Raw genomic sequence first — 72,089 nt, forward strand, 5'->3', positions numbered from 1 at the left:
AGTTTCACTTGCAGTACCGCTACTTTCGGCATAGGAATGACTTGAACACAAGAAAAGAGGTGCCTGGTAAAGGGAGAGTGGAAGAACGCAGAGAGGTGGGACTGAGGAAATGCAGGGTAAAGAGGGTGGTGGGAGGTGGGGCAGTCTAAAGGGAGAAGAAGGGCTGGATGAATGGGTCCCTGTGGAGAGGAGGAAGGGCTGGGTGAGTGGGGGTAGGTCTAGAAGGGCATGGCATGGGTTCCCTGGTGGGGGGTGGAAGAAAACAGAGAGGCGGGACTATGGAGGAGAGTATGTGCAGGGTAAACAAAGGTGGGGCAGGCTAAAGAGGGAGGTAGCACTGGAAGGAAAAAAAATGTCAGCCCATTGTGGAGTCCATTCCACCCTCTTCCCTCCTCAATGCCCCTTTTCCCCACATTAGGACCCTTTTTACACCCCCCCCCCACAATTCAGGGTCCTCCTCCCCCAGAAACACCAACTTACTCCCTGTCTGCCACCAGGCCTCCTTTCTCCTACATCCCCAGGCCAATCTTGACCGAACACCTACTCTTCTCCCCAGGGACCCATTCATCTGGCCCTACCTCCCTCTTTAGCCTGTCTTGCCTCCTCCTTTATTTACCCTGCACTTCCTCGCCTCCACAGTCCCACCTCTCTGCTGTCTTCCACCCTCTCTTTACCAGGTACCTCTTTTCATACCCACTGAACCTTTTAGAAGGAGTTAGGGTTCCCACAACTATACAAGGAGATTATGTGGCGAAAGCAGGACTGTAACCCAAGCACTTAACCTCTAGGCTACGGCAGTTAGCTGGACTTTGGCGGAGCGGGGGGCCAGATGTTCTATCCTCGTTGGCTTCAATGAACATGTTTCACAATGCAAATGGGTATGTTCACAGGGGCATGCAGAAGAAAGATATATACGCCCGAAAGCTTCTCTCAGAAGCACAGCCACTAGTGGCTCAAGTGGTAAGTGCTTGGTCTTGGAATGCTTGAAACCTGAGTTCTAATCCAATGTTTGTTATCTCCTTGGGGATGTTTAAAAAAAGATTTGTTTTTATTGAAAAATGGGGATGCATTGCCCTGCGCGATCAGCCAACAGCTAGCTCCCCTTCAATACCTGCTTTGCCACTAACAGTTGTTCCTTTTCTTTCTGCACACTGGCCTTGGTAACACCCATACAAAAGCTTGTCTCTCTGGCCCCAACTGACTGAAAAAAACGAGGGGAAAAAGTGCAATCTACGGGTCACGGTTGATGCGATATTAGCACTGGGACTCAAACAGGACACCTTCTCGAGGCGCTGCGAGGTGACCACAGGCCCCTGCATAGCAAGTAAACCTGTATCAGCATCTCACCAGCATCTGACTTTGTCGCCTGCAGGCTACACATAGGAGACTGCAGTAGGTGCATTAACCCATTGGGCTGTCGACCCTCCTTCCTCTGAGAGCAGGAAACTGAATTTCCATGTTGCCTTCCTTTGGCACCTTAGATCTGTTTTTCACCCTAATTCAGAGGATGTTTTGCTTCAGGGAAAGATGATAATCATTGTGCGGTGTGAGACACTAATAGCTAAGCAGGTCAGTTAAATCTTTGCCTTTGTCATTGGGGTGTATTGATATGCGCAGGGCAGTCTTCTGTCCTCTGCTTCTCTATGTTTTCTCATTGCTGCTTGGTCATGATTCTTAAATGTAAGCACTCTGCTCTCAAAAGTGAAAGATTTGAAAGACTCTTGATGTAACAAGCCTTTCCCCCTCTTTGCCCTGGGAGTGAGAGGGCTGCTTTCTGCCTTTAACTTCCTCAATTTTGGAGTGTCTGGCTCCACCACTGACAATAAGGGCCTAATCCTGGAGGGAAATGGACAGAGGTCTGCGCCCTGCGTCCTCCACGCGTCCCTAACGCTCCCAAACGCGACCACAGCCCTTACGGGCACAGCCCTATGTCCTATGCAGCCCCACTGGTACAGCCACCCACACAACTTAGGGTTAGGATCTGTGCTCTCCCACGTGGGCCTCAGAAAGTGTCACAGCCTGCTTTGCAAACCTTAGTGACGGTGGCCTAGGTGAAGATGATCTTGGTGGAATACTGATGCCTTTTTCCTCCCAGAAGCCACCCCAGGAGCATAGTAAAATGAAGCGGTGTGCCAGCTCAGCTGCCCTCTGTTTAGCCTCTGCCTGAGTGACATTAGTTCTTGTCTCTCCAGGCAAAAGTATCCATCCGGGAGTAGCTGGGAAAAGGGAGTGTCTTTCTGCAGGCACAGTGGGGAAGACTCAGAGAGCTGCATGCCTGAGACATCTTTCCTTGTCCCTCGCTCATTGTTGTGTTCCCTAACTTCTAACTCTCTGCCAGGCCAGGCCCTGTTTCTTTTACTGCCAACCCCCCTGCCCCCTCGTCTTCCACCTACTTCCCGCTCTATTATGCCTTTTCCTTTTTTGCTCTCTTCTACGGCCCTTTGAAAAGGAATGCAGGCCTAGCTAAGCCTCGTGAGGGAAATCTACCAACAAAAGATGCATTCCTCACTTATGGGAGGTGCTGTGAGATGAGTAAGAAGGGCTGAAGGGGCATTTGGGTTGTTGAGGTGGGAGGCACCAGAGGCGTAGCCAGGATTGTCTAGCAAATGGGGCCCGAAGCTAATGTAGTTGGGCCCACTGCATTGACAAAAGTATCTGTAAATGCCCACCCAGCGCTGCTGAGTGGGCATTTACAGATTTTGGGTGGGCCTTTTCCCCTCAGGCCCTACCCTGCCTCTGCTCTCACCCCCAGGGCAAAGAGTGGGAAAGGCTCGCTACAGCAAGCGTCTTTCAAATCTTTCACTTTTGAGAGCACAGTGGTTACATTTAAAAATCATGAACAAGCAGCAATAAAAGAACATAGAGTAGCAGAGGACAGAAGACTGCCCTATGCATATCAATACACCCCAATGACAAAGGCAACGATTTAACGGAACTACATAGCTATTAGTGGCACACACCTCACAATGATTATCATCTCTCTGTGAAGCACAACATCCTCTGAATTAGGGTGAAAGACAGATCTAAGGTGCCAAAGGAAGGCAACATGGAAATTCAGTTTCCTGCTCTGAGAGGAAGGAGGGTCGACAGCTCAATGGGTTAATGCACCTACTGCAGCCTCCTATGTGTAGCCTGCAGGCGACAAAGTCAGATGCTGGTGAGATGCTGATACAGGTTTGCTTGCTATGCAGGGGCCGGTGGTCACCTCACAGCGCCTCGAAAAGGTTTCCTGTTTGAGTCCCAGTGCAAATATCCTATCAACCATGACCCGTAGATTACACTTTTTCCCCTCGTATCTCCAGAAGGTTGGGGCCAGGGAGACAAGCTTTTGTATGGGTGTTCCCAAGGCAAGAGTGCAGAAAACAAAGACACAACTGTTAGTAGGAATGCAGGTATTGAAGGGGCATTAACTGTTGGCTGATCGAGCAGGGTAATGCATACACATTTTCAATTAAAACATTTTTTTTTAAAAAATGCTGAGGAGATACCAGACATTGGATTAGAACTCAGGTCTCCAGCATCCCAAGACCAAGCACTTACCACTTGAGCCACTGGTGGGTGTGCTTCTAAGAGTTGATTTTGGGCGTATATATCTTTCTTCTGCATGCCCCTATGAGCATACCCATTTGCATTGGGAAACATGTTCACTTCAGCCAACGAGGATAGAACATCTGGCCCCCCGCTCCACCAAATACCAGCTAACTGCAGTGGCCTAGAGGTTAAGTGCTTGCATTACAGCACTGGGGGGCCTGGGTTCGGGTCCTGCTCTCGGCATATCATCTCCTTGTACAGTTGTGAGAACCCAAACTCCTCCTAAAAGGTTCAGTGGGTACGTTTTTTTTAATGCTTTGTTAGCGCAACAGCCTCAGCTTCCACACCTTCCAGGCTCTCGAATCGTCTCTCAACCCTCAAATCAATACATTCTATACATTCCCTTCCATTCACTATCGCATTTTACATTCCGATAGAAGCTTCTTCCAGCTATTCATTCCACCGAAGCGACTTTACCTTATCATCACTCCACTACCTAATGACATTGTACGTGTTCCTAGATACAACACATCCCCTTTCCTTCACCTGAACACACAACAGACCTGTGTAGGGACATGTGGCAAATACCTTTTATTTTCCATACCTCAACTTTCTTCTCTCATTCACACTCAGCAACTTGGCCACTCTCTCTTTGCTCCAGGCTTCTTCATTTTCTAACTTCACTGAGTTTCCAAAATCTTCCTTGACTACCATTCATCTTGAATAATTAGATAATCCATACTGAACATGCCTTCCCAGTTTCACTTGCAGTACCGCTACTTTTGGCATAGGAATGACTTGAACACAAGAAAAGAGGTGCCTGGTAAAGGGAGAGTGGAAGAACGCAGAGAGGTGGGACTGAGGAAATGCAGGGTAAAGAGGGAGGTGGGAGGTGGGGCAGTCTAAAGGGAGAAGAAGGGCTGGATGAATGGGTCCCTGTGGAGAGGAGGAAGGGCTGGGTGAGTGGAGGTATGTCTAGAAGGGCAAGCCATGGGTTCCCTGGTGGGGGGGGTGGAAGAAAACAGAGAGGCGGGACTATGGGGGAGAGTATGTGCAGGGTAAACAAAGGTGGGGCAGGCTAAAGAGGGAGGTAGCACTGGAAGGAAAAAAAATGTCAGCCCATTGTGGAGTCCATTCCACCCTCTTTCCCTCCTCAATGCCCCTTTTCCCCACATTAGGACCCTTTTTACACCCCCCCCCACAATTCAGGGTCCTCCTCCCCCAGAAACACCAACTTACTCCCTGTCTGCCCCCAGGCCTCCTTTCTCCTACATCCCCAGGCCAATCTTGACCGAACACCTACTCTTCTCCCCAGGGACCCATTCATCTGGCCCTACCTCCCTCTTTAGCCTATCTCGCCTCCTCCTTTATTTACCCTGCACTTCCTCGCCTCCACAGTCCCACCTCTCTGCTGTCTTCCACCATCTCTTTACCAGGTACCTCTTTTCATACCCACTGAACCTTTTAGAAGTAGTTAGGGTTCCCACAACTATACAAGGAGATTATGTGGCGAAAGCAGGACTGTAACCCAAGCACTTAACCTCTAGGCTACTGCAGTTAGCTGGACTTTGGCGGAGCGGGGGGCCAGATGTTCTATCCTCGTTGGCTTCAATGAACATGTTTCACAATGCAAATGGGTATGTTCACAGGGGCATGCAGAAGAAAGATATATACGCCCGAAAGCTTCTTTCAGAAGCACAGTCACTAGTGGCTCAAGTGGTAAGTGCTTGGTCTTGGAATGCTTGAAACCTGAGTTCTAATCCAATGTTTGTTATCTCCTTGGGGATGTTTAAAAAAAGATTTGTTTTTATTGAAAAATGGGGATGCATTGCCCTGCGCGATCAGCCAACAGCTAGCTCCCCTTCAATACCTGCTTTGCCACTAACAGTTGTTCCTTTTCTTTCTGCACACTGGCCTTGGTAACACCCATACAAAAGCTTGTCTCTCTGGCCCCAACTGACTGAAAAAAACGAGGGGAAAAAGTGCAATCTACGGGTCACGGTTGATACGATATTAGCACTGGGACTCAAACAGGACACCTTCTCGAGGCGCTGCGAGGTGACCACAGGCCCCTGCATAGCAAGTAAACCTGTATCAGCATCTCACCAGCATCTGACTTTGTCGCCTGAAGCACAACATCCTCTGAATTAGGGTGAAAGACAGATCTAAGGTGCCAAAGGAAGGCAACATGGAAATTCAGTTTCCTGCTCTGAGAGGAAGGAGGGTCGACAGCTCAATGGGTTAATGCACCTACTGCAGCCTCCTATGTGTAGCCTGCAGGCGACAAAGTCAGATGCTGGTGAGATGCTGATACAGGTTTGCTTGCTATGCAGGGGCCGGTGGTCACCTCACAGCGCCTCGAAAAGGTTTCCTGTTTGAGTCCCAGTGCAAATATCGTATCAACCATGACCCGTAGATTACACTTTTTCCCCTCGTATCTCCAGACAGTTAGGGCCAGGGAGACAAGCTTTTGTATGGGTGTTCCCAAGGCAAGAGTGCAGAAAACAAAGGCACAACTGTTAGTAGGAATGCAGGTATTGAAGGGGCATTAACTGTTGGCTGATCGAGCAGGGTAATGCATACACATTTTCAATTAAAACATTTTTTTTAAAAAAATGCTGAGGAGATACCAGACATTGGATTAGAACTCAGGTCTCCAGCATCCCAAGACCAAGCACTTACCACTTGAGCCACTGGTGGGTGTGCTTCTGAGAGTAGATTTTGGGCGTATATATCTTTCTTCTGCATGCCCCTATGAGCATACCCATTTGCATTGGGAAACATGTTCACTTCAGCCAACGAGGATAGAACATCTGGCCCCCCGCTCCACCAAATACCAGCTAACTGCAGTGGCCTAGAGGTTAAGTGCTTGCATTACAGCACTGGGGGGCCTGGGTTCGGGTCCTGCTCTCGGCACATCATCTCCTTGTACAGTTGTGAGAACCCAAACTCCTCCTAAAAGGTTCAGTGGGTACGTTTTTTTTAATGCTTTGTTAGCGCAACAGCCTCAGCTTCCACACCTTCCAGGCTCTCGAATCGTCTCTCAACCCTCAAATCAATACATTCTATACATTCCCTTCCATTCACTATCGCATTTTACATTCCGATAGAAGCTTCTTCCAGCTATTCATTCCACCGAAGCGACTTTACCTTATCATCACTCCACTACCTAATGACATTGTACGTGTTCCTAGATACAACACATCCCCTTTCCTTCACCTGAACACACAACAGACCTGTGTAGGGACATGTGGCAAATACCTTTTATTTTCCATACCTCAACTTTCTTCTCTCATTCACACTCAGCAACTTGGCCACTCTCTCTTTGCTCCAGGCTTCTTCATTTTCTAACTTCACTGAGTTTCCAAAATCTTCCTTGACTACCATTCATCTTGAATAATTAGATAATCCATACTGAACATGCCTTCCCAGTTTCACTTGCAGTACCGCTACTTTCGGCATAGGAATGACTTGAACACAAGAAAAGAGGTGCCTGGTAAAGGGAGAGTGGAAGAACGCAGAGAGGTGGGACTGAGGAAATGCAGGGTAAAGAGGGAGGTGGGAGGTGGGGCAGTCTAAAGGGAGAAGAAGGGCTGGATGAATGGGTCCCTGTGGAGAGGAGGAAGGGCTGGGTGAGTGGGGGTAGGTCTAGAAGGGCATGGCATGGGTTCCCTGGTGGGGGGTGGAAGAAAACAGAGAGGCGGGACTATGGAGGAGAGTATGTGCAGGGTAAACAAAGGTGGGGCAGGCTAAAGAGGGAGGTAGCACTGGAAGGAAAAAAAATGTCAGCCCATTGTGGAGTCCATTCCACCCTCTTTCCCTCCTCAATGCCCCTTTTCCCCACATTAGGACCCTTTTTACACCCCCCCCCCCACAATTCAGGGTCCTCCTCCCCCAGAAACACCAACTTACTCCCTGTCTGCCCCCAGGCCTCCTTTCTCCTACATCCCCAGGCCAATCTTGACCGAACACCTACTCTTCTCCCCAGGGACCCATTCATCTGGCCCTACCTCCCTCTTTAGCCTGTCTTGCCTCCTCCTTTATTTACCCTGCACTTCCTCGCCTCCACAGTCCCACCTCTCTGCTGTCTTCCACCCTCTCTTTACCAGGTACATCTTTTCATACCCACTGAACCTTTTAGAAGGAGTTAGGGTTCCCACAACTATACAAGGAGATTATGTGGCGAAAGCAGGACTGTAACCCAAGCACTTAACCTCTAGGCTACGGCAGTTAGCTGGACTTTGGCGGAGCGGGGGGCCAGATGTTCTATCCTCGTTGGCTTCAATGAACATGTTTCACAATGCAAATGGGTATGTTCACAGGGGCATGCAGAAGAAAGATATATACGCCCGAAAGCTTCTCTCAGAAGCACAGCCACTAGTGGCTCAAGTGGTAAGTGCTTGGTCTTGGAATGCTTGAAACCTGAGTTCTAATCCAATGTTTGTTATCTCCTTGGGGATGTTTAAAAAAAGATTTGTTTTTATTGAAAAATGGGGATGCATTGCCCTGCGCGATCAGCCAACAGCTAGCTCCCCTTCAATACCTGCTTTGCCACTAACAGTTGTTCCTTTTCTTTCTGCACACTGGCCTTGGTAACACCCATACAAAAGCTTGTCTCTCTGGCCCCAACTGACTGAAAAAAACGAGGGGAAAAAGTGCAATCTACGGGTCACGGTTGATGCGATATTAGCACTGGGACTCAAACAGGACACCTTCTCGAGGCGCTGCGAGGTGACCACAGGCCCCTGCATAGCAAGTAAACCTGTATCAGCATCTCACCAGCATCTGACTTTGTCGCCTGCAGGCTACACATAGGAGACTGCAGTAGGTGCATTAACCCATTGGGCTGTCGACCCTCCTTCCTCTGAGAGCAGGAAACTGAATTTCCATGTTGCCTTCCTTTGGCACCTTAGATCTGTTTTTCACCCTAATTCAGAGGATGTTTTGCTTCAGGGAAAGATGATAATCATTGTGCGGTGTGAGACACTAATAGCTAAGCAGGTCAGTTAAATCTTTGCCTTTGTCATTGGGGTGTATTGATATGCGCAGGGCAGTCTTCTGTCCTCTGCTTCTCTATGTTTTCTCATTGCTGCTTGGTCATGATTCTTAAATGTAAGCACTCTGCTCTCAAAAGTGAAAGATTTGAAAGACTCTTGATGTAACAAGCCTTTCCCCCTCTTTGCCCTGGGAGTGAGAGGGCTGCTTTCTGCCTTTAACTTCCTCAATTTTGGAGTGTCTGGCTCCACCACTGACAATAAGGGCCTCATCCTGGAGGGAAATGGACAGAGGTCTGCGCCCTGCGTCCTCCACGCGTCCCTAACGCTCCCAAACGCGACCACAGCCCTTACGGGCACAGCCCTATGTCCTATGCAGCCCCACTGGTACAGCCACCCACACAACTTAGGGTTAGGATCTGTGCTCTCCCACGTGGGCCTCAGAAAGTGTCACAGCCTGCTTTGCAAACCTTAGTGACGGTGGCCTAGGTGAAGATGATCTTGGTGGAATACTGATGCCTTTTTCCTCCCAGAAGCCACCCCAGGAGCATAGTAAAATGAAGGGGTGTGCCAGCTCAGCTGCCCTCTGTTTAGCCTCTGCCTGAGTGACATTAGTTCTTGTCTCTCCAGGCAAAAGTATCCATCCGGGAGTAGCTGGGAAAAGGGAGTGTCTTTCTGCAGGCACAGTGGGGAAGACTCAGAGAGCTGCATGCCTGAGACATCTTTCCTTGTCCCTCGCTCATTGTTGTGTTCCCTAACTTCTAACTCTCTGCCAGGCCAGGCCCTGTTTCTTTTACTGCCAACCCCCCTGCCCCCTCGTCTTCCACCTACTTCCCGCTCTATTATGCCTTTTCCTTTTTTGCTCTCTTCTACGGCCCTTTGAAAAGGAATGCAGGCCTAGCTAAGCCTCGTGAGGGAAATCTACCAACAAAAGATGCATTCCTCACTTATGGGAGGTGCTGTGAGATGAGTAAGAAGGGCTGAAGGGGCAATTGGGTTGTTGAGGTGGGAGGCACCAGAGGCGTAGCCAGGATTGTCTAGCAAATGGGGCCCGAAGCTAATGTAGTTGGGCCCACTGCATTGACAAAAGTATCTGTAAATGCCCACCCAGCGCTGCTGAGTGGGCATTTACAGATTTTGGGTGGGCCTTTTCCCCTCAGGCCCTACCCTGCCTCTGCTCTCACCCCCAGGGCAAAGAGTGGGAAAGGCTCGCTACAGCAAGCGTCTTTCAAATCTTTCACTTTTGAGAGCACAGTGGTTACATTTAAAAATCATGAACAAGCAGCAATAAAAGAACATAGAGTAGCAGAGGACAGAAGACTGCCCTATGCATATCAATACACCCCAATGACAAAGGCAACGATTTAACGGAACTACATAGCTATTAGTGGCACACACCTCACAATGATTATCATCTCTCTGTGAAGCACAACATCCTCTGAATTAGGGTGAAAGACAGATCTAAGGTGCCAAAGGAAGGCAACATGGAAATTCAGTTTCCTGCTCTGAGAGGAAGGAGGGTCGACAGCTCAATGGGTTAATGCACCTACTGCAGCCTCCTATGTGTAGCCTGCAGGCGACAAAGTCAGATGCTGGTGAGATGCTGATACAGGTTTGCTTGCTATGCAGGGGCCGGTGGTCACCTCACAGCGCCTCGAAAAGGTTTCCTGTTTGAGTCCCAGTGCAAATATCGTATCAACCATGACCCGTAGATTACACTTTTTCCCCTCGTATCTCCAGACAGTTGGGGCCAGGGAGACAAGCTTTTGTATGGGTGTTCCCAAGGCAAGAGTGCAGAAAACAAAGACACAACTGTTAGTAGGAATGCAGGTATTGAAGGGGCATTAACTGTTGGCTGATCGAGCAGGGTAATGCATACACATTTTCAATTAAAACATTTTTTTTAAAAAAATGCTGAGGAGATACCAGACATTGGATTAGAACTCAGGTCTCCAGCATCCCAAGACCAAGCACTTACCACTTGAGCCACTGGTGGGTGTGCTTCTAAGAGTTGATTTTGGGCGTATATATCTTTCTTCTGCATGCCCCTATGAGCATACCCATTTGCATTGGGAAACATGTTCACTTCAGCCAACGAGGATAGAACATCTGGCCCCCCGCTCCACCAAATACCAGCTAACTGCAGTGGCCTAGAGGTTAAGTGCTTGCATTACAGCACTGGGGGGCCTGGGTTCGGGTCCTGCTCTCGGCATATCATCTCCTTGTACAGTTGTGAGAACCCAAACTCTAAAAGGTTCAGTGGGTACGTTTTTTTTAATGCTTTGTTAGCGCAACAGCCTCAGCTTCCACACCTTCCAGGCTCTCGAATCGTCTCTCAACCCTCAAATCAATACATTCTATACATTCCCTTCCATTCACTATCGCATTTTACATTCCGATAGAAGCTTCTTCCAGCTATTCATTCCACCGAAGCGACTTTACCTTATCATCACTCCACTACCTAATGACATTGTACGTGTTCCTAGATACAACACATCCCCTTTCCTTCACCTGAACACACAACAGACCTGTGTAGGGACATGTGGCAAATACCTTTTATTTTCCATACCTCAACTTTCTTCTCTCATTCACACTCAGCAACTTGGCCACTCTCTCTTTGCTCCAGGCTTCTTCATTTTCTAACTTCACTGAGTTTCCAAAATCTTCCTTGACTACCATTCATCTTGAATAATTAGATAATCCATACTGAACATGCCTTCCCAGTTTCACTTGCAGTACCGCTACTTTCGGCATAGGAATGACTTGAACACAAGAAAAGAGGTGCCTGGTAAAGGGAGAGTGGAAGAACGCAGAGAGGTGGGACTGAGGAAATGCAGGGTAAAGAGGGAGGTGGGAGGTGGGGCAGTCTAAAGGGAGAAGAAGGGCTGGATGAATGGGTCCCTGTGGAGAGGAGGAAGGGCTGGGTGAGTGGAGGTATGTCTAGAAGGGCAAGCCATGGGTTCCCTGGTGGGGGGGGTGGAAGAAAACAGAGAGGCGGGACTATGGGGGAGAGTATGTGCAGGGTAAACAAAGGTGGGGCAGGCTAAAGAGGGAGGTAGCACTGGAAGGAAAAAAAATGTCAGCCCATTGTGGAGTCCATTCCACCCTCTTTCCCTCCTCAATGCCCCTTTTCCCCACATTAGGACCCTTTTTACACCCCCCCCACAATTCAGGGTCCTCCTCCCCCAGAAACACCAACTTACTCCCTGTCTGCCCCCAGGCCTCCTTTCTCCTACATCCCCAGGCCAATCTTGACCGAACACCTACTCTTCTCCCCAGGGACCCATTCATCTGGCCCTACCTCCCTCTTTAGCCTATCTCGCCTCCTCCTTTATTTACTCTGCACTTCCTCGCCTCCACAGTCCCACCTCTCTGCTGTCTTCCACCATCTCTTTACCAGGTACCTCTTTTCATACCCACTGAACCTTTTAGAAGGAGTTAGGGTTCCCACAACTATACAAGGAGATTATGTGGCGAAAGCAGGACTGTAACCCAAGCACTTAACCTCTAGGCTACTGCAGTTAGCTGGACTTTGGCGGAGCGGGGGGCCAGATGTTCTATCCTCGTTGGCTTCAATGAACATGTTTCACAATGCAAATGGGTATGTTCACAGGGGCATGCAGAAGAAAGATATATACGCCCGAAAGCTTCTTTCAGAAGCACAGTCACTAGTGGCTCAAGTGGTAAGTGCTTGGTCTTGGAATGCTTGAAACCTGACTTCTAATCCAATGTTTGTTATCTCCCCGGGGATGTTTAAAAAAAGATTTGTTTTTATTGAAAAATGGGGATGCATTGCCCTGCGCGATCAGCCAACAGCTAGCTCCCCTTCAATACCTGCTTTGCCACTAACAGTTGTTCCTTTTCTTTCTGCACACTGGCCTTGGTAACACCCATACAAAAGCTTGTCTCTCTGGCCCCAACTGACTGAAAAAAACGAGGGGAAAAAGTGCAATCTACGGGTCACGGTTGATACGATATTAGCACTGGGACTCAAACAGGACACCTTCTCGAGGCGCTGCGAGGTGACCACAGGCCCCTGCATAGCAAGTAAACCTGTATCAGCATCTCACCAGCATCTGACTTTGTCGCCTGCAGGCTACACATAGGAGACTGCAGTAGGTGCATTAACCCATTGGGCTGTCGACCCTCCTTCCTCTGAGAGCAGGAAACTGAATTTCCATGTTGCCTTCCTTTGGCACCTTAGATCTGTTTTTCACCCTAATTCAGAGGATGTTTTGCTTCAGGGAAAGATGATAATCATTGTGCGGTGTGAGACACTTATAGCTAAGCAGGTCAGTTAAATCTTTGCCTTTGTCATTGGGGTGTATTGATATGCGCAGGGCAGTCTTCTGTCCTCTGCTTCTCTATGTTTTCTCATTGCTGCTTGGTCATGATTCTTAAATGTAAGCACTCTGCTCTCAAAAGTGAAAGATTTGAAAGACTCTTGATGTAACAAGCCTTTCCCCCTCTTTGCCCTGGGAGTGAGAGGGCTGCTTTCTGCCTTTAACTTCCTCAATTTTGGAGTGTCTGGCTCCACCACTGACAATAAGGGCCTAATCCTGGAGGGAAATGGACAGAGGTCTGCGCCCTGCGTCCTCCACGCGTCCCTAACGCTCCCAAACGCGACCACAGCCCTTACGGGCACAGCCCTATGTCCTATGCAGCCCCACTGGTACAGCCACCCACACAACTTAGGGTTAGGATCTGTGCTCTCCCACGTGGGCCTCAGAAAGTGTCACAGCCTGCTTTGCAAACCTTAGTGACGGTGGCCTAGGTGAAGATGATCTTGGTGGAATACTGATGCCTTTTTCCTCCCAGAAGCCGCCCCAGGAGCATAGTAAAATGAAGGGGTGTGCCTGCTCAGCTGCCCTCTGTTTAGCCTCTGCCTGAGTGACATTAGTTCTGGTCTCTCCAGGCAAAAGTATCCATCCGGGAGTAGCTGGGAAAAGGGAGTGTCTTTCTGCAGGCACAGTGGGGAAGACTCAGAGAGCTGCATGCCTGAGACATCTTTCCTTGTCCCTCGCTCATTGTTGTGTTCCCTAACTTCTAACTCTCTGCCAGGCCAGGCCCTGTTTCTTTTACTGCCAACCCCCCTGCCCCCTCGTCTTCCACCTACTTCCCGCTCTATTATGCCTTTTCCTTTTTTGCTCTCTTCTACGGCCCTTTGAAAAGGAATGCAGGCCTAGCTAAGCCTCGTGAGGGAAATCTACCAACAAAGATGCATTCCTCACTTATGGGAGGTGCTGTGAGATGAGTAAGAAAGGCTGAAGGGGCAATTGGGTTGTTGAGGTGGGAGGCACCAGAGGCGTAGCCAGGATTGTCTAGCAAATGGGGCCCGAAGCTAATGTAGTTGGGCCCACTGCATTGACAAAAGTATCTGTAAATGCCCACCCAGCGCTGCTGAGTGGGCATTTACAGATTTTGGGTGGGCCTTTTCCCCTCAGGCCCTACCCTGCCTCTGCTCTCACCCCCAGGGCAAACAGTGGGAAAGGCTCGCTACAGCAAGAGTCTTTCAAATCTTTCACTTTTGAGAGCACAGTGGTTACATTTAAAAATCATGAACAAGCAGCAATAAAAGAACATAGAGTAGCAGAGGACAGAAGACTGCCCTGTGCATATCAATACACCCCAATGACAAAGGCAACGATTTAACGGAACTACATAGCTATTAGTGGCACACACCTCACAATGATTATCATCTCTCTGTGAAGCACAACATCCTCTGAATTAGGGTGAAAGACAGATCTAAGGTGCCAAAGGAAGGCAACATGGAAATTCAGTTTCCTGCTCTGAGAGGAAGGAGGGTCGACAGCTCAATGGGTTAATGCACCTACTGCAGCCTCCTATGTGTAGCCTGCAGGCGACAAAGTCAGATGCTGGTGAGATGCTGATACAGGTTTGCTTGCTATGCAGGGGCCGGTGGTCACCTCACAGCGCCTCGAAAAGGTTTCCTGTTTGAGTCCCAGTGCAAATATCGTATCAACCATGACCCGTAGATTACACTTTTTCCCCTCGTATCTCCAGACAGTTGGGGCCAGGGAGACAAGCTTTTGTATGGGTGTTCCCAAGGCAAGAGTGCAGAAAACAAAGGCACAACTGTTAGTAGGAATGCAGGTATTGAAGGGGCATTAACTGTTGGCTGATCGAGCAGGGTAATGCATACACATTTTCAATTAAAACATTTTTTTTTAAAAAATGCTGAGGAGATACCAGACATTGGATTAGAACTCAGGTCTCCAGCATCCCAAGACCAAGCACTTACCACTTGAGCCACTGGTGGGTGTGCTTCTGAGAGTAGATTTTGGGCGTATATATCTTTCTTCTGCATGCCCCTATGAGCATACCCATTTGCATTGGGAAACATGTTCACTTCAGCCAACGAGGATAGAACATCTGGCCCCCCGCTCCACCAAATACCAGCTAACTGCAGTGGCCTAGAGGTTAAGTTCTTGCATTACAGCACTGGGGGGCCTGGGTTCGGGTCCTGCTCTCGGCACATCATCTCCTTGTACAGTTGTGAGAACCCAAACTCCTCCTAAAAGGTTCAGTGGGTACGTTTTTTTTAATGCTTTGTTAGCGCAACAGCCTCAGCTTCCACACCTTCCAGGCTCTCGAATCGTCTCTCAACCCTCAAATCAATACATTCTATACATTCCCTTCCATTCACTATCGCATTTTACATTCCGATAGAAGCTTCTTCCAGCTATTCATTCCACCGAAGCGACTTTACCTTATCATCACTCCACTACCTAATGACATTGTACGTGTTCCTAGATACAACACATCCCCTTTCCTTCACCTGAACACACAACAGACCTGTGTAGGGACATGTGGCAAATACCTTTTATTTTCCATACCTCAACTTTCTTCTCTCATTCACACTCAGCAACTTGGCCACTCTCTCTTTGCTCCAGGCTTCTTCATTTTCTAACTTCACTGAGTTTCCAAAATCTTCCTTGACTACCATTCATCTTGAATAATTAGATAATCCATACTGAACATGCCTTCCCAGTTTCACTTGCAGTACCGCTACTTTCGGCATAGGAATGACTTGAACACAAGAAAAGAGGTGCCTGGTAAAGGGAGAGTGGAAGAACGCAGAGAGGTGGGACTGAGGAAATGCAGGGTAAAGAGGGTGGTGGGAGGTGGGGCAGTCTAAAGGGAGAAGAAGGGCTGGATGAATGGGTCCCTGTGGAGAGGAGGAAGGGCTGGGTGAGTGGGGGTAGGTCTAGAAGGGCATGGCATGGGTTCCCTGGTGGGGGGTGGAAGAAAACAGAGAGGCGGGACTATGGAGGAGAGTATGTGCAGGGTAAACAAAGGTGGGGCAGGCTAAAGAGGGAGGTAGCACTGGAAGGAAAAAAAATGTCAGCCCATTGTGGAGTCCATTCCACCCTCTTCCCTCCTCGATGCCCCTTTTCCCCACATTAGGACCCTTTTTACACCCCCCCCCCACAATTCAGGGTCCTCCTCCCCCAGAAACACCAACTTACTCCCTGTCTGCCACCAGGCCTCCTTTCTCCTACATCCCCAGGCCAATCTTGACCGAACACCTACTCTTCTCCCCAGGGACCCATTCATCTGGCCCTACCTCCCTCTTTAGCCTGTCTTGCCTCCTCCTTTATTTACCCTGCACTTCCTCGCCTCCACAGTCCCACCTCTCTGCTGTCTTCCACCCTCTCTTTACCAGGTACCTCTTTTCATACCCACTGAACCTTTTAGAAGGAGTTAGGGTTCCCACAACTATACAAGGAGATTATGTGGCGAAAGCAGGACTGTAACCCAAGCACTTAACCTCTAGGCTACGGCAGTTAGCTGGACTTTGGCGGAGCGGGGGGCCAGATGTTCTATCCTCGTTGGCTTCAATGAACATGTTTCACAATGCAAATGGGTATGTTCACAGGGGCATGCAGAAGAAAGATATATACGCCCGAAAGCTTCTCTCAGAAGCACAGCCACTAGTGGCTCAAGTGGTAAGTGCTTGGTCTTGGAATGCTTGAAACCTGAGTTCTAATCCAATGTTTGTTATCTCCTTGGGGATGTTTAAAAAAAGATTTGTTTTTATTGAAAAATGGGGATGCATTGCCCTGCGCGATCAGCCAACAGCTAGCTCCCCTTCAATACCTGCTTTGCCACTAACAGTTGTTCCTTTTCTTTCTGCACACTGGCCTTGGTAACACCCATACAAAAGCTTGTCTCTCTGGCCCCAACTGACTGAAAAAAACGAGGGGAAAAAGTGCAATCTACGGGTCACGGTTGATGCGATATTAGCACTGGGACTCAAACAGGACACCTTCTCGAGGCGCTGCGAGGTGACCACAGGCCCCTGCATAGCAAGTAAACCTGTATCAGCATCTCACCAGCATCTGACTTTGTCGCCTGCAGGCTACACATAGGAGACTGCAGTAGGTGCATTAACCCATTGGGCTGTCGACCCTCCTTCCTCTGAGAGCAGGAAACTGAATTTCCATGTTGCCTTCCTTTGGCACCTTAGATCTGTTTTTCACCCTAATTCAGAGGATGTTTTGCTTCAGGGAAAGATGATAATCATTGTGCGGTGTGAGACACTAATAGCTAAGCAGGTCAGTTAAATCTTTGCCTTTGTCATTGGGGTGTATTGATATGCGCAGGGCAGTCTTCTGTCCTCTGCTTCTCTATGTTTTCTCATTGCTGCTTGGTCATGATTCTTAAATGTAAGCACTCTGCTCTCAAAAGTGAAAGATTTGAAAGACTCTTGATGTAACAAGCCTTTCCCCCTCTTTGCCCTGGGAGTGAGAGGGCTGCTTTCTGCCTTTAACTTCCTCAATTTTGGAGTGTCTGGCTCCACCACTGACAATAAGGGCCTAATCCTGGAGGGAAATGGACAGAGGTCTGCGCCCTGCGTCCTCCACGCGTCCCTAACGCTCCCAAACGCGACCACAGCCCTTACGGGCACAGCCCTATGTCCTATGCAGCCCCACTGGTACAGCCACCCACACAACTTAGGGTTAGGATCTGTGCTCTCCCACGTGGGCCTCAGAAAGTGTCACAGCCTGCTTTGCAAACCTTAGTGACGGTGGCCTAGGTGAAGATGATCTTGGTGGAATACTGATGCCTTTTTCCTCCCAGAAGCCACCCAAGGAGCATAGTAAAATGAAGGGGTGTGCCAGCTCAGCTGCCCTCTGTTTAGCCTCTGCCTGAGTGACATTAGTTCTTGTCTCTCCAGGCAAAAGTATCCATCCGGGAGTAGCTGGGAAAAGGGAGTGTCTTTCTGCAGGCACAGTGGGGAAGACTCAGAGAGCTGCATGCCTGAGACATCTTTCCTTGTCCCTCGCTCATTGTTGTGTTCCCTAACTTCTAACTCTCTGCCAGGCCAGGCCCTGTTTCTTTTACTGCCAACCCCCCTGCCCCCTCGTCTTCCACCTACTTCCCGCTCTATTATGCCTTTTCCTTTTTTGCTCTCTTCTACGGCCCTTTGAAAAGGAATGCAGGCCTAGCTAAGCCTCGTGAGGGAAATCTACCAACAAAAGATGCATTCCTCACTTATGGGAGGTGCTGTGAGATGAGTAAGAAGGGCTGAAGGGGCAATTGGGTTGTTGAGGTGGGAGGCACCAGAGGCGTAGCCAGGATTGTCTAGCAAATGGGGCCCGAAGCTAATGTAGTTGGGCCCACTGCATTGACAAAAGTATCTGTAAATGCCCACCCAGCGCTGCTGAGTGGGCATTTACAGATTTTGGGTGGGCCTTTTCCCCTCAGGCCCTACCCTGCCTCTGCTCTCACCCCCAGGGCAAAGAGTGGGAAAGGCTCGCTACAGCAAGCGTCTTTCAAATCTTTCACTTTTGAGAGCACAGTGGTTACATTTAAAAATCATGAACAAGCAGCAATAAAAGAACATAGAGTAGCAGAGGACAGAAGACTGCCCTATGCATATCAATACACCCCAATGACAAAGGCAACGATTTAACGGAACTACATAGCTATTAGTGGCACACACCTCACAATGATTATCATCTCTCTGTGAAGCACAACATCCTCTGAATTAGGGTGAAAGACAGATCTAAGGTGCCAAAGGAAGGCAACATGGAAATTCAGTTTCCTGCTCTGAGAGGAAGGAGGGTCGACAGCTCAATGGGTTAATGCACCTACTGCAGCCTCCTATGTGTAGCCTGCAGGCGACAAAGTCAGATGCTGGTGAGATGCTGATACAGGTTTGCTTGCTATGCAGGGGCCGGTGGTCACCTCACAGCGCCTCGAAAAGGTTTCCTGTTTGAGTCCCAGTGCAAATATCGTATCAACCATGACCCGTAGATTACACTTTTTCCCCTCGTATCTCCAGACAGTTGGGGCCAGGGAGACAAGCTTTTGTATGGGTGTTCCCAAGGCAAGAGTGCAGAAAACAAAGACACAACTGTTAGTAGGAATGCAGGTATTGAAGGGGCATTAACTGTTGGCTGATCGAGCAGGGTAATGCATACACATTTTCAATTAAAACATTTTTTTTTAAAAAATGCTGAGGAGATACCAGACATTGGATTAGAACTCAGGTCTCTAGCATCCCAAGACCAAGCACTTACCACTTGAGCCACTGGTGGGTGTGCTTCTAAGAGTTGATTTTGGGCGTATATATCTTTCTTCTGCATGCCCCTATGAGCATACCCATTTGCATTGGGAAACATGTTCACTTCAGCCAACGAGGATAGAACATCTGGCCCCCCGCTCCACAAAATACCAGCTAACTGCAGTGGCCTAGAGGTTAAGTGCTTGCATTACAGCACTGGGGGGCCTGGGTTCGGGTCCTGCTCTCGGCATATCATCTCCTTGTACAGTTGTGAGAACCCAAACTCCTCCTAAAAGGTTCAGTGGGTACGTTTTTTTTAATGCTTTGTTAGCGCAACAGCCTCAGCTTCCACACCTTCCAGGCTCTCGAATCGTCTCTCAACCCTCAAATCAATACATTCTATACATTCCCTTCCATTCACTATCGCATTTTACATTCCGATAGAAGCTTCTTCCAGCTATTCATTCCAGCGAAGCGACTTTACCTTATCATCACTCCACTACCTAATGACATTGTACGTGTTCCTAGATACAACACATCCCCTTTCCTTCACCTGAACACACAACAGACCTGTGTAGGGACATGTGGCAAATACCTTTTATTTTCCATACCTCAACTTTCTTCTCTCATTCACACTCAGCAACTTGGCCACTCTCTCTTTGCTCCAGGCTTCTTCATTTTCTAACTTCACTGAGTTTCCAAAATCTTCCTTGACTACCATTCATCTTGAATAATTAGATAATCCATACTGAACATGCCTTCCCAGTTTCACTTGCAGTACCGCTACTTTCGGCATAGGAATGACTTGAACACAAGAAAAGAGGTGCCTGGTAAAGGGAGAGTGGAAGAACGCAGAGAGGTGGGACTGAGGAAATGCAGGGTAAAGAGGGAGGTGGGAGGTGGGGCAGTCTAAAGGGAGAAGAAGGGCTGGATGAATGGGTCCCTGTGGAGAGGAGGAAGGGCTGGGTGAGTGGAGGTATGTCTAGAAGGGCAAGCCATGGGTTCCCTGGTGGGGGGGGTGGAAGAAAACAGAGAGGCGGGACTATGGGGGAGAGTATGTGCAGGGTAAACAAAGGTGGGGCAGGCTAAAGAGGGAGGTAGCACTGGAAGGAAAAAAAATGTCAGCCCATTGTGGAGTCCATTCCACCCTCTTTCCCTCCTCAATGCCCCTTTTCCCCACATTAGGACCCTTTTTACACCCCCCCCCACAATTCAGGGTCCTCCTCCCCCAGAAACACCAACTTACTCCCTGTCTGCCCCCAGGCCTCCTTTCTCCTACATCCCCAGGCCAATCTTGACCGAACACCTACTCTTCTCCCCAGGGACCCATTCATCTGGCCCTACCTCCCTCTTTAGCCTATCTCGCCTCCTCCTTTATTTACCCTGCACTTCCTCGCCTCCACAGTCCCACCTCTCTGCTGTCTTCCACCATCTCTTTACCAGGTACCTCTTTTCATACCCACTGAACCTTTTAGAAGGAGTTAGGGTTCCCACAACTATACAAGGAGATTATGTGGCGAAAGCAGGACTGTAACCCAAGCACTTAACCTCTAGGCTACTGCAGTTAGCTGGACTTTGGCGGAGCGGGGGGCCAGATGTTCTATCCTCGTTGGCTTCAATGAACATGTTTCACAATGCAAATGGGTATGTTCACAGGGGCATGCAGAAGAAAGATATATACGCCCGAAAGCTTCTTTCAGAAGCACAGTCACTAGTGGCTCAAGTGGTAAGTGCTTGGTCTTGGAATGCTTGAAACCTGAGTTCTAATCCAATGTTTGTTATCTCCTTGGGGATGTTTAAAAAAAGATTTGTTTTTATTGAAAAATGGGGATGCATTGCCCTGCGCGATCAGCCAACAGCTAGCTCCCCTTCAATACCTGCTTTGCCACTAACAGTTGTTCCTTTTCTTTCTGCACACTGGCCTTGGTAACACCCATACAAAAGCTTGTCTCTCTGGCCCCAACTGACTGAAAAAAACGAGGGGAAAAAGTGCAATCTACGGGTCACGGTTGATACGATATTAGCACTGGGACTCAAACAGGACACCTTCTCGAGGCGCTGCGAGGTGACCACAGGCCCCTGCATAGCAAGTAAACCTGTATCAGCATCTCACCAGCATCTGACTTTGTCGCCTGAAGCACAACATCCTCTGAATTAGGGTGAAAGACAGATCTAAGGTGCCAAAGGAAGGCAACATGGAAATTCAGTTTCCTGCTCTGAGAGGAAGGAGGGTCGACAGCTCAATGGGTTAATGCACCTACTGCAGCCTCCTATGTGTAGCCTGCAGGCGACAAAGTCAGATGCTGGTGAGATGCTGATACAGGTTTGCTTGCTATGCAGGGGCCGGTGGTCACCTCACAGCGCCTCGAAAAGGTTTCCTGTTTGAGTCCCAGTGCAAATATCGTATCAACCATGACCCGTAGATTACACTTTTTCCCCTCGTATCTCCAGACAGTTAGGGCCAGGGAGACAAGCTTTTGTATGGGTGTTCCCAAGGCAAGAGTGCAGAAAACAAAGGCACAACTGTTAGTAGGAATGCAGGTATTGAAGGGGCATTAACTGTTGGCTGATCGAGCAGGGTAATGCATACACATTTTCAATTAAAACATTTTTTTTAAAAAAATGCTGAGGAGATACCAGACATTGGATTAGAACTCAGGTCTCCAGCATCCCAAGACCAAGCACTTACCACTTGAGCCACTGGTGGGTGTGCTTCTGAGAGTAGATTTTGGGCGTATATATCTTTCTTCTGCATGCCCCTATGAGCATACCCATTTGCATTGGGAAACATGTTCACTTCAGCCAACGAGGATAGAACATCTGGCCCCCCGCTCCACCAAATACCAGCTAACTGCTGTGGCCTAGAGGTTAAGTGCTTGCATTACAGCACTGGGGGGCCTGGGTTCGGGTCCTGCTCTCGGCACATCATCTCCTTGTACAGTTGTGAGAACCCAAACTCCTCCTAAAAGGTTCAGTGGGTACGATTTTTTTAATGCTTTGTTAGCGCAACAGCCTCAGCTTCCACACCTTCCAGGCTCTCGAATCGTCTCTCAACCCTCAAATCAATACATTCTATACATTCCCTTCCATTCACTATCGCATTTTACATTCCGATAGAAGCTTCTTCCAGCTATTCATTCCACCGAAGCGACTTTACCTTATCATCACTCCACTACCTAATGACATTGTACGTGTTCCTAGATACAACACATCCCCTTTCCTTCACCTGAACACACAACAGACCTGTGTAGGGACATGTGGCAAATACCTTTTATTTTCCATACCTCAACTTTCTTCTCTCATTCACACTCAGCAACTTGGCCACTCTCTCTTTGCTCCAGGCTTCTTCATTTTCTAACTTCACTGAGTTTCCAAAATCTTCCTTGACTACCATTCATCTTGAATAATTAGATAATCCATACTGAACATGCCTTCCCAGTTTCACTTGCAGTACCGCTACTTTCGGCATAGGAATGACTTGAACACAAGAAAAGAGGTGCCTGGTAAAGGGAGAGTGGAAGAACGCAGAGAGGTGGGACTGAGGAAATGCAGGGTAAAGAGGGAGGTGGGAGGTGGGGCAGTCTAAAGGGAGAAGAAGGGCTGGATGAATGGGTCCCTGTGGAGAGGAGGAAGGGCTGGGTGAGTGGGGGTAGGTCTAGAAGGGCATGGCATGGGTTCCCTGGTGGGGGGTGGAAGAAAACAGAGAGGCAGGACTATGGAGGAGAGTATGTGCAGGGTAAACAAAGGTGGGGCAGGCTAAAGAGGGAGGTAGCACTGGAAGGAAAAAAAATGTCAGCCCATTGTGGAGTCCATTCCACCCTCTTTCCCTCCTCAATGCCCCTTTTCCCCACATTAGGACCCTTTTTACACCCCCCCCCACAATTCAGGGTCCTCCTCCCCCAGAAACACCAACTTACTCCCTGTCTGCCCCCAGGCCTCCTTTCTCCTACATCCCCAGGCCAATCTTGACCGAACACCTACTCTTCTCCCCAGGGACCCATTCATCTGGCCCTACCTCCCTCTTTAGCCTGTCTTGCCTCCTCCTTTATTTACCCTGCACTTCCTCGCCTCCACAGTCCCACCTCTCTGCTGTCTTCCACCCTCTCTTTACCAGGTACCTCTTTTCATACCCACTGAACCTTTTAGAAGGAGTTAGGGTTCCCACAACTATACAAGGAGATTATGTGGCGAAAGCAGGACTGTAACCCAAGCACTTAACCTCTAGGCTACGGCAGTTAGCTGGACTTTGGCGGAGCGGGGGGCCAGATGTTCTATCCTCGTTGGCTTCAATGAACATGTTTCACAATGCAAATGGGTATGTTCACAGGGGCATGCAGAAGAAAGATATATACGCCCGAAAGCTTCTCTCAGAAGCACAGCCACTAGTGGCTCAAGTGGTAAGTGCTTGGTCTTGGAATGCTTGAAACCTGAGTTCTAATCCAATGTTTGTTATCTCCTTGGGGATGTTTAAAAAAAGATTTGTTTTTATTGAAAAATGGGGATGCATTGCCCTGCGCGATCAGCCAACAGCTAGCTCCCCTTCAATACCTGCTTTGCCACTAACAGTTGTTCCTTTTCTTTCTGCACACTGGCCTTGGTAACACCCATACAAAAGCTTGTCTCTCTGGCCCCAACTGACTGAAAAAAACGAGGGGAAAAAGTGCAATCTACGGGTCACGGTTGATGCGATATTAGCACTGGGACTCAAACAGGACACCTTCTCGAGGCGCTGCGAGGTGACCACAGGCCCCTGCATAGCAAGTAAACCTGTATCAGCATCTCACCAGCATCTGACTTTGTCGCCTGCAGGCTACACATAGGAGACTGCAGTAGGTGCATTAACCCATTGGGCTGTCGACCCTCCTTCCTCTGAGAGCAGGAAACTGAATTTCCATGTTGCCTTCCTTTGGCACCTTAGATCTGTTTTTCACCCTAATTCAGAGGATGTTTTGCTTCAGGGAAAGATGATAATCATTGTGCGGTGTGAGACACTAATAGCTAAGCAGGTCAGTTAAATCTTTGCCTTTGTCATTGGGGTGTATTGATATGCGCAGGGCAGTCTTCTGTCCTCTGCTTCTCTATGTTTTCTCATTGCTGCTTGGTCATGATTCTTAAATGTAAGCACTCTGCTCTCAAAAGTGAAAGATTTGAAAGACTCTTGATGTAACAAGCCTTTCCCCCTCTTTGCCCTGGGAGTGAGAGGGCTGCTTTCTGCCTTTAACTTCCTCAATTTTGGAGTGTCTGGCTCCACCACTGACAATAAGGGCCTAATCCTGGAGGGAAATGGACAGAGGTCTGCGCCCTGCGTCCTCCACGCGTCCCTAACGCTCCCAAACGCGACCACAGCCCTTACGGGCACAGCCCTATGTCCTATGCAGCCCCACTGGTACAGCCACCCACACAACTTAGGGTTAGGATCTGTGCTCTCCCACGTGGGCCTCAGAAAGTGTCACAGCCTGCTTTGCAAACCTTAGTGACGGTGGCCTAGGTGAAGATGATCTTGGTGGAATACTGATGCCTTTTTCCTCCCAGAAGCCACCCCAGGAGCATAGTAAAATGAAGGGGTGTGCCAGCTCAGCTGCCCTCTGTTTAGCCTCTGCCTGAGTGACATTAGTTCTTGTCTCTCCAGGCAAAAGTATCCATCCGGGAGTAGCTGGGAAAAGGGAGTGTCTTTCTGCAGGCACAGTGGGGAAGACTCAGAGAGCTGCATGCCTGAGACATCTTTCTTTGTCCCTCGCTCATTGTTGTGTTCCCTAACTTCTAACTCTCTGCCAGGCCAGGCCCTGTTTCTTTTACTGCCAACCCCCCTGCCCCCTCGTCTTCCACCTACTTCCCGCTCTATTATGCCTTTTCCTTTTTTGCTCTCTTCTACGGCCCTTTGAAAAGGAATGCAGGCCTAGCTAAGCCTCGTGAGGGAAATCTACCAACAAAAGATGCATTCCTCACTTATGGGAGGTGCTGTGAGATGAGTAAGAAGGGCTGAAGGGGCAATTGGGTTGTTGAGGTGGGAGGCACCAGAGGCGTAGCCAGGATTGTCTAGCAAATGGGGCCCGAAGCTAATGTAGTTGGGCCCACTGCATTGACAAAAGTATCTGTAAATGCCCACCCAGCGCTGCTGAGTGGGCATTTACAGATTTTGGGTGGGCCTTTTCCCCTCAGGCCCTACCCTGCCTCTGCTCTCACCCCCAGGGCAAAGAGTGGGAAAGGCTCGCTACAGCAAGCGTCTTTCAAATCTTTCACTTTTGAGAGCACAGTGGTTACATTTAAAAATCATGAACAAGCAGCAATAAAAGAACATAGAGTAGCAGAGGACAGAAGACTGCCCTATGCATATCAATACACCCCAATGACAAAGGCAACGATTTAACGGAACTACATAGCTATTAGTGGCACACACCTCACAATGATTATCATCTCTCTGTGAAGCACAACATCCTCTGAATTAGGGTGAAAGACAGATCTAAGGTGCCAAAGGAAGGCAACATGGAAATTCAGTTTCCTGCTCTGAGAGGAAGGAGGGTCGACAGCTCAATGGGTTAATGCACCTACTGCAGCCTCCTATGTGTAGCCTGCAGGCGACAAAGTCAGATGCTGGTGAGATGCTGATACAGGTTTGCTTGCTATGCAGGGGCCGGTGGTCACCTCACAGCGCCTCGAAAAGGTTTCCTGTTTGAGTCCCAGTGCAAATATCGTATCAACCATGACCCGTAGATTACACTTTTTCCCCTCGTATCTCCAGACAGTTGGGGCCAGGGAGACAAGCTTTTGTATGGGTGTTCCCAAGGCAAGAGTGCAGAAAACAAAGGCACAACTGTTAGTAGGAATGCAGGTATTGAAGGGGCATTAACTGTTGGCTGATCGAGCAGGGTAATGCATACAGATTTTCAATTAAAACATTTTTTTAAAAAAATTGCTGAGGAGATACCAGAAATTGGATTAGAACTCAGGTCTCCAGCATCCCAAGACCAAGCACTTACCACTTGAGCCACTGGTGGGTGTGCTGCTGAGAGTAGATTTTGGGCGTATATATCTTTCTTCTGCATGCCCCTATGAGCATACCCATTTGCATTGGGAAACATGTTCACTTCAGCCAACGAGGATAGAACATCTGGCCCCCCGCTCCACCAAATACCAGCTAACTGCAGTGGCCTAGAGGTTAAGTGCTTGCATTACAGCACTGGGGGGCCTGGGTTCGGGTCCTGCTCTCGGCATATCATCTCCTTGTACAGTTGTGAGAACCCAAACTCCTCCTAAAAGGTTCCGTGGGTACGTTTTGTTTAATGCTTTGTTAGCGCAACAGCCTCAGCTTCCACACCTTCCAGGCTCTCGAATCGTCTCTCAACCCTCAAATCAATACATTCTATACATTCCCTTCCATTCACTATCGCATTTTACATTCCGATAGAAGCTTCTTCCAGCTATTCATTCCACCGAAGCGACTTTACCTTATCATCACTCCACTACCTAATGACATTGTACGTGTTCCTAGATACAACACATCCCCTTTCCTTCACCTGAACACACAACAGACCTGTGTAGGGACATGTGGCAAATACCTTTTATTTTCCATACCTCAACTTTCTTCTCTCATTCACACTCAGCAACTTGGCCACTCTCTCTTTGCTCCAGGCTTCTTCATTTTCTAACTTCACTGAGTTTCCAAAATCTTCCTTGACTACCATTCATCTTGAATAATTAGATAATCCATACTGAACATGCCTTCCCAGTTTCACTTGCAGTACCGCTACTTTCGGCATAGGAATGACTTGAACACAAGAAAAGAGGTGCCTGGTAAAGGGAGAGTGGAAGAACGCAGAGAGGTGGGACTGAGGAAATGCAGGGTAAAGAGGGAGGTGGGAGGTGGGGCAGTCTAAAGGGAGAAGAAGGGCTGGATGAATGGGTCCCTGTGGAGAGGAGGAAGGGCTGGGTGAGTGGAGGTATGTCTAGAAGGGCAAGCCATGGGTTCCCTGGTGGGGGGGGTGGAAGAAAACAGAGAGGCGGGACTATGGGGGAGAGTATGTGCAGGGTAAACAAAGGTGGGGCAGGCTAAAGAGGGAGGTAGCACTGGAAGGAAAAAAAATGTCAGCCCATTGTGGAGTCCATTCCACCCTCTTTCCCTCCTCAATGCCCCTTTTCCCCACATTAGGACCCTTTTTACACCCCCCCCCACAATTCAGGGTCCTCCTCCCCCAGAAACACCAACTTACTCCCTGTCTGCCCCCAGGCCTCCTTTCTCCTACATCCCCAGGCCAATCTTGACCGAACACCTACTCTTCTCCCCAGGGACCCATTCATCTGGCCCTACCTCCCTCTTTAGCCTATCTCGCCTCCTCCTTTATTTACCCTGCACTTCCTCGCCTCCACAGTCCCACCTCTCTGCTGTCTTCCACCATCTCTTTACCAGGTACCTCTTTTCATACCCACTGAACCTTTTAGAAGGAGTTAGGGTTCCCACAACTATACAAGGAGATTATGTGGCGAAAGCAGGACTGTAATCCAAGCACTTAACCTCTAGGCTACTGCAGTTAGCTGGACTTTGGCGGAGCGGGGGGCCAGATGTTCTATCCTCGTTGGCTTCAATGAACATGTTTCACAATGCAAATGGGTATGTTCACAGGGGCATGCAGAAGAAAGATATATACGCCCGAAAGCTTCTTTCAGAAGCACAGTCACTAGTGGCTCAAGTGGTAAGTGCTTGGTCTTGGAATGCTTGAAACCTGAGTTCTAATCCAATGTTTGTTATCTCCTTGGGGATGTTTAAAAAAAGATTTGTTTTTATTGAAAAATGGGGATGCATTGCCCTGCGCGATCAGCCAACAGCTAGCTCCCCTTCAATACCTGCTTTGCCACTAACAGTTGTTCCTTTTCTTTCTGCACACTGGCCTTGGTAACACCCATACAAAAGCTTGTCTCTCTGGCCCCAACTGACTGAAAAAAACGAGGGGAAAAAGTGCAATCTACGGGTCACGGTTGATACGATATTAGCACTGGGACTCAAACAGGACACCTTCTCGAGGCGCTGCGAGGTGACCACAGGCCCCTGCATAGCAAGTAAACCTGTATCAGCATCTCACCAGCATCTGACTTTGTCGCCTGCAGGCTACACATAGGAGACTGCAGTAGGTGCATTAACCCATTGGGCTGTCGACCCTCCTTCCTCTGAGAGCAGGAAACTGAATTTCCATGTTGCCTTCCTTTGGCACCTTAGATCTGTTTTTCACCCTAATTCAGAGGATGTTTTGCTTCAGGGAAAGATGATAATCATTGTGCGGTGTGAGACACTAATAGCTAAGCAGGTCAGTTAAATCTTTGCCTTTGTCATTGGGGTGTATTGATATACGCAGGGCAGTCTTCTGTCCTCTGCTTCTCTATGTTTTCTCATTGCTGCTTGGTCATGATTCTTAAATGTAAGCACTCTGCTCTCAAAAGTGAAAGATTTGAAAGACTCTTGATGTAACAAGCCTTTCCCCCTCTTTGCCCTGGGAGTGAGAGGGCTGCTTTCTGCCTTTAACTTCCTCAATTTTGGAGTGTCTGGCTCCACCACTGACAATAAGGGCCTAATCCTGGAGGGAAATGGACAGAGGTCTGCGCCCTGCGTCCTCCACGCGTCCCTAACGCTCCCAAACGCGACCACAGCCCTTACGGGCACAGCCCTATGTCCTATGCAGCCCCACTGGTACAGCCACCCACACAACTTAGGGTTAGGATCTGTGCTCTCCCACGTGGACCTCAGAAAGTGTCACAGCCTGCTTTGCAAACCTTAGTGACGGTGGCCTAGGTGAAGATGATCTTGGTGGAATACTGATGCCTTTTTCCTCCCAGAAGCCACCCCAGGAGCATAGTAAAATGAAGGGGTGTGCCAGCTCAGCTGCCCTCTGTTTAGCCTCTGCCTGAGTGACATTAGTTCTTGTCTCTCCAGGCAAAAGTATCCATCCGGGAGTAGCTGGGAAAAGGGAGTGTCTTTCTGCAGGCACAGTGGGGAAGACTCAGAGAGCTGCATGCCTGAGACATCTTTCTTTGTCCCTCGCTCATTGTTGTGTTCCCTAACTTCTAACTCTCTGCCAGGCCAGGCCCTGTTTCTTTTACTGCCAACCCCCCTGCCCCCTCGTCTTCCACCTACTTCCCGCTCTATTATGCCTTTTCCTTTTTTGCTCTCTTCTACGGCCCTTTGAAAAGGAATGCAGGCCTAGCTAAGCCTCGTGAGGGAAATCTACCAACAAAAGATGCATTCCTCACTTATGGGAGGTGCTGTGAGATGAGTAAGAAGGGCTGAAGGGGCAATTGGGTTGTTGAGGTGGGAGGCACCAGAGGCGTAGCCAGGATTGTCTAGCAAATGGGGCCCGAAGCTAATGTAGTTGGGCCCACTGCATTGACAAAAGTATCTGTAAATGCCCACCCAGCGCTGCTGAGTGGGCATTTACAGATTTTGGGTGGGCCTTTTCCCCTCAGGCCCTACCCTGCCTCTGCTCTCACCCCCAGGGCAAAGAGTGGGAAAGGCTCGCTACAGCAAGCGTCTTTCAAATCTTTCACTTTTGAGAGCACAGTGGTTACATTTAAAAATCATGAACAAGCAGCAATAAAAGAACATAGAGTAGCAGAGGACAGAAGACTGCCCTATGCATATCAATACACCCCAATGACAAAGGCAACGATTTAACGGAACTACATAGCTATTAGTGGCACACACCTCACAATGATTATCATCTCTCTGTGAAGCACAACATCCTCTGAATTAGGGTGAAAGACAGATCTAAGGTGCCAAAGGAAGGCAACATGGAAATTCAGTTTCCTGCTCTGAGAGGAAGGAGGGTCGACAGCTCAATGGGTTAATGCACCTACTGCAGCCTCCTATGTGTAGCCTGCAGGCGACAAAGTCAGATGCTGGTGAGATGCTGATACAGGTTTGCTTGCTATGCAGGGGCCGGTGGTCACCTCACAGCGCCTCGAAAAGGTTTCCTGTTTGAGTCCCAGTGCAAATATCGTATCAACCATGACCCGTAGATTACACTTTTTCCCCTCGTATCTCCAGACAGTTGGGGCCAGGGAGACAAGCTTTTGTATGGGTGTTCCCAAGGCAAGAGTGCAGAAAACAAAGGCACAACTGTTAGTAGGAATGCAGGTATTGAAGGGGCATTAACTGTTGGCTGATCGAGCAGGGTAATGCATACAGATTTTCAATTAAAACATTTTTTTAAAAAAATTGCTGAGGAGATACCAGAAATTGGATTAGAACTCAGGTCTCCAGCATCCCAAGACCAAGCACTTACCACTTGAGCCACTGGTGGGTGTGCTGCTGAGAGTAGATTTTGGGCGTATATATCTTTCTTCTGCATGCCCCTATGAGCATACCCATTTGCATTGGGAAACATGTTCACTTCAGCCAACGAGGATAGAACATCTGGCCCCCCGCTCCACCAAATACCAGCTAACTGCAGTGGCCTAGAGGTTAAGTGCTTGCATTACAGCACTGGGGGGCCTGGGTTCGGGTCCTGCTCTCGGCATATCATCTCCTTGTACAGTTGTGAGAACCCAAACTCCTCCTAAAAGGTTCAGTGGGTACGTTTTTTTTAATGCTTTGTTAGCGCAACAGCCTCAGCTTCCACACCTTCCAGGCTCTCGAATCGTCTCTCAACCCTCAAATCAATACATTCTATACATTCCCTTCCATTCACTATCGCATTTTACATTCCGATAGAAGCTTCTTCCAGCTATTCATTCCACCGAAGCGACTTTACCTTATCATCACTCCACTACCTAATGACATTGTACGTGTTCCTAGATACAACACATCCCCTTTCCTTCACCTGAACACACAACAGACCTGTGTAGGGACATGTGGCAAATACCTTTTATTTTCCATACCTCAACTTTCTTCTCTCATTCACACTCAGCAACTTGGCCACTCTCTCTTTGCTCCAGGCTTCTTCATTTTCTAACTTCACTGAGTTTCCAAAATCTTCCTTGACTACCATTCATCTTGAATAATTAGATAATCCATACTGAACATGCCTTCCCAGTTTCACTTGCAGTACCGCTACTTTCGGCATAGGAATGACTTGAACACAAGAAAAGAGGTGCCTGGTAAAGGGAGAGTGGAAGAACGCAGAGAGGTGGGACTGAGGAAATGCAGGGTAAAGAGGGAGGTGGGAGGTGGGGCAGTCTAAAGGGAGAAGAAGGGCTGGATGAATGGGTCCCTGTGGAGAGGAGGAAGGGCTGGGTGAGTGGGGGTAGGTCTAGAAGGGCATGGCATGGGTTCCCTGGTGGGGGGTGGAAGAAAACAGAGAGGCGGGACTATGGAGGAGAGTATGTGCAGGGTAAACAAAGGTGGGGCAGGCTAAAGAGGGAGGTAGCACTGGAAGGAAAAAAAATGTCAGCCCATTGTGGAGTCCATTCCACCCTCTTTCCCTCCTCAATGCCCCTTTTCCCCACATTAGGACCCTTTTTACACCCCCCCCCACAATTCAGGGTCCTCCTCCCCCAGAAACACCAACTTACTCCCTGTCTGCCCCCAGGCCTCCTTTCTCCTACATCCCCAGGCCAATCTTGACCGAACACCTACTCTTCTCCCCAGGGACCCATTCATCTGGCCCTACCTCCCTCTTTAGCCTGTCTTGCCTCCTCCTTTATTTACCCTGCACTTCCTCGCCTCCACAGTCCCACCTCTCTGCTGTCTTCCACCCTCTCTTTACCAGGTACCTCTTTTCATACCCACTGAACCTTTTAGAAGGAGTTAGGGTTCCCACAACTATACAAGGAGATTATGTGGCGAAAGCAGGACTGTAACCCAAGCACTTAACCTCTAGGCTACGGCAGTTAGCTGGACTTTGGCGGAGCGGGGGGCCAGATGTTCTATCCTCGTTGGCTTCAATGAACATGTTTCACAATGCAAATGGGTATGTTCACAGGGGCATGCAGAAGAAAGATATATACGCCCGAAAGCTTCTCTCAGAAGCACAGCCACTAGTGGCTCAAGTGGTAAGTGCTTGGTCTTGGAATGCTTGAAACCTGAGTTCTAATCCAATGTTTGTTATCTCCTTGGGGATGTTTAAAAAAAGATTTGTTTTTATTGAAAAATGGGGATGCATTGCCCTGCGCGATCAGCCAACAGCTAGCTCCCCTTCAATACCTGCTTTGCCACTAACAGTTGTTCCTTTTCTTTCTGCACACTGGCCTTGGTAACACCCATACAAAAGCTTGTCTCTCTGGCCCCAACTGACTGAAAAAAACGAGGGGAAAAAGTGCAATCTACGGGTCACGGTTGATGCGATATTAGCACTGGGACTCAAACAGGACACCTTCTCGAGGCGCTGCGAGGTGACCACAGGCCCCTGCATAGCAAGTAAACCTGTATCAGCATCTCACCAGCATCTGACTTTGTCGCCTGCAGGCTACACATAGGAGACTGCAGTAGGTGCATTAACCCATTGGGCTGTCGACCCTCCTTCCTCTGAGAGCAGGAAACTGAATTTCCATGTTGCCTTCCTTTGGCACCTTAGATCTGTTTTTCACCCTAATTCAGAGGATGTTTTGCTTCAGGGAAAGATGATAATCATTGTGCGGTGTGAGACACTAATAGCTAAGCAGGTCAGTTAAATCTTTGCCTTTGTCATTGGGGTGTATTGATATGCGCAGGGCAGTCTTCTGTCCTCTGCTTCTCTATGTTTTCTCATTGCTGCTTGGTCATGATTCTTAAATGTAAGCACTCTGCTCTCAAAAGTGAAAGATTTGAAAGACTCTTGATGTAACAAGCCTTTCCCCCTCTTTGCCCTGGGAGTGAGAGGGCTGCTTTCTGCCTTTAACTTCCTCAATTTTGGAGTGTCTGGCTCCACCACTGACAATAAGGGCCTAATCCTGGAGGGAAATGGACAGAGGTCTGCGCCCTGCGTCCTCCACGCGTCCCTAACGCTCCCAAACGCGACCACAGCCCTTACGGGCACAGCCCTATGTCCTATGCAGCCCCACTGGTACAGCCACCCACACAACTTAGGGTTAGGATCTGTGCTCTCCCACGTGGGCCTCAGAAAGTGTCACAGCCTGCTTTGCAAACCTTAGTGACGGTGGCCTAGGTGAAGATGATCTTGGTGGAATACTGATGCCTTTTTCCTCCCAGAAGCCACCCCAGGAGCATAGTAAAATGAAGGGGTGTGCCAGCTCAGCTGCCCTCTGTTTAGCCTCTGCCTGAGTGACATTAGTTCTTGTCTCTCCAGGCAAAAGTATCCATCCGGGAGTAGCTGGGAAAAGGGAGTGTCTTTCTGCAGGCACAGTGGGGAAGACTCAGAGAGCTGCATGCCTGAGACATCTTTCTTTGTCCCTCGCTCATTGTTGTGTTCCCTAACTTCTAACTCTCTGCCAGGCCAGGCCCTGTTTCTTTTACTGCCAACCCCCCTGCCCCCTCGTCTTCCACCTACTTCCCGCTCTATTATGCCTTTTCCTTTTTTGCTCTCTTCTACGGCCCTTTGAAAAGGAATGCAGGCCTAGCTAAGCCTCGTGAGGGAAATCTACCAACAAAAGATGCATTCCTCACTTATGGGAGGTGCTGTGAGATGAGTAAGAAGGGCTGAAGGGGCAATTGGGTTGTTGAGGTGGGAGGCACCAGAGGCGTAGCCAGGATTGTCTAGCAAATGGGGCCCGAAGCTAATGTAGTTGGGCCCACTGCATTGACAAAAGTATCTGTAAATGCCCACCCAGCGCTGCTGAGTGGGCATTTACAGATTTTGGGTGGGCCTTTTCCCCTCAGGCCCTACCCTGCCTCTGCTCTCACCCCCAGGGCAAAGAGTGGGAAAGGCTCGCTACAGCAAGCGTCTTTCAAATCTTTCACTTTTGAGAGCACAGTGGTTACATTTAAAAATCATGAACAAGCAGCAATAAAAGAACATAGAGTAGCAGAGGACAGAAGACTGCCCTATGCATATCAATACACCCCAATGACAAAGGCAACGATTTAACGGAACTACATAGCTATTAGTGGCACACACCTCACAATGATTATCATCTCTCTGTGAAGCACAACATCCTCTGAATTAGGGTGAAAGACAGATCTAAGGTGCCAAAGGAAGGCAACATGGAAATTCAGTTTCCTGCTCTGAGAGGAAGGAGGGTCGACAGCTCAATGGGTTAATGCACCTACTGCAGCCTCCTATGTGTAGCCTGCAGGCGACAAAGTCAGATGCTGGTGAGATGCTGATACAGGTTTGCTTGCTATGCAGGGGCCGGTGGTCACCTCACAGCGCCTCGAAAAGGTTTCCTGTTTGAGTCCCAGTGCAAATATCGTATCAACCATGACCCGTAGATTACACTTTTTCCCCTCGTATCTCCAGACAGTTGGGGCCAGGGAGACAAGCTTTTGTATGGGTGTTCCCAAGGCAAGAGTGCAGAAAACAAAGGCACAACTGTTAGTAGGAATGCAGGTATTGAAGGGGCATTAACTGTTGGCTGATCGAGCAGGGTAATGCATACAGATTTTCAATTAAAACATTTTTTTAAAAAAATTGCTGAGGAGATACCAGAAATTGGATTAGAACTCAGGTCTCCAGCATCCCAAGACCAAGCACTTACCACTTGAGCCACTGGTGGGTGTGCTGCTGAGAGTAGATTTTGGGCGTATATATCTTTCTTCTGCATGCCCCTATGAGCATACCCATTTGCATTGGGAAACATGTTCACTTCAGCCAACGAGGATAGAACATCTGGCCCCCCGCTCCACCAAATACCAGCTAACTGCAGTGGCCTAGAGGTTAAGTGCTTGCATTACAGCACTGGGGGGCCTGGGTTCGGGTCCTGCTCTCGGCATATCATCTCCTTGTACAGTTGTGAGAACCCAAACTCCTCCTAAAAGGTTCAGTGGGTACGTTTTTTTTAATGCTTTGTTAGCGCAACAGCCTCAGCTTCCACACCTTCCAGGCTCTCGAATCGTCTCTCAACCCTCAAATCAATACATTCTATACATTCCCTTCCATTCACTATCGCATTTTACATTCCGATAGAAGCTTCTTCCAGCTATTCATTCCACCGAAGCGACTTTACCTTATCATCACTCCACTACCTAATGACATTGTACGTGTTCCTAGATACAACACATCCCCTTTCCTTCACCTGAACACACAACAGACCTGTGTAGGGACATGTGGCAAATACCTTTTATTTTCCATACCTCAACTTTCTTCTCTCATTCACACTCAGCAACTTGGCCACTCTCTCTTTGCTCCAGGCTTCTTCATTTTCTAACTTCACTGAGTTTCCAAAATCTTCCTTGACTACCATTCATCTTGAATAATTAGATAATCCATACTGAACATGCCTTCCCAGTTTCACTTGCAGTACCGCTACTTTCGGCATAGGAATGACTTGAACACAAGAAAAGAGGTGCCTGGTAAAGGGAGAGTGGAAGAACGCAGAGAGGTGGGACTGAGGAAATGCAGGGTAAAGAGGGAGGTGGGAGGTGGGGCAGTCTAAAGGGAGAAGAAGGGCTGGATGAATGGGTCCCTGTGGAGAGGAGGAAGGGCTGGGTGAGTGGAGGTATGTCTAGAAGGGCAAGCCATGGGTTCCCTGGTGGGGGGGGTGGAAGAAAACAGAGAGGCGGGACTATGGGGGAGAGTATGTGCAGGGTAAACAAAGGTGGGGCAGGCTAAAGAGGGAGGTAGCACTGGAAGGAAAAAAAATGTCAGCCCATTGTGGAGTCCATTCCACCCTCTTTCCCTCCTCAATGCCCCTTTTCCCCACATTAGGACCCTTTTTACACCCCCCCCCACAATTCAGGGTCCTCCTCCCCCAGAAACACCAACTTACTCCCTGTCTGCCCCCAGGCCTCCTTTCTCCTACATCCCCAGGCCAATCTTGACCGAACACCTACTCTTCTCCCCAGGGACCCATTCATCTGGCCCTACCTCCCTCTTTAGCCTATCTCGCCTCCTCCTTTATTTACCCTGCACTTCCTCGCCTCCACAGTCCCACCTCTCTGCTGTCTTCCACCATCTCTTTACCAGGTACCTCTTTTCATACCCACTGAACCTTTTAGAAGGAGTTAGGGTTCCCACAACTATACAAGGAGATTATGTGGCGAAAGCAGGACTGTAATCCAAGCACTTAACCTCTAGGCTACTGCAGTTAGCTGGACTTTGGCGGAGCGGGGGGCCAGATGTTCTATCCTCGTTGGCTTCAATGAACATGTTTCACAATGCAAATGGGTATGTTCACAGGGGCATGCAGAAGAAAGATATATACGCCCGAAAGCTTCTTTCAGAAGCACAGTCACTAGTGGCTCAAGTGGTAAGTGCTTGGTCTTGGAATGCTTGAAACCTGAGTTCTAATCCAATGTTTGTTATCTCCTTGGGGATGTTTAAAAAAAGATTTGTTTTTATTGAAAAATGGGGATGCATTGCCCTGCGCGATCAGCCAACAGCTAGCTCCCCTTCAATACCTGCTTTGCCACTAACAGTTGTTCCTTTTCTTTCTGCACACTGGCCTTGGTAACACCCATACAAAAGCTTGTCTCTCTGGCCCCAACTGACTGAAAAAAACGAGGGGAAAAAGTGCAATCTACGGGTCACGGTTGATACGATATTAGCACTGGGACTCAAACAGGACACCTTCTCGAGGCGCTGCGAGGTGACCACAGGCCCCTGCATAGCAAGTAAACCTGTATCAGCATCTCACCAGCATCTGACTTTGTCGCCTGCAGGCTACACATAGGAGACTGCAGTAGGTGCATTAACCCATTGGGCTGTCGACCCTCCTTCCTCTGAGAGCAGGAAACTGAATTTCCATGTTGCCTTCCTTTGGCACCTTAGATCTGTTTTTCACCCTAATTCAGAGGATGTTTTGCTTCAGGGAAAGATGATAATCATTGTGCGGTGTGAGACACTTATAGCTAAGCAGGTCAGTTAAATCTTTGCCTTTGTCATTGGGGTGTATTGATATGCGCAGGGCAGTCTTCTGTCCTCTGCTTCTCTATGTTTTCTCATTGCTGCTTGGTCATGATTCTTAAATGTAAGCACTCTGCTCTCAAAAGTGAAAGATTTGAAAGACTCTTGATGTAACAAGCCTTTCCCCCTCTTTGCCCTGGGAGTGAGAGGGCTGCTTTCTGCCTTTAACTTCCTCAATTTTGGAGTGTCTGGCTCCACCACTGACAATAAGGGCCTAATCCTGGAGGGAAATGGACAGAGGTCTGCGCCCTGCGTCCTCCACGCGTCCCTAACGCTCCCAAACGCGACCACAGCCCTTACGGGCACAGCCCTATGTCCTATGCAGCCCCACTGGTACAGCCACCCACACAACTTAGGGTTAGGATCTGTGCTCTCCCACGTGGGCCTCAGAAAGTGTCACAGCCTGCTTTGCAAACCTTAGTGACGGTGGCCTAGGTGAAGATGATCTTGGTGGAATACTGATGCCTTTTTCCTCCCAGAAGCCACCCCAGGAGCATAGTAAAATGAAGGGGTGTGCCTGCTCAGCTGCCCTCTGTTTAGCCTCTGCCTGAGTGACATTAGTTCTGGTCTCTCCAGGCAAAAGTATCCATCCGGGAGTAGCTGGGAAAAGGGAGTGTCTTTCTGCAGGCACAGTGGGGAAGACTCAGAGAGCTGCATGCCTGAGACATCTTTCCTTGTCCCTCGCTCATTGTTGTGTTCCCTAACTTCTAACTCTCTGCCAGGCCAGGCCCTGTTTCTTTTACTGCCAACCCCCCTGCCCCCTCGTCTTCCACCTACTTCCCGCTCTATTATGCCTTTTCCTTTTTTGCTCTCTTCTACGGCCCTTTGAAAAGGAATGCAGGCCTAGCTAAGCCTCGTGAGGGAAATCTACCAACAAAGATGCATTCCTCACTTATGGGAGGTGCTGTGAGATGAGTAAGAAAGGCTGAAGGGGCAATTGGGTTGTTGAGGTGGGAGGCACCAGAGGCGTAGCCAGGATTGTCTAGCAAATGGGGCCCGAAGCTAATGTAGTTGGGCCCACTGCATTGACAAAAGTATCTGTAAATGCCCACCCAGCGCTGCTGAGTGGGCATTTACAGATTTTGGGTGGGCCTTTTCCCCTCAGGCCCTACCCTGCCTCTGCTCTCACCCCCAGGGCAAACAGTGGGAAAGGCTCGCTACAGCAAGAGTCTTTCAAATCTTTCACTTTTGAGAGCACAGTGGTTACATTTAAAAATCATGAACAAGCAGCAATAAAAGAACATAGAGTAGCAGAGGACAGAAGACTGCCCTGTGCATATCAATACACCCCAATGACAAAGGCAACGATTTAACGGAACTACATAGCTATTAGTGGCACACACCTCACAATGATTATCATCTCTCTGTGAAGCACAACATCCTCTGAATTAGGGTGAAAGACAGATCTAAGGTGCCAAAGGAAGGCAACATGGAAATTCAGTTTCCTGCTCTGAGAGGAAGGAGGGTCGACAGCTCAATGGGTTAATGCACCTACTGCAGCCTCCTATGTGTAGCCTGCAGGCGACAAAGTCAGATGCTGGTGAGATGCTGATACAGGTTTGCTTGCTATGCAGGGGCCGGTGGTCACCTCACAGCGCCTCGAAAAGGTTTCCTGTTTGAGTCCCAGTGCAAATATCGTATCAACCATGACCCGTAGATTACACTTTTTCCCCTCGTATCTCCAGACAGTTGGGGCCAGGGAGACAAGCTTTTGTATGGGTGTTCCCAAGGCAAGAGTGCAGAAAACAAAGGCACAACTGTTAGTAGGAATGCAGGTATTGAAGGGGCATTAACTGTTGGCTGATCGAGCAGGGTAATGCATACAGATTTTCAATTAAAACATTTTTTTAAAAAAATTGCTGAGGAGATACCAGAAATTGGATTAGAACTCAGGTCTCCAGCATCCCAAGACCAAGCACTTACCACTTGAGCCACTGGTGGGTGTGCTGCTGAGAGTAGATTTTGGGCGTATATATCTTTCTTCTGCATGCCCCTATGAGCATACCCATTTGCATTGGGAAACATGTTCACTTCAGCCAACGAGGATAGAACATCTGGCCCCCCGCTCCACCAAATACCAGCTAACTGCAGTGGCCTAGAGGTTAAGTGCTTGCATTACAGCACTGGGGGGCCTGGGTTCGGGTCCTGCTCTCGGCACATCATCTCCTTGTACAGTTGTGAGAACCCAAACTCCTCCTAAAAGGTTCAGTGGGTACGTTTTTTTAATGCTTTGTTAGCGCAACAGCCTCAGCTTCCACACCTTCCAGGCTCTCGAATCGTCTCTCAACCCTCAAATCAATACATTCTATACATTCCCTTCCATTCACTATCGCATTTTACATTCCGATAGAAGCTTCTTCCAGCTATTCATTCCACCGAAGCGACTTTACCTTATCATCACTCCACTACCTAATGACATTGTACGTGTTCCTAGATACAACACATCCCCTTTCCTTCACCTGAACACACAACAGACCTGTGTAGGGACATGTGGCAAATACCTTTTATTTTCCATACCTCAACTTTCTTCTCTCATTCACACTCAGCAACTTGGCCACTCTCTCTTTGCTCCAGGCTTCTTCATTTTCTAACTTCACTGAGTTTCCAAAATCTTCCTTGACTACCATTCATCTTGAATAATTAGATAATCCATACTGAACATGCCTTCCCAGTTTCACTTGCAGTACCGCTACTTTCGGCATAGGAATGACTTGAACACAAGAAAAGAGGTGCCTGGTAAAGGGAGAGTGGAAGAACGCAGAGAGGTGGGACTGAGGAAATGCAGGGTAAAGAGGGAGGTGGGAGGTGGGGCAGTCTAAAGGGAGAAGAAGGGCTGGATGAATGGGTCCCTGTGGAGAGGAGGAAGGGCTGGGTGAGTGGGGGTAGGTCTAGAAGGGCATGGCATGGGTTCCCTGGTGGGGGGTGGAAGAAAACAGAGAGGCGGGACTATGGAGGGGAGTATGTGCAGGGTAAACAAAGGTGGGGCAGGCTAAAGAGGGAGGTAGCACTGGAAGGAAAAAAAATGTCAGCCCATTGTGGAGTCCATTCCACCCTCTTTCCCTCCTCAATGCCCCTTTTCCCCACATTAGGACCCTTTTTACACCCCCCCCCACAATTCAGGGTCCTCCTCCCCCAGAAACACCAACTTACTCCCTGTCTGCCCCCAGGCCTCCTTACTCCTACATCCCCAGGCCGATCTTGACCCAACACCTACTCTTCGCCCCTGGGACCCATTCATCTGGCCCTACCTCCCTCTTTAGCCTGCCTCGCCTCCTCCTTTATTTACCCTGCACTTCCTCGCCTCCACAGTCCCACCTCTCTGCTGTCTTCCACCCTCTCTTTACCAGGTACCTCTTTTCATACCCACTGAACCTTTTAGAAGGAGTTAGGGTTCCCACAACTATACAAGGAGATTATGTGGCGAAAGCAGGACTCGAACCCAGGCCCCCAGCGCTGTAACCCAAGCACTTAACCTCTAGGCTACTGCAGTTAGCTGGACTTTGGCGGAGCGGGGGGCCAGATGTTCTATCCTCGTTGGCTTCAATGAACATGTTTCACAATGCAAATGGGTATGTTCACAGGGGCATGCAGAAGAAAGATATATACGCCCGAAAGCTTCTCTCAGAAGCACAGCCACTAGTGGCTCAAGTGGTAAGTGCTTGGTCTTGGAATGCTTGAAACCTGAGTTCTAATCCAATGTTTGTTATCTCCTTGGGGATGTTTAAAAAAAGATTTGTTTTTATTGAAAAATGGGGATGCATTGCCCTGCGCGATCAGCCAACAGCTAGCTTCCCTTCAATACCTGCTTTGCCACTAACAGTTGTTGCTTTTCTTTCTGCACACTGGCCTTGGTAACACCCATACAAAAGCTTGTCTCTCTGGCCCCAACTGACTGAAAAAAACGAGGGGAAAAAGTGCAATCTACGGGTCACGGTTGATACGATATTAGCACTGGGACTCAAACAGGACACCTTCTCGAGGCGCTGCGAGGTGACCACAGGCCCCTGCATAGCAAGTAAACCTGTATCAGCATCTCACCAGCATCTGACTTTGTCGCCTGCAGGCTACACATAGGAGACTGCAGTAGGTGCATTAACCCATTGGGCTGTCGACCCTCCTTCCTCTGAGAGCAGGAAACTGAATTTCCATGTTGCCTTCCTTTGGCACCTTAGATCTGTTTTTCACCCTAATTCAGAGGATGTTTTGCTTCAGGGAAAGATGATAATCATTGTGCGGTGTGAGACACTAATAGCTAAGCAGGTCAGTTAAATCTTTGCCTTTGTCATTGGGGTGTATTGATATGCGCAGGGCAGTCTTCTGTCCTCTGCTTCTCTATGTTTTCTCATTGCTGCTTGGTCATGATTCTTAAATGTAAGCACTCTGCTCTCAAAAGTGAAAGATTTGAAAGACTCTTGATGTAACAAGCCTTTCCCCCTCTTTGCCCTGGGAGTGAGAGGGCTGCTTTCTGCCTTTAACTTCCTCAATTTTGGAGTGTCTGGCTCCACCACTGACAATAAGGGCCTAATCCTGGAGGGAAATGGACAGAGGTCTGCGCCCTGCGTCCTCCACGCGTCCCTAACGCTCCCAAACGCGACCACAGCCCTTACGGGCACAGCCCTATGTCCTATGCAGCCCCACTGGTACAGCCACCCACACAACTTAGGGTTAGGATCTGTGCTCTCCCACGTGGGCCTCAGAAAGTGTCACAGCCTGCTTTGCAAACCTTAGTGACGGTGGCCTAGGTGAAGATGATCTTGGTGGAATACTGATGCCTTTTTCCTCCCAGAAGCCACCCCAGGAGCATAGTAAAATGAAGGGGTGTGCCTGCTCAGCTGCCCTCTGTTTAGCCTCTGCCTGAGTGACATTAGTTCTGGTCTCTCCAGGCAAAAGTATCCATCCGGGAGTAGCTGGGAAAAGGGAGTGTCTTTCTGCAGGCACAGTGGGGAAGACTCAGAGAGCTGCATGCCTGAGACATCTTTCCTTGTCCCTCGCTCATTGTTGTGTTCCCTAACTTCTAACTCTCTGCCAGGCCAGGCCCTGTTTCTTTTACTGCCAACCCCCCTGCCCCCTCGTCTTCCACCTACTTCCCGCTCTATTATGCCTTTTCCTTTTTTGCTCTCTTCTACGGCCCTTTGAAAAGGAATGCAGGCCTAGCTAAGCCTCGTGAGGGAAATCTACCAACAAAGATGCATTCCTCACTTATGGGAGGTGCTGTGAGATGAGTAAGAAAGGCTGAAGGGGCAATTGGGTTGTTGAGGTGGGAGGCACCAGAGGCGTAGCCAGGATTGTCTAGCAAATGGGGCCCGAAGCTAATGTAGTTGGGCCCACTGCATTGACAAAAGTATCTGTAAATGCCCACCCAGCGCTGCTGAGTGGGCATTTACAGATTTTGGGTGGGCCTTTTCCCCTCAGGCCCTACCCTGCCTCTGCTCTCACCCCCAGGGCAAACAGTGGGAAAGGCTCGCTACAGCAAGAGTCTTTCAAATCTTTCACTTTTGAGAGCACAGTGGTTACATTTAAAAATCATGAACAAGCAGCAATAAAAGAACATAGAGTAGCAGAGGACAGAAGACTGCCCTGTGCATATCAATACACCCCAATGACAAAGGCAACGATTTAACGGAACTACATAGCTATTAGTGGCACACACCTCACAATGATTATCATCTCTCTGTGAAGCACAACATCCTCTGAATTAGGGTGAAAGACAGATCTAAGGTGCCAAAGGAAGGCAACATGGAAATTCAGTTTCCTGCTCTGAGAGGAAGGAGGGTCGACAGCTCAATGGGTTAATGCACCTACTGCAGCCTCCTATGTGTAGCCTGCAGGCGACAAAGTCAGATGCTGGTGAGATGCTGATACAGGTTTGCTTGCTATGCAGGGGCCGGTGGTCACCTCACAGCGCCTCGAAAAGGTTTCCTGTTTGAGTCCCAGTGCAAATATCGTATCAACCATGACCCGTAGATTACACTTTTTCCCCTCGTATCTCCAGACAGTTGGGGCCAGGGAGACAAGCTTTTGTATGGGTGTTCCCAAGGCAAGAGTGCAGAAAACAAAGGCACAACTGTTAGTAGGAATGCAGGTATTGAAGGGGCATTAACTGTTGGCTGATCGAGCAGGGTAATGCATACACATTTTCAATTAAAACATTTTTTTTAAAAAAATGCTGAGGAGATACCAGAAATTGGATTAGAACTCAGGTCTCCAGCATCCCAAGACCAAGCACTTACCACTTGAGCCACTGGTGGGTGTGCTTCTGAGAGTAGATTTTGGGCGTATATATCTTTCTTCTGCATGCCCCTATGAGCATACCCATTTGCATTGGGAAACATGTTCACTTCAGCCAACGAGGATAGAACATCTGGCCCCCCGCTCCACCAAATACCGGCTAACTGCAGTGGCCTAGAGGTTAAGTGCTTGTATTACAGCACTGGGGGGCCTGGGTTCGGTTCCTGCTCTCGGCACATCATCTCCTTGTACAGTTGTGAGAACCCAAACTCCTCCTAAAAGGTTCAGTGGGTACGTTTTTTTAATGCTTTGTTAGCGCAACAGCCTCAGCTTCCACACCTTCCAGGCTCTCGAATCGTCTCTCAACCCTCAAATCAATACATTCTATACATTCCCTTCCATTCACTATCGCATTTTACATTCCGATAGAAGCTTCTTCCAGCTATTCATTCCACCGAAGCGACTTTACCTTATCATCACTCCACTACCTAATGACATTGTACGTGTTCCTAGATACAACACATCCCCTTTCCTTCACCTGAACACACAACAGACCTGTGTAGGGACATGTGGCAAATACCTTTTATTTTCCATACCTCAACTTTCTTCTCTCATTCACACTCAGCAACTTGGCCACTCTCTCTTTGCTCTAGGCTTCTTCATTTTCTAACTTCACTGAGTTTCCAAAATCTTCCTTGACTACCATTCATCTTGAATAATTAGATAATCCATACTGAACATGCCTTCCCAGTTTCACTTGCAGTACCGCTACTTTCGGCATAGGAATGACTTGAACACAAGAAAAGAGGTGCCTGGTAAAGGGAGAGTGGAAGAACGCAGAGAGGTGGGACTGAGGAAATGCAGGGTAAAGAGGGAGGTGGGAGGTGGGGCAGTCTAAAGGGAGAAGAAGGGCTGGATGAATGGGTCCCCGTGGAGAGGAGGAAGGGCTGGGTGAGTGGGGGTAGGTCTAGAAGGGCATGGCATGGGTTCCCTGGTGGGGGGTGGAAGAAAACAGAGAGGCAGGACTATGGAGGAGAGTATGTGCAGGGTAAACAAAGGTGGGGCAGGCTAAAGAGGGAGGTAGCACTGGAAGGAAAAAAAATGTCAGCCCATTGTGGAGTCCATTCCACCCTCTTTCCCTCCTCAATGCCCCTTTTCCCCACATTAGGACCCTTTTTACACCCCCCCCCCACAATTCAGGGTCCTCCTCCCCCAGAAACACCAACTTACTCTCTGTCTGCCCCCAGGCCTCCTTACTCCTACATCCCCAGGCCAATCTTGACCGAACACCTACTCTTCGCCCCTGGGACCCATTCATCTGGCCCTACCTCCCTCTTTAGCCTGCCTCGCCTCCTCCTTTATTTACCCTGCACTTCCTCGCCTCCACAGTCCCACCTCTCTGCTTTCTTCCACCCTCTCTTTACCAGGTACCTCTTTTCATACCCACTGAACCTTTTAGAAGGAGTTAGGGTTCCCACAACTATACAAGGAGATTATGTGGCGAAAGCAGGACTCGAACCCAGGCCCCCAGCGCTGTAACCCAAGCACTTAACCTCTAGGCTACTGCAGTTAGCTGGACTTTGGCGGAGCGGGGGGCCAGATGTTCTATCCTCGTTGGCTTCAATGAACATGTTTCACAATGCAAATGGGTATGTTCACAGGGGCATGCAGAAGAAAGATATATACGCCCGAAAGCTTCTCTCAGAAGCACAGCCACTAGTGGCTCAAGTGGTAAGTGCTTGGTCTTGGAATGCTTGAAACCTGAGTTCTAATCCAATGTTTGTTATCTCCTTGGGGATGTTTAAAAAAAGATTTGTTTTTATTGAAAAATGGGGATGCATTGCCCTGCGCGATCAGCCAACAGCTAGCTCCCCTTCAATACCTGCTTTGCCACTAACAGTTGTTCCTTTTCTTTCTGCACACTGGCCTTGGTAACACCCATACAAAAGCTTGTCTCTCTGGCCCCAACTGACTGAAAAAAACGAGGGGAAAAAGTGCAATCTACGGGTCACGGTTGATACGATATTAGCACTGGGACTCAAACAGGACACCTTCTCGAGGCGCTGCGAGGTGACCACAGGCCCCTGCATAGCAAGTAAACCTGTATCAGCATCTCACCAGCATCTGACTTTGTCGCCTGCAGGCTACACATAGGAGACTGCAGTAGGTGCATTAACCCATTGGGCTGTCGACCCTCCTTCCTCTGAGAGCAGGAAACTGAATTTCCATGTTGCCTTCCTTTGGCACCTTAGATCTGTTTTTCACCCTAATTCAGAGGATGTTTTGCTTCAGGGAAAGATGATAATCATTGTGCGGTGTGAGACACTAATAGCTAAGCAGGTCAGTTAAATCTTTGCCTTTGTCATTGGGGTGTATTGATATGCGCAGGGCAGTCTTCTGTCCTCTGCTTCTCTATGTTTTCTCATTGCTGCTTGGTCATGATTCTTAAATGTAAGCACTCTGCTCTCAAAAGTGAAAGATTTGAAAGACTCTTGATGTAACAAGCCTTTCCCCTTCTTTGCCCTGGGAGTGAGAGGGCTGCTTTCTGCCTTTAACTTCCTCAATTTTGGAGTGTCTGGCTCCACCACTGACAATAAGGGCCTAATCCTGGAGGGAAATGGACAGAGGTCTGCGCCCTGCGTCCTCCACGCGTCCCTAACGCTCCCAAACGCGACCACAGCCCTTACGGGCACAGCCCTATGTCCTATGCAGCCCCACTGGTACAGCCACCCACACAACTTAGGGTTAGGATCTGTGCTCTCCCACGTGGGCCTCAGAAAGTGTCACAGCCTGCTTTGCAAACCTTAGTGACGGTGGCCTAGGTGAAGATGATCTTGGTGGAATACTGATGCCTTTGTCCTCCCAGAAGCCACCCCAGGAGCATAGTAAAATGAAGGGGTGTGCCTGCTCAGCTGCCCTCTGTTTAGCCTCTGCCTGAGTGACATTAGTTCTGGTCTCTCCAGGCAAAAGTATCCATCCGGGAGTAGCTGGGAAAAGGGAGTGTCTTTCTGCAGGCACAGTGGGGAAGACTCAGAGAGCTGCATGCCTGAGACATCTTTCCTTGTCCCTCGCTCATTGTTGTGTTCCCTAACTTCTAACTCTCTGCCAGGCCAGGCCCTGTTTCTTTTACTGCCAACCCCCCTGCCCCCTCGTCTTCCACCTACTTCCCGCTCTATTATGCCTTTTCCTTTTTTGCTCTCTTCTACGGCCCTTTGAAAAGGAATGCAGGCCTAGCTAAGCCTCGTGAGGGAAATCTACCAACAAAGATGCATTCCTCACTTATGGGAGGTGCTGTGAGATGAGTAAGAAGGGCTGAAGGGGCAATTGGGTTGTTGAGGTGGGAGGCACCAGAGGCGTAGCCAGGATTGTCTAGCAAATGGGGCCCGAAGCTAATGTAGTTGGGCCCACTGCATTGACAAAAGTATCTGTAAATGCCCACCCAGCGCTGCTGAGTGAGCATTTACAGATTTTGGGTGGGCCTTTTCCCCTCAGGCCCTACCCTGCCTCTGCTCTCACCCCCAGGGCAAAGAGTGGGAAAGGCTCGCTACAGCAAGAGTCTTTCAAATCTTTCACTTTTGAGAGCACAGTGGTTACATTTAAAAATCATGAACAAGCAGCAATAAAAGAACATAGAGTAGCAGAGGACAGAAGACTGCCCTGTGCATATCAATACACCCCAATGACAAAGGCAACGATTTAACGGAACTACATAGCTATTAGTGGCACACACCTCACAATGATTATCATCTCTCTGTGAAGCACAACATCCTCTGAATTAGGGTGAAAGACAGATCTAAGGTGCCAAAGGAAGGCAACATGGAAATTCAGTTTCCTGCTCTGAGAGGAAGGAGGGTCGACAGCTCAATGGGTTAATGCACCTACTGCAGCCTCCTATGTGTAGCCTGCAGGCGACAAAGTCAGATGCTGGTGAGATGCTGATACAGGTTTGCTTGCTATGCAGGGGCCGGTGGTCACCTCACAGCGCCTCGAAAAGGTTTCCTGTTTGAGTCCCAGTGCAAATATCGTATCAACCATGACCCGTAGATTACACTTTTTCCCCTCGTATCTCCAGACAGTTGGGGCCAGGGAGACAAGCTTTTGTATGGGTGTTCCCAAGGCAAGAGTGCAGAAAACAAAGGCACAACTGTTAGTAGGAATGCAGGTATTGAAGGGGCATTAACTGTTGGCTGATCGAGCAGGGTAATGCATACACATTTTCAATTAAAACATTTTTTTTTAAAAAATGCTGAGGAGATACCAGAAATTGGATTAGAACTCAGGTCTCCAGCATCCCAAGACCAAGCACTTACCACTTGAGCCACTGGTGGGTGTGCTTCTGAGAGTAGATTTTGGGCGTATATATCTTTCTTCTGCATGCCCCTATGAGCATACCCATTTGCATTGGGAAACATGTTCACTTCAGCCAACGAGGATAGAACATCTGGCCCCCCGCTCCACCAAATACCAGCTAACTGCAGTGGCCTAGAGGTTAAGTGCTTGTATTACAGCACTGGGGGGCCTGGGTTCGGTTCCTGCTCTCGGCACATCATCTCCTTGTACAGTTGTGAGAACCCAAACTCCTCCTAAAAGGTTCAGTGGGTACGTTTTTTTTAATGCTTTGTTAGCGCAACAGCCTCAGCTTCCACACCTTCCAGGCTCTCGAATCGTCTCTCAACCCTCAAATCAATACATTCTATACATTCCCTTCCATTCACTATCGCATTTTACATTCCGATAGAAGCTTCTTCCAGCTATTCATTCCACCGAAGCGACTTTACCTTATCATCACTCCACTACCTAATGACATTGTACGTGTTCCTAGATACAACACATCCCCTTTCCTTCACCTGAACACACAACAGACCTGTGTAGGGACATGTGGCAAATACCTTTTATTTTCCATACCTCAACTTTCTTCTCTCATTCACACTCAGCAACTTGGCCACTCTCTCTTTGCTCCAGGCTTCTTCATTTTCTAACTTCACTGAGTTTCCAAAATCTTCCTTGACTACCATTCATCTTGAATAATTAGATAATCCATACTGAACATGCCTTCCCAGTTTCACTTGCAGTACCGCTACTTTCGGCATAGGAATGACTTGAACACAAGAAAAGAGGTGCCTGGTAAAGGGAGAGTGGAAGAACGCAGAGAGGTGGGACTGAGGAAATACAGGGTAAAGAGGGAGGTGGGAGGTGGGGCAGTCTAAAGGGAGAAGAAGGGCTGGATGAATGGGTCCCTGTGGAGAGGAGGAAGGGCTGGGTGAGTGGGGGTAGGTCTAGAAGGGCATGGCATGGGTTCCCTGGTGGGGGGTGGAAGAAAACAGAGAGGCGGGACTATGGAGGAGAGTATGTGCAGGGTAAACAAAGGTGGGGCAGGCTAAAGAGGGAGGTAGCACTGGAAGGAAAAAAAATGTCAGCCCATTGTGGAGTCCATTCCACCCTCTTTCCCTCCTCAATGCCCCTTTTCCCCACATTAGGACCCTTTTTACACCCCCCCCCCCAAATTCAGGGTCCTCCTCCCCCAGAAACACCAACTTACTCCCTGTCTGCCCCCAGGCCTCCTTACTCCTACATCCCCAGGCCGATCTTGACCGAACACCTACTCTTCACCCCTGGGACCCATTCACCTGGCCCTACCTCCCTCTGCCTCGCCTCCTCCTTTATTTACCCTGCACTTCCTCGCCTCCACAGTCCCACCTCTCTGCTGTCTTCCACCCTCTCTTTACCAGGTACCTCTTTTCATACCCACTGAACCTTTTAGAAGGAGTTAGGGTTCCCACAACTATACAAGGAGATTATGTGGTGAAAGCAGGACTCGAACCCAGGCCCCCAGCGCTGTAACCCAAGCACTTAACCTCTAGGCTACTGCAGTTAGCTGGACTTTGGCGGAGCGGGGGGCCAGATGTTCTATCCTCGTTGGCTTCAATGAACATGTTTCACAATGCAAATGGGTATGTTCACAGGGGCATGCAGAAGAAAGATATATACGCCCGAAAGCTTCTCTCAGAAGCACAGCCACTAGTGGCTCAAGTGGTAAGTGCTTGGTCTTGGAATGCTTGAAACCTGAGTTCTAATCCAATGTTTGTTATCTCCTTGGGGATGTTTAAAAAAAGATTTGTTTTTATTGAAAAATGGGGATGCATTGCCCTGCGCGATCAGCCAACAGCTAGCTCCCCTTCAATACCTGCTTTGCCACTAACAGTTGTTCCTTTTCTTTCTGCACACTGGCCTTGGTAACACCCATACAAAAGCTTGTCTCTCTGGCCCCAACTGACTGAAAAAAACGAGGGGAAAAAGTGCAATGTACGGGTCACGGTTGATACGATATTAGCACTGGGACTCAAACAGGACACCTTCTCGAGGCGCTGCGAGGTGACCACAAGCCCCTGCATAGCAAGTAAACCTGTATCAGCATCTCACCAGCATCTGATTTTGTCGCCTGCAGGCTACACATAGGAGACTGCAGTAGGTGCATTAACCCATTGGGCTGTCGACCCTCCTTCCTCTGAGAGCAGGAAACTGAATTTCCATGTTGCCTTCCTTTGGCACCTTAGATCTGTTTTTCACCCTAATTCAGAGGATGTTTTGCTTCAGGGAAAGATGATAATCATTGTGCGGTGTGAGACACTAATAGCTAAGCAGGTCAGTTAAATCTTTGCCTTTGTCATTGGGGTGTATTGATATGCGCAGGGCAGTCTTCTGTCCTCTGCTTCTCTATGTTTTCTCATTGCTGCTTGGTCATGATTCTTAAATGTAAGCACTCTGCTCTCAAAAGTGAAAGATTTGAAAGACTCTTGATGTAACAAGCCTTTCCCCTTCTTTGCCCTGGGAGTGAGAGGGCTGCTTTCTGCCTTTAACTTCCTCAATTTTGGAGTGTCTGGCTCCACCACTGACAATAAGGGCCTAATCCTGGAGGGAAATGGACAGAGGTCTGCGCCCTGCGTCCTCCACGCGTCCCTAACGCTCCCAAACGCGACCACAGCCCTTACGGGCACAGCCCTATGTCCTATGCAGCCCCACCGGTACAGCCACCCACACAACTTAGGGTTAGGATCTGTGCTCTCCCACGTGGGCCTCAGAAAGTGTCACAGCCTGCTTTGCAAACCTTAGTGACGGTGGCCTAGGTGAAGATGATCTTGGTGGAATACTGATGCCTTTGTCCTCCCAGAAGCCACCCCAGGAGCATAGTAAAATGAAGGGGTGTGCCTGCTCAGCTGCCCTCTGTTTAGCCTCTGCCTGAGTGACATTAGTTCTGGTCTCTCCAGGCAAAAGTATCCATCCGGGAGTAGCTGGGAAAAGGGAGTGTCTTTCTGCAGGCACAGTGGGGAAGACTCAGAGAGCTGCATGCCTGAGACATCTTTCCTTGTCCCTCGCTCATTGTTGTGTTCCCTAACTTCTAACTCTCTGCCAGGCCAGGCCCTGTTTCTTTTACTGCCAAACCCCCTGCCCCCTCGTCTTCCACCTACTTCCCGCTCTATTATGCCTTTTCCTTTTTTGCTCTCTTCTACGGCCCTTTGAAAAGGAATGCAGGCCTAGCTAAGCCTCGTGAGGGAAATCTACCAACAAAGATGCATTCCTCACTTATGGGAGGTGCTGTGAGATGAGTAAGAAGGGCTGAAGGGGCAATTGGGTTGTTGAGGTGGGAGGCACCAGAGGCGTAGCCAGGATTGTCTAGCAAATGGGGCCCGAAGCTAATGTAGTTGGGCCCACTGCATTGACAAAAGTATCTGTAAATGCCCACCCAGCGCTGCTGAGTGGGCATTTACAGATTTTGGGTGGGCCTTTTCCCCTCAGGCCCTACCCTGCCTCTGCTCTCACCCCCAGGGCAAACAGTGGGAAAGGCTCGCTACAGCAAGAGTCTTTCAAATCTTTCACTTTTGAGAGCACAGTGGTTACATTTAAAAATCATGAACAAGCAGCAATAAAAGAACATAGAGTAGCAGAGGACAGAAGACTGCCCTGTGCATATCAATACACCCCAATGACAAAGGCAACGATTTAACGGAACTACATAGCTATTAGTGGCACACACCTCACAATGATTATCATCTCTCTGTGAAGCACAACATCCTCTGAATTAGGGTGAAAGACAGATCTAAGGTGCCAAAGGAAGGCAACATGGAAATTCAGTTTCCTGCTCTGAGAGGAAGGAGGGTCGACAGCTCAATGGGTTAATGCACCTACTGCAGCCTCCTATGTGTAGCCTGCAGGCGACAAAGTCAGATGCTGGTGAGATGCTGATACAGGTTTGCTTGCTATGCAGGGGCCGGTGGTCACCTCACAGCGCCTCGAAAAGGTTTCCTGTTTGAGTCCCAGTGCAAATATCGTATCAACCATGACCCGTAGATTACACTTTTTCCCCTCGTATCTCCAGACAGTTGGGGCCAGGGAGACAAGCTTTTGTATGGGTGTTCCCAAGGCAAGAGTGCAGAAAACAAAGGCACAACTGTTAGTAGGAATGCAGGTATTGAAGGGGCATTAACTGTTGGCTGATCGAGCAGGGTAATGCATACACATTTTCAATTAAAACATTTTTTTTAAAAAAATGCTGAGGAGATACCAGAAATTGGATTAGAACTCAGGTCTCCAGCATCCCAAGACCAAGCACTTACCACTTGAGCCACTGGTGGGTGTGCTTCTGAGAGTAGATTTTGGGCGTATATATCTTTCTTCTGCATGCCCCTATGAGCATACCCATTTGCATTGGGAAACATGTTCACTTCAGCCAACGAGGATAGAACATCTGGCCCCCCGCTCCACCAAATACCAGCTAACTGCAGTGGCCTAGAGGTTAAGTGCTTGTATTACAGCACTGGGGGGCCTGGGTTTGGGTCCTGCTCTCGGCACATCATCTCCTTGTACAGTTGTGAGAACCCAAACTCCTCCTAAAAGGTTCAGTGGGTACGTTTTTTTTAATGCTTTGTTAGCGCAACAGCCTCAGCTTCCACACCTTCCAGGCTCTCGAATCGTCTCTCAACCCTCAAATCAATACATTCTATACATTCCCTTCCATTCACTATCGCATTTTACATTCCGATAGAAGCTTCTTCCAGCTATTCATTCCACCGAAGCGACTTTACCTTATCATCACTCCACTACCTAATGACATTGTACGTGTTCCTAGATACAACACATCCCCTTTCCTTCACCTGAACACACAACAGACCTGTGTAGGGACATGTGGCAAATACCTTTTATTTTCCATACCTCAACTTTCTTCTCTCATTCACACTCAGCAACTTGGCCACTCTCTCTTTGCTCCAGGCTTCTTCATTTTCTAACTTCACTGAGTTTCCAAAATCTTCCTTGACTACCATTCATCTTGAATAATTAGATAATCCATACTGAACATGCCTTCCCAGTTTCACTTGCAGTACCGCTACTTTCGGCATAGGAATGACTTGAACACAAGAAAAGAGGTGCCTGGTAAAGGGAGAGTGGAAGAACGCAGAGAGGTGGGACTGAGGAAATGCAGGGTAAAGAGGGAGGTGGGAGGTGGGGCAGTCTAAAGGGAGAAGAAGGGCTGGATGAATGGGTCCCTGTGGAGAGGAGGAAGGGCTGGGTGAGTGGGGGTAGGTCTAGAAGGGCATGGCATGGGTTCCCTGGTGGGGGGTGGAAGAAAACAGAGAGGCGGGACTATGGAGGAGAGTATGTGCAGGGTAAACAAAGGTGGGGCAGGCTAAAGAGGGAGGTAGCACTGGAAGGAAAAATAATGTCAGCCCATTGTGGAGTCCATTCCACCCTCTTTCCCTCCTCAATGCCCCTTTTCCCCACATTAGGACCCTTTTTACACCCCCCCCCCAATTCAGGGTCCTCCTCCCCCAGAAACACCAACTTACTCCCTGTCTGCCCCCAGGCCTCCTTACTCCTACATCCCCAGGCCGATCTTGACCGAACACCTACTCTTCACCCCTGGGACCCATTCACCTGGCCCTACCTCCCTCTGCCTCGCCTCCTCCTTTATTTACGCTGCACTTCCTCGCCTCCACAGTCCCACCTCTCTGCTGTCTTCCACCCTCTCTTTACCAGGTACCTCTTTTCATACCCACTGAACCTTTTAGAAGGAGTTAGGGTTCCCACAACTATACAAGGAGATTATGTGGTGAAAGCAGGACTCGAACCCAGGCCCCCAGCGCTGTAACCCAAGCACTTAACCTCTAGGCTACTGCAGTTAGCTGGACTTTGGCGGAGCGGGGGGCCAGATGTTCTATCCTCGTTGGCTTCAATGAACATGTTTCACAATGCAAATGGGTATGTTCACAGGGGCATGCAGAAGAAAGATATATACGCCCGAAAGCTTCTCTCAGAAGCACAGCCACTAGTGGCTCAAGTGGTAAGTGCTTGGTCTTGGAATGCTTGAAACCTGAGTTCTAATCCAATGTTTGTTATCTCCTTGGGGATGTTTAAAAAAAGATTTGTTTTTATTGAAAAATGGGGATGCATTGCCCTGCGCGATCAGCCAACAGCTAGCTCCCCTTCAATACCTGCTTTGCCACTAACAGTTGTTCCTTTTCTTTCTGCACACTGGCCTTGGTAACACCCATACAAAAGCTTGTCTCTCTGGCCCCAACTGACTGAAAAAAACGAGGGGAAAAAGTGCAATCTACGGGTCACGGTTGATACGATATTAGCACTGGGACTCAAACAGGACACCTTCTCGAGGCGCTGCGAGGTGACCACAGGCCCCTGCATAGCAAGTAAACCTGTATCAGCATCTCACCAGCATCTGACTTTGTCGCCTGCAGGCTACACATAGGAGACTGCAGTAGGTGCATTAACCCATTGGGCTGTCGACCCTCCTTCCTCTGAGAGCAGGAAACTGAATTTCCATGTTGCCTTCCTTTGGCACCTTAGATCTGTTTTTCACCCTAATTCAGAGGATGTTTTGCTTCAGGGAAAGATGATAATCATTGTGCGGTGTGAGACACTAATAGCTAAGCAGGTCAGTTAAATCTTTGCCTTTGTCATTGGGGTGTATTGATATGCGCAGGGCAGTCTTCTGTCCTCTGCTTCTCTATGTTTTCTCATTGCTGCTTGGTCATGATTCTTAAATGTAAGCACTCTGCTCTCAAAAGTGAAAGATTTGAAAGACTCTTGATGTAACAAGCCTTTCCCCTTCTTTGCCCTGGGAGTGAGAGGGCTGCTTTCTGCCTTTAACTTCCTCAATTTTGGAGTGTCTGGCTCCACCACTGACAATAAGGGCCTAATCCTGGAGGGAAATGGACAGAGGTCTGCGCCCTGCGTCCTCCACGCGTCCCTAACGCTCCCAAACGCGACCACAGCCCTTACGGGCACAGCCCTATGTCCTATGCAGCCCCACTGGTACAGCCACCCACACAACTTAGGGTTAGGATCTGTGCTCTCCCACGTGGGCCTCAGAAAGTGTCACAGCCTGCTTTGCAAACCTTAGTGACGGTGGCCTAGGTGAAGATGATCTTGGTGGAATACTGATGCCTTTGTCCTCCCAGAAGCCACCCCAGGAGCATAGTAAAATGAAGGGGTGTGCCTGCTCAGCTGCCCTCTGTTTAGCCTCTGCCTGAGTGACATTAGTTCTGGTCTCTCCAGGCAAAAGTATCCATCCGGGAGTAGCTGGGAAAAGGGAGTGTCTTTCTGCAGGCACAGTGGGGAAGACTCAGAGAGCTGCATGCCTGAGACATCTTTCCTTGTCCCTCGCTCATTGTTGTGTTCCCTAACTTCTAACTCTCTGCCAGGCCAGGCCCTGTTTCTTTTACTGCCAACCCCCCTGCCCCCTCGTCTTCCACCTACTTCCCGCTCTATTATGCCTTTTCCTTTTTTGCTCTCTTCTACGGCCCTTTGAAAAGGAATGCAGGCCTAGCTAAGCCTCGTGAGGGAAATCTACCAACAAAGATGCATTCCTCACTTATGGGAGGTGCTGTGAGATGAGTAAGAAGGGCTGAAGGGGCAATTGGGTTGTTGAGGTGGGAGGCACCAGAGGCGTAGCCAGGATTGTCTAGCAAATGGGGCCCGAAGCTAATGTAGTTGGGCCCACTGCATTGACAAAAGTATCTGTAAATGCCCACCCAGCGCTGCTGAGTGGGCATTTACAGATTTTGGGTGGGCCTTTTCCCCTCAGGCCCTACCCTGCCTCTGCTCTCACCCCCAGGGCAAAGAGTGGGAAAGGCTCGCTACAGCAAGAGTCTTTCAAATCTTTCACTTTTGAGAGCACAGTGGTTACATTTAAAAATCATGAACAAGCAGCAATAAAAGAACATAGAGTAGCAGAGGACAGAAGACTGCCCTGTGCATATCAATACACCCCAATGACAAAGGCAACGATTTAACGGAACTACATAGCTATTAGTGGCACACACCTCACAATGATTATCATCTCTCTGTGAAGCACAACATCCTCTGAATTAGGGTGAAAGACAGATCTAAGGTGCCAAAGGAAGGCAACATGGAAATTCAGTTTCCTGCTCTGAGAGGAAGGAGGGTCGACAGCTCAATGGGTTAATGCACCTACTGCAGCCTCCTATGTGTAGCCTGCAGGCGACAAAGTCAGATGCTGGTGAGATGCTGATACAGGTTTGCTTGCTATGCAGGGGCCGGTGGTCACCTCACAGCGCCTCGAAAAGGTTTCCTGTTTGAGTCCCAGTGCAAATATCGTATCAACCATGACCCGTAGATTACACTTTTTCCCCTCGTATCTCCAGACAGTTGGGGCCAGGGAGACAAGCTTTTGTATGGGTGTTCCCAAGGCAAGAGTGCAGAAAACAAAGGCACAACTGTTAGTAGGAATGCAGGTATTGAAGGGGCATTAACTGTTGGCTGATCGAGCAGGGTAATGCATACACATTTTCAATTAAAACATTTTTTTTAAAAAAATGCTGAGGAGATACCAGAAATTGGATTAGAACTCAGGTCTCCAGCATCCCAAGACCAAGCACTTACCACTTGAGCCACTGGTGGGTGTGCTTCTGAGAGTAGATTTTGGGCGTATATATCTTTCTTCTGCATGCCCCTATGAGCATACCCATTTGCATTGGGAAACATGTTCACTTCAGCCAACGAGGATAGAACATCTGGCCCCCCGCTCCACCAAATACCAGCTAACTGCAGTGGCCTAGAGGTTAAGTGCTTGTATTACAGCACTGGGGGGCCTGGGTTCGGGTCCTGCTCTCGGCACATCATCTCCTTGTACAGTTGTGAGAACCCAAACTCCTCCTAAAAGGTTCAGTGGGTACGTTTTTTTTAATGCTTTGTTAGCGCAACAGCCTCAGCTTCCACACCTTCCAGGCTCTCGAATCGTCTCTCAACCCTCAAATCAATACATTCTATACATTCCCTTCCATTCACTATCGCATTTTACATTCCGATAGAAGCTTCTTCCAGCTATTCATTCCACCGAAGCGACTTTACCTTATCATCACTCCACTACCTAATGACATTGTACGTGTTCCTAGATACAACACATCCCCTTTCCTTCACCTGAACACACAACAGACCTGTGTAGGGACATGTGGCAAATACCTTTTATTTTCCATACCTCAACTTTCTTCTCTCATTCACACTCAGCAACTTGGCCACTCTCTCTTTGCTCCAGGCTTCTTCATTTTCTAACTTCACTGAGTTTCCAAAATCTTCCTTGACTACCATTCATCTTGAATAATTAGATAATCCATACTGAACATGCCTTCCCAGTTTCACTTGCAGTACCGCTACTTTCGGCATAGGAATGACTTGAACACAAGAAAAGAGGTGCCTGGTAAAGGGAGAGTGGAAGAACGCAGAGAGGTGGGACTGAGGAAATGCAGGGTAAAGAGGGAGGTGGGAGGTGGGGCAGTCTAAAGGGAGAAGAAGGGCTGGATGAATGGGTCCCTGTGGAGAGGAGGAAGGGCTGGGTGAGTGGGGGTAGGTCTAGAAGGGCATGGCATGGGTTCCCTGGTGGGGGGTGGAAGAAAACAGAGAGGCGGGACTATGGAGGAGAGTATGTGCAGGGTAAACAAAGGTGGGGCAGGCTAAAGAGGGAGGTAGCACTGGAAGGAAAAAAAATGTCAGCCCATTGTGGAGTCCATTCCACCCTCTTTCCCTCCTCAATGCCCCTTTTCCCCACATTAGGACCCTTTTTACACCCCCCCCCCCCCAAATTCAGGGTCCTCCTCCCCCAGAAACACCAACTTACTCCCTGTCTGCCCTTCAGGCCTCCTTACTCCTACATCCCCAGGCCAATCTTGACCGAACACCTACTCTTCACCCCTGGGACCCATTCACCTGGCCCTACCTCCCTCTGCCTCGCCTCCTCCTTTATTTACCCTGCACTTCCTCGCCTCCACAGTCCCACCTCTCTGCTGTCTTCCACCCTCTCTTTACCAGGTACCTCTTTTCATACCCACTGAACCTTTTAGAAGGAGTTAGGGTTCCCACAACTATACAAGGAGATTATGTGGTGAAAGCAGGACTCGAACCCAGGCCCCCAGCACTGTAACCCAAGCACTTAACCTCTAGGCTACTGCAGTTAGCTGGACTTTGGCGGAGCGGGGGGCCAGATGTTCTATCCTCGTTGGCTTCAATGAACATGTTTCACAATGCAAATGGGTATGTTCACAGGGGCATGCAGAAGAAAGATATATACGCCCGAAAGCTTCTCTCAGAAGCACAGCCACTAGTGGCTCAAGTGGTAAGTGCTTGGTCTTGGAATGCTTGAAACCTGAGTTCTAATCCAATGTTTGTTATCTCCTTGGGGATGTTTAAAAAAAGATTTGTTTTTATTGAAAAATGGGGATGCATTGCCCTGCGCGATCAGCCAACAGCTAGCTCCCCTTCAATACCTGCTTTGCCACTAACAGTTGTTCCTTTTCTTTCTGCACACTGGCCTTGGTAACACCCATACAAAAGCTTGTCTCTCTGGCCCCAACTGACTGAAAAAAACGAGGGGAAAAAGTGCAATCTACGGGTCACGGTTGATACGATATTAGCACTGGGACTCAAACAGGACACCTTCTCGAGGCGCTGCGAGGTGACCACAGGCCCCTGCATAGCAAGTAAACCTGTATCAGCATCTCACCAGCATCTGACTTTGTCGCCTGCAGGCTACACATAGGAGACTGCAGTAGGTGCATTAACCCATTGGGCTGTCGACCCTCCTTCCTCTGAGAGCAGGAAACTGAATTTCCATGTTGCCTTCCTTTGGCACCTTAGATCTGTTTTTCACCCTAATTCAGAGGATGTTTTGCTTCAGGGAAAGATGATAATCATTGTGCGGTGTGAGACACTAATAGCTAAGCAGGTCAGTTAAATCTTTGCCTTTGTCATTGGGGTGTATTGATATGCGCAGGGCAGTCTTCTGTCCTCTGCTTCTCTATGTTTTCTCATTGCTGCTTGGTCATGATTCTTAAATGTAAGCACTCTGCTCTCAAAAGTGAAAGATTTGAAAGACTCTTGATGTAACAAGCCTTTCCCCTTCTTTGCCCTGGGAGTGAGAGGGCTGCTTTCTGCCTTTAACTTCCTCAATTTTGGAGTGTCTGGCTCCACCACTGACAATAAGGGCCTAATCCTGGAGGGAAATGGACAGAGGTCTGCGCCCTGCGTCCTCCACGCGTCCCTAACGCTCCCAAACGCGACCACAGCCCTTACGGGCACAGCCCTATGTCCTATGCAGCCCCACTGGTACAGCCACCCACACAACTTAGGGTTAGGATCTGTGCTCTCCCACGTGGGCCTCAGAAAGTGTCACAGCCTGCTTTGCAAACCTTAGTGACGGTGGCTTAGGTGAAGATGATCTTGGTGGAATACTGATGCCTTTTTCCTCCCAGAAGCCACCCCAGGAGCATAGTAAAATGAAGGGGTGTGCCTGCTCAGCTGCCCTCTGTTTAGCCTCTGCCTGAGTGACATTAGTTCTGGTCTCTCCAGGCAAAAGTATCCATCCGGGAGTAGCTGGGAAAAGGGAGTGTCTTTCTGCAGGCACAGTGGGGAAGACTCAGAGAGCTGCATGCCTGAGACATCTTTCCTTGTCCCTCGCTCATTGTTGTGTTCCCTAACTTCTAACTCTCTGCCAGGCCAGGCCCTGTTTCTTTTACTGCCAACCCCCCTGCCCCCTCGTCTTCCACCTACTTCCCGCTCTATTATGCCTTTTCCTTTTTTGCTCTCTTCTACGGCCCTTTGAAAAGGAATCCAGGCCTAGCTAAGCCTCGTGAGGGAAATCTACCAACAAAGATGCATTCCTCACTTATGGGAGGTGCTGTGAGATGAGTAAGAAGGGGCAATTGGGTTGTTGAGGTGGGAGGCACCAGAGGCGTAGCCAGGATTGTCTAGCAAATGGGGCCCGAAGCTAATGTAGTTGGGCCCACTGCATTGACAAAAGTATCTGTAAATGCCCACCCAGCGCTGCTGAGTGGGCATTTACAGATTTTGGGTGGGCCTTTTCCCCTCAGGCCCTACCCTGCCTCTGCTCTCACCCCCAGGGCAAACAGTGGGAAAGGCTCGCTACAGCAAGAGTCTTTCAAATCTTTCACTTTTGAGAGCACAGTGGTTACATTTAAAAATCATGAACAAGCAGCAATAAAAGAACATAGAGTAGCAGAGGACAGAAGACTGCCCTGTGCATATCAATACACCCCAATGACAAAGGCAACGATTTAACGGAACTACATAGCTATTAGTGGCACACACCTCACAATGATTATCATCTCTCTGTGAAGCACAACATCCTCTGAATTAGGGTGAAAGACAGATCTAAGGTGCCAAAGGAAGGCAACATGGAAATTCAGTTTCCTGCTCTGAGAGGAAGGAGGGTCGACAGCTCAATGGGTTAATGCACCTACTGCAGCCTCCTATGTGTAGCCTGCAGGCGACAAAGTCAGATGCTGGTGAGATGCTGATACAGGTTTGCTTGCTATGCAGGGGCCGGTGGTCACCTCACAGCGCCTCGAAAAGGTTTCCTGTTTGAGTCCCTGTGCAAATATCGTATCAACCATGACCCGTAGATTACACTTTTTCCCCTCGTATCTCCAGACAGTTGGGGCCAGGGAGACAAGCTTTTGTATGGGTGTTCCCAAGGCAAGAGTGCAGAAAACAAAGGCACAACTGTTAGTAGGAATGCAGGTATTGAAGGGGCATTAACTGTTGGCTGATCGAGCAGGGTAATGCATACACATTTTCAATTAAAACATTTTTTTTTAAAAAATGCTGAGGAGATACCAGAAATTGGATTAGAACTCAGGTCTCCAGCATCCCAAGACCAAGCACTTACCACTTGAGCCACTGGTGGGTGTGCTTCTGAGAATAGATTTTGGGCGTATATATCTTTCTTCTGCATGCCCCTATGAGCATACCCATTTGCATTGGGAAACATGTTCACTTCAGCCAACGAGGATAGAACATCTGGCCCCCCGCTCCACCAAATACCAGCTAACTGCAGTGGCCTAGAGGTTAAGTGCTTGTATTACAGCACTGGGGGGCCTGGGTTCGGTTCCTGCTCTCGGCACATCATCTACTTGTACAGTTGTGAGAACCCAAACTCCTCCTAAAAGGTTCAGTGGGTACGTTTTTTTTAATGCTTTGTTAGCGCAACAGCCTCAGCTTCCACACCTTCCAGGCTCTCGAATCGTCTCTCAACCCTCAAATCAATACATTCTATACATTCCCTTCCATTCACTATCGCATTTTACATTCCGATAGAAGCTTCTTCCAGCTATTCATTCCACCGAAGCGACTTTACCTTATCATCACTCCACTACCTAATGACATTGTACGTGTTCCTAGATACAACACATCCCCTTTCCTTCACCTGAACACACAACAGACCTGTGTAGGGACATGTGGCAAATACCTTTTATTTTCCATACCTCAACTTTCTTCTCTCATTCACACTCAGCAACTTGGCCACTCTCTCTTTGCTCCAGGCTTCTTCATTTTCTAACTTCACTGAGTTTCCAAAATCTTCCTTGACTACCATTCATCTTGAATAATTAGATAATCCATACTGAACATGCCTTCCCAGTTTCACTTGCAGTACCGCTACTTTCGGCATAGGAATGACTTGAACACAAGAAAAGAGGTGCCTGGTAAAGGGAGAGTGGAAGAACGCAGAGAGGTGGGACTGAGGAAATGCAGGGTAAAGAGGGAGGTGGGAGGTGGGGCAGTCTAAAGGGAGAAGAAGGGCTGGATGAATGGGTCCCTGTGGAGAGGAGGAAGGGCTGGGTGAGTGGGGGTAGGTCTAGAAGGGCATGGCATGGGTTCCCTGGTGGGGGGTGGAAGAAAACAGAGAGGCAGGACTATGGAGGAGAGTATGTGCAGGGTAAACAAAGGTGGGGCAGGCTAAAGAGGGAGGTAGCACTGGAAGGAAAAAAAATGTCAGCCCATTGTGGAGTCCATTCCACCCTCTTTCCCTCCTCAATGCCCCTTTTCCCCACATTAGGACCCTTTTTACACCCCCCCCCCACAATTCAGGGTCCTCCTCCCCCAGAAACACCAACTTACTCCCTGTCTGCCCCCAGGCCTCCTTACTCCTACATCCCCAGGCCAATCTTGACCCAACACCTACTCTTCGCCCCAGGGACCCATTCATCTGGCCCTACCTCCCTCTTTAGCCTGCCTCGCCTCCTCCTTTATTTACCCTGCACTTCCTCGCCTCCACAGTCCCACCTCTCTGCTTTCTTCCACCCTCTCTTTACCAGGTACCTCTTTTCATACCCACTGAACCTTTTAGAAGGAGTTAGGGTTCCCACAACTATACAAGGAGATTATGTGGCGAAAGCAGGACTCGAACCCAGGCCCCCAGCGCTGTAACCCAAGCACTTAACCTCTAGGCTACTGCAGTTAGCTGGACTTTGGCGGAGCGGGGGGCCAGATGTTCTATCCTCGTTGGCTTCAATGAACATGTTTCACAATGCAAATGGGTATGTTCACAGGGGCATGCAGAAGAAAGATATATACGCCCGAAAGCTTCTCTCAGAAGCACAGCCACTAGTGGCTCAAGTGGTAAGTGCTTGGTCTTGGAATGCTTGAAACCTGAGTTCTAATCCAATGTTTGTTATCTCCTTGGGGATGTTTAAAAAAAGATTTGTTTTTATTGAAAAATGGGGATGCATTGCCCTGCGCGATCAGCCAACAGCTAGCTCCCCTTCAATACCTGCTTTGCCACTAACAGTTGTTCCTTTTCTTTCTGCACACTGGCCTTGGTAACACCCATACAAAAGCTTGTCTCTCTGGCCCCAACTGACTGAAAAAAACGAGGGGAAAAAGTGCAATCTACGGGTCACGGTTGATACGATATTAGCACTGGGACTCAAACAGGACACCTTCTCGAGGCGCTGCGAGGTGACCACAGGCCCCTGCATAGCAAGTAAACCTGTATCAGCATCTCACCAGCATCTGACTTTGTCGCCTGCAGGCTACACATAGGAGACTGCAGTAGGTGCATTAACCCATTGGGCTGTCGACCCTCCTTCCTCTGAGAGCAGGAAACTGAATTTCCATGTTGCCTTCCTTTGGCACCTTAGATCTGTTTTTCACCCTAATTCAGAGGATGTTTTGCTTCAGGGAAAGATGATAATCATTGTGCGGTGTGAGACACTAATAGCTAGCAGGTCAGTTAAATCTTTGCCTTTGTCATTGGGGTGTATTGATATGCGCAGGGCAGTCTTCTGTCCTCTGCTTCTCTATGTTTTCTCATTGCTGCTTGGTCATGATTCTTAAATGTAAGCACTCTGCTCTCAAAAGTGAAAGATTTGAAAGACTCTTGATGTAACAAGCCTTTCCCCCTCTTTGCCCTGGGAGTGAGAGGGCTGCTTTCTGCCTTTAACTTCCTCAATTTTGGAGTGTCTGGCTCCACCACTGACAATAAGGGCCTAATCCTGGAGGGAAATGGACACAGGTCTGCGCCCTGCGTCCTCCACGCGTCCCTAACGGGCACAGCCCTATGTCCTATGCAGCCCCACTGGTACAGCCACCCACACAACTTAGGGTTAGGATCTGTGCTCTCCCACGTGGGCCTCAGAAAGTGTCACAGCCTGCTTTGCAAACCTTAGTGACGGTGGCCTAGGTGAAGATGATCTTGGTGGAATACTGATGCCTTTTTCCTCCCAGAAGCCACCCCAGGAGCATAGTAAAATGAAGGGGTGTGCCTGCTCAGCTGCCCTCTGTTTAGCCTCTGCCTGAGTGACATTAGTTCTGGTCTCTCCAGGCAAAAGTATCCATCCGGGAGTAGCTGGGAAAAGGGAGTGTCTTTCTGCAGGCACAGTGGGGAAGACTCAGAGAGCTGCATGCCTGAGACATCTTTCCTTGTCCCTCGCTCATTGTTGTGTTCCCTAACTTCTAACTCTCTGCCAGGCCAGGCCCTGTTTCTTTTACTGCCAACCCCCCTGCCCCCTCGTCTTCCACCTACTTCCCGCTCTATTATGCCTTTTCCTTTTTTGCTCTCTTCTACGGCCCTTTGAAAAGGAATGCAGGCCTAGCTAAGCCTCGTGAGGGAAATCTACCAACAAAGATGCATTCCTCACTTATGGGAGGTGCTGTGAGATAAGTAAGAAGGGCTGAAGGGGCAATTGGGTTGTTGAGGTGGGAGGCACCAGAGGCGTAGCCAGGATTGTCTAGCAAATGGGGCCCGAAGCTAATGTAGTTGGGCCCACTGCATTGACAAAAGTATCTGTAAATGCCCACCCAGCGCTGCTGAGTGGGCATTTACAGATTTTGGGTGGGCCTTTTCCCCTCAGGCCCTACCCTGCCTCTGCTCTCACCCCCAGGGCAAACAGTGGGAAAGGCTCGCTACAGCAAGAGTCTTTCAAATCTTTCACTTTTGAGAGCACAGTGGTTACATTTAAAAATCATGAACAAGCAGCAATAAAAGAACATAGAGTAGCAGAGGACAGAAGACTGCCCTGTGCATATCAATACACCCCAATGACAAAGGCAACGATTTAACGGAACTACATAGCTATTAGTGGCACACACCTCACAATGATTATCATCTCTCTGTGAAGCACAACATCCTCTGAATTAGGGTGAAAGACAGATCTAAGGTGCCAAAGGAAGGCAACATGGAAATTCAGTTTCCTGCTCTGAGAGGAAGGAGGGTCGACAGCTCAATGGGTTAATGCACCTACTGCAGCCTCCTATGTGTAGCCTGCAGGCGACAAAGTCAGATGCTGGTGAGATGCTGATACAGGTTTGCTTCCTATGCAGGGGCCGGTGGTCACCTCACAGCGCCTCGAAAAGGTTTCCTGTTTGAGTCCCAGTGCAAATATCGTATCAACCATGACCCGTAGATTACACTTTTTCCCCTTGTATCTCCAGACAGTTGGGGCCAGGGAGACAAGCTTTTGTATGGGTGTTCCCAAGGCAAGAGTGCAGAAAACAAAGGCACAACTGTTAGTAGGAATGCAGGTATTGAAGGGGCATTAACTGTTGGCTGATCGAGCAGGGTAATGCATACACATTTTCAATTAAAACATTTTTTTTAAAAAAATGCTGAGGAGATACCAGAAATTGGATTAGAACTCAGGTCTCCAGCATCCCAAGACCAAGCACTTACCACTTGAGCCACTGGTGGGTGTGCTTCTGAGAGTAGATTTTGGGCGTATATATCTTTCTTCTGCATGCCCCTATGAGCATACCCATTTGCATTGGGAAACATGTTCACTTCAGCCAACGAGGATAGAACATCTGGCCCCCCGCTCCACCAAATACCAGCTAACTGCAGTGGCCTAGAGGTTAAGTGCTTGTATTACAGCACTGGGGGGCCTGGGTTCGGGTCCTGCTCTCGGCACATCATCTCCTTGTACAGTTGTGAGAACCCAAACTCCTCCTAAAAGGTTCAGTGGGTACGTTTTTTTTAATGCTTTGTTAGCGCAACAGCCTCAGCTTCCACACCTTCCAGGCTCTCGAATCGTCTCTCAACCCTCAAATCAATACATTCTATACATTCCCTTCCATTCACTATCGCATTTTACATTCCGATAGAAGCTTCTTCCAGCTATTCATTCCACCGAAGCGACTTTACCTTATCATCACTCCACTACCTAATGACATTGTACGTGTTCCTAGATACAACACATCCCCTTTCCTTCACCTGAACACACAACAGACCTGTGTAGGGACATGTGGCAAATACCTTTTATTTTCCATACCTCAACTTTCTTCTCTCATTCACACTCAGCAACTTGGCCACTCTCTCTTTGCTCCAGGCTTCTTCATTTTCTAACTTCACTGAGTTTCCAAAATCTTCCTTGACTACCATTCATCTTGAATAATTAGATAATCCATACTGAACATGCCTTCCCAGTTTCACTTGCAGTACCGCTACTTTCGGCATAGGAATGACTTGAACACAAGAAAAGAGGTGCCTGGTAAAGGGAGAGTGGAAGAACGCAGAGAGGTGGGACTGAGGAAATGCAGGGTAAAGAGGGAGGTGGGAGGTGGGGCAGTCTAAAGGGAGAAGAAGGGCTGGATGAATGGGTCCCTGTGGAGAGGAGGAAGGGCTGGGTGAGTGGGGGTAGGTCTAGAAGGGCATGGCATGGGTTCCCTGGTGGGGGGTGGAAGAAAACAGAGAGGCAGGACTATGGAGGAGAGTATGTGCAGGGTAAACAAAGGTGGGGCAGGCTAAAGAGGGAGGTAGCACTGGAAGGAAAAAAAATGTCAGCCCATTGTGGAGTCCATTCCACCCTCTTTCCCTCCTCAATGCCCCTTTTCCCCACATTAGGACCCTTTTTACACCCCCCCCACAATTCAGGGTCCTCCTCCCCCAGAAATACCAACTTACTCCCTGTCTGCCCCCAGGCCTCCTTACTCCTACATCCCCAGGCCAATCTTGACCCAACAGCTACTCTTCGCCCCAGGGACCCATTCATCTGGCCCTACCTCCCTCTTTAGCCTGCCTCGCCTCCTCCTTTATTTACCCTGCACTTCCTCGCCTCCACAGTCCCACCTCTCTGCTTTCTTCCACCCTCTCTTTACCAGGTACCTCTTTTCATACCCACTGAACCTTTTAGAAGGAGTTAGGGTTCCCACAACTATACAAGGAGATTATGTGGCGAAAGCAGGACTCGAACCCAGGCCCCCAGCGCTGTAACCCAAGCACTTAACCTCTAGGCTACTGCAGTTAGCTGGACTTTGGCGGAGCGGGGGGCCAGATGTTCTATCCTCGTTGGCTTCAATGAACATGTTTCACAATGCAAATGGGTATGTTCACAGGGGCATGCAGAAGAAAGATATATACGCCCGAAAGCTTCTCTCAGAAGCACAGCCACTAGTGGCTCAAGTGGTAAGTGCTTGGTCTTGGAATGCTTGAAACCTGAGTTCTAATCCAATGTTTGTTATCTCCTTGGGGATGTTTAAAAATAGATTTGTTTTTATTGAAAAATGGGGATGCATTGCCCTGCGCGATCAGCCAACAGCTAGCTCCCCTTCAATACCTGCTTTGCCACTAACAGTTGTTCCTTTTCTTTCTGCACACTGGCCTTGGTAACACCCATACAAAAGCTTGTCTCTCTGGCCCCAACTGACTGAAAAAAACGAGGGGAAAAAGTGCAATCTACGGGTCACGGTTGATACGATATTAGCACTGGGACTCAAACAGGACACCTTCTCGAGGCGCTGCGAGGTGACCACAGGCCCCTGCATAGCAAGTAAACCTGTATCAGCATCTCACCAGCATCTGACTTTGTCGCCTGCAGGCTACACATAGGAGACTGCAGTAGGTGCATTAACCCATTGGGCTGTCGACCCTCCTTCCTCTGAGAGCAGGAAACTGAATTTCCATGTTGCCTTCCTTTGGCACCTTAGATCTGTTTTTCACCCTAATTCAGAGGATGTTTTGCTTCAGGGAAAGATGATAATCATTGTGCGGTGTGAGACACTAATAGCTAAGCAGGTCAGTTAAATCTTTGCCTTTGTCATTGGGGTGTATTGATATGCGCAGGGCAGTCTTCTGTCCTCTGCTTCTCTATGTTTTCTCATTGCTGCTTGGTCATGATTCTTAAATGTAAGCACTCTGCTCTCAAAAGTGAAAGATTTGAAAGACTCTTGATGTAACAAGCCTTTCCCCCTCTTTGCCCTGGGAGTGAGAGGGCTGCTTTCTGCCTTTAACTTCCTCAATTTTGGAGTGTCTGGCTCCACCACTGACAATAAGGGCCTAATCCTGGAGGGAAATGGACAGAGGTCTGCGCCCTGCGTCCTCCACGCGTCCCTAACGCTCCCAAACGCGACCACAGCCCTTACGGGCACAGCCCTATGTCCTATGCAGCCCCACTGGTACAGCCACCCACACAACTTAGGGTTAGGATCTGTGCTCTCCCACGTGGGCCTCAGAAAGTGTCACAGCCTGCTTTGCAAACCTTAGTGACGGTGGCCTAGGTGAAGATGATCTTGGTGGAATACTGATGCCTTTTTCCTCCCAGAAGCCACCCCAGGAGCATAGTAAAATGAAGGGGTGTGCCAGCTCAGCTGCCCTCTGTTTAGCCTCTGCCTGAGTGACATTAGTTCTTGTCTCTCCAGGCAAAAGTATCCATCCGGGAGTAGCTGGGAAAAGGGAGTGTCTTTCTGCAGGCACAGTGGGGAAGACTCAGAGAGCTGCATGCCTGAGACATCTTTCCTTGTCCCTCGCTCATTGTTGTGTTCCCTAACTTCTAACTCTCTGCCAGGCCAGGCCCTGTTTCTTTTACTGCCAACCCCCCTGCCCCCTCGTCTTCCACCTACTTCCCGCTCTATTATGCCTTTTCCTTTTTTGCTCTCTTCTACGGCCCTTTGAAAAGGAATGCAGGCCTAGCTAAGCCTCGTGAGGGAAATCTACCAACAAAAGATGCATTCCTCACTTATGGGAGGTGCTGTGAGATGAGTAAGAAGGGCTGAAGGGGCAATTGGGTTGTTGAGGTGGGAGGCACCAGAGGCGTAGCCAGGATTGTCTAGCAAATGGGGCCCGAAGCTAATGTAGTTGGGCCCACTGCATTGACAAAAGTATCTGTAAATGCCCACCCAGCGCTGCTGAGTGGGCATTTACAGATTTTGGGTGGGCCTTTTCCCCTCAGGCCCTACCCTGCCTCTGCTCTCACCCCCAGGGCAAAGAGTGGGAAAGGCTCGCTACAGCAAGCGTCTTTCAAATCTTTCACTTTTGAGAGCACAGTGGTTACATTTAAAAATCATGAACAAGCAGCAATAAAAGAACATAGAGTAGCAGAGGACAGAAGACTGCCCTATGCATATCAATACACCCCAATGACAAAGGCAACGATTTAACGGAACTACATAGCTATTAGTGGCACACACCTCACAATGATTATCATCTCTCTGTGAAGCACAACATCCTCTGAATTAGGGTGAAAGACAGATCTAAGGTGCCAAAGGAAGGCAACATGGAAATTCAGTTTCCTGCTCTGAGAGGAAGGAGGGTCGACAGCTCAATGGGTTAATGCACCTACTGCAGCCTCCTATGTGTAGCCTGCAGGCGACAAAGTCAGATGCTGGTGAGATGCTGATACAGGTTTGCTTGCTATGCAGGGGCCGGTGGTCACCTCACAGCGCCTCGAAAAGGTTTCCTGTTTGAGTCCCAGTGCAAATATCGTATCAACCATGACCCGTAGATTACACTTTTTCCCCTCGTATCTCCAGACAGTTGGGGCCAGGGAGACAAGCTTTTGTATGGGTGTTCCCAAGGCAAGAGTGCAGAAAACAAAGACACAACTGTTAGTAGGAATGCAGGTATTGAAGGGGCATTAACTGTTGGCTGATCGAGCAGGGTAATGCATACACATTTTCAATTAAAACATTTTTTTTTAAAAAATGCTGAGGAGATACCAGACATTGGATTAGAACTCAGGTCTCCAGCATCCCAAGACCAAGCACTTACCACTTGAGCCACTGGTGGGTGTGCTTCTAAGAGTTGATTTTGGGCGTATATATCTTTCTTCTGCATGCCCCTATGAGCATACCCATTTGCATTGGGAAACATGTTCACTTCAGCCAACGAGGATAGAACATCTGGCCCCCCGCTCCACCAAATACCAGCTAACTGCAGTGGCCTAGAGGTTAAGTGCTTGCATTACAGCACTGGGGGGCCTGGGTTCGGGTCCTGCTCTCGGCATATCATCTCCTTGTACAGTTGTGAGAACCCAAACTCCTCCTAAAAGGTTCAGTGGGTACGTTTTTTTTAATGCTTTGTTAGCGCAACAGCCTCAGCTTCCACACCTTCCAGGCTCTCGAATCGTCTCTCAACCCTCAAATCAATACATTCTATACATTCCCTTCCATTCACTATCGCATTTTACATTCCGATAGAAGCTTCTTCCAGCTATTCATTCCACCGAAGCGACTTTACCTTATCATCACTCCACTACCTAATGACATTGTACGTGTTCCTAGATACAACACATCCCCTTTCCTTCACCTGAACACACAACAGACCTGTGTAGGGACATGTGGCAAATACCTTTTATTTTCCATACCTCAACTTTCTTCTCTCATTCACACTCAGCAACTTGGCCACTCTCTCTTTGCTCCAGGCTTCTTCATTTTCTAACTTCACTGAGTTTCCAAAATCTTCCTTGACTACCATTCATCTTGAATAATTAGATAATCCATACTGAACATGCCTTCCCAGTTTCACTTGCAGTACCGCTACTTTCGGCATAGGAATGACTTGAACACAAGAAAAGAGGTGCCTGGTAAAGGGAGAGTGGAAGAACGCAGAGAGGTGGGACTGAGGAAATGCAGGGTAAAGAGGGAGGTGGGAGGTGGGGCAGTCTAAAGGGAGAAGAAGGGCTGGATGAATGGGTCCCTGTGGAGAGGAGGAAGGGCTGGGTGAGTGGAGGTATGTCTAGAAGGGCAAGCCATGGGTTCCCTGGTGGGGGGGGTGGAAGAAAACAGAGAGGCGGGACTATGGGGGAGAGTATGTGCAGGGTAAACAAAGGTGGGGCAGGCTAAAGAGGGAGGTAGCACTGGAAGGAAAAAAAATGTCAGCCCATTGTGGAGTCCATTCCACCCTCTTTCCCTCCTCAATGCCCCTTTTCCCCACATTAGGACCCTTTTTACACCCCCCCCACAATTCAGGGTCCTCCTCCCCCAGAAACACCAACTTACTCCCTGTCTGCCCCCAGGCCTCCTTTCTCCTACATCCCCAGGCCAATCTTGACCGAACACCTACTCTTCTCCCCAGGGACCCATTCATCTGGCCCTACCTCCCTCTTTAGCCTATCTCGCCTCCTCCTTTATTTACTCTGCACTTCCTCGCCTCCACAGTCCCACCTCTCTGCTGTCTTCCACCATCTCTTTACCAGGTACCTCTTTTCATACCCACTGAACCTTTTAGAAGGAGTTAGGGTTCCCACAACTATACAAGGAGATTATGTGGCGAAAGCAGGACTGTAACCCAAGCACTTAACCTCTAGGCTACTGCAGTTAGCTGGACTTTGGCGGAGCGGGGGGCCAGATGTTCTATCCTCGTTGGCTTCAATGAACATGTTTCACAATGCAAATGGGTATGTTCACAGGGGCATGCAGAAGAAAGATATATACGCCCGAAAGCTTCTTTCAGAAGCACAGTCACTAGTGGCTCAAGTGGTAAGTGCTTGGTCTTGGAATGCTTGAAACCTGACTTCTAATCCAATGTTTGTTATCTCCCCGGGGATGTTTAAAAAAAGATTTGTTTTTATTGAAAAATGGGGATGCATTGCCCTGCGCGATCAGCCAACAGCTAGCTCCCCTTCAATACCTGCTTTGCCACTAACAGTTGTTCCTTTTCTTTCTGCACACTGGCCTTGGTAACACCCATACAAAAGCTTGTCTCTCTGGCCCCAACTGACTGAAAAAAACGAGGGGAAAAAGTGCAATCTACGGGTCACGGTTGATACGATATTAGCACTGGGACTCAAACAGGACACCTTCTCGAGGCGCTGCGAGGTGACCACAGGCCCCTGCATAGCAAGTAAACCTGTATCAGCATCTCACCAGCATCTGACTTTGTCGCCTGCAGGCTACACATAGGAGACTGCAGTAGGTGCATTAACCCATTGGGCTGTCGACCCTCCTTCCTCTGAGAGCAGGAAACTGAATTTCCATGTTGCCTTCCTTTGGCACCTTAGATCTGTTTTTCACCCTAATTCAGAGGATGTTTTGCTTCAGGGAAAGATGATAATCATTGTGCGGTGTGAGACACTTATAGCTAAGCAGGTCAGTTAAATCTTTGCCTTTGTCATTGGGGTGTATTGATATGCGCAGGGCAGTCTTCTGTCCTCTGCTTCTCTATGTTTTCTCATTGCTGCTTGGTCATGATTCTTAAATGTAAGCACTCTGCTCTCAAAAGTGAAAGATTTGAAAGACTCTTGATGTAACAAGCCTTTCCCCCTCTTTGCCCTGGGAGTGAGAGGGCTGCTTTCTGCCTTTAACTTCCTCAATTTTGGAGTGTCTGGCTCCACCACTGACAATAAGGGCCTAATCCTGGAGGGAAATGGACAGAGGTCTGCGCCCTGCGTCCTCCACGCGTCCCTAACGCTCCCAAACGCGACCACAGCCCTTACGGGCACAGCCCTATGTCCTATGCAGCCCCACTGGTACAGCCACCCACACAACTTAGGGTTAGGATCTGTGCTCTCCCACGTGGGCCTCAGAAAGTGTCACAGCCTGCTTTGCAAACCTTAGTGACGGTGGCCTAGGTGAAGATGATCTTGGTGGAATACTGATGCCTTTTTCCTCCCAGAAGCCGCCCCAGGAGCATAGTAAAATGAAGGGGTGTGCCTGCTCAGCTGCCCTCTGTTTAGCCTCTGCCTGAGTGACATTAGTTCTGGTCTCTCCAGGCAAAAGTATCCATCCGGGAGTAGCTGGGAAAAGGGAGTGTCTTTCTGCAGGCACAGTGGGGAAGACTCAGAGAGCTGCATGCCTGAGACATCTTTCCTTGTCCCTCGCTCATTGTTGTGTTCCCTAACTTCTAACTCTCTG

This window comes from Ambystoma mexicanum, chromosome 6q, assembly GCF_040938575.1.
Source record: "Ambystoma mexicanum isolate Mex_15411 chromosome 6q, UKY_AmexF1_1, whole genome shotgun sequence".
NCBI lineage: Eukaryota > Metazoa > Chordata > Amphibia > Caudata > Ambystomatidae > Ambystoma > Ambystoma mexicanum.